The sequence below is a fragment of the Rhinatrema bivittatum genome, chromosome 18, assembly GCF_901001135.1.
Source record: "Rhinatrema bivittatum chromosome 18, aRhiBiv1.1, whole genome shotgun sequence".
Taxonomy (NCBI): Eukaryota; Metazoa; Chordata; class Amphibia; order Gymnophiona; family Rhinatrematidae; genus Rhinatrema; species Rhinatrema bivittatum.
Genome location: NC_042632.1, coordinates 21,925,724 through 21,997,812, shown reverse-complemented (window position 1 = coordinate 21,997,812; position 72,089 = coordinate 21,925,724).

The following is a 72,089-nucleotide window of genomic DNA, read 5'->3' as shown; positions in this document are numbered from 1 at the left end:
TCACTTAGTTGAAATCTACACTGAAACATCCTAGCTCCTTGGGACAAAACTCAATGCTCCTGAAAATCAGTCGGGTCTGTTGATCTTAGCCAGCCGCCTTGTGCACTGTCATTGTCTTGGCTTTCCATATCAACAATAGAGATGTACACAGAAACTTTTACAGGTTTTTTTTCCATTTTTTAAATTAGTTTTTTCTTTTCATGATCATTTGTTATTCATGTTTTGTGTTGTTTGTTTTCATGAAACAATGTATATTATTTGCAAATAATGCATGCTATTTCCTGAAACAAATATGACAATTTTGTTTTTAATGGGATTGAACATTTTTTTAATAAAACAAACCAAAATTAAAATACCCAGTTTGATTTGGATTACCATTTAAGTACATCAGATTTGAACATAAGGCTTGCTATACTGGATCAGACCAAAGTTCCATCAAGCCCAGTATCCAGTTAACAACAGTGGCCAATCCAGGTCACAAGTACCTGGCAGGACCCCAAGATGTTAATTATATTCCAAGCTGCTTATCCCAAGAATAAGGAGTGGATTCCTGCAACTCTACCTTAATAATGGTTTATGGACACTTCCTCCAGAAACTTGACCAAAACCTTTTTAAACACAGCTACACAATAGTTTTCACCAAATCATCTGGCAACAAATTCCAGAGCTTAATTATGTGTTGAGTAAAAAAAAAATATTTTCACATTAGTTTTAAATGTATTACCCAGTAACTTCATTGGATGTCCCCTAGTCATTTGACTCTTTGAAAAAGTAAACAACCGAATAACATTTAATCATTCCACTGCACTCATTATTTTATAGACCTCTATCATATCTCCCCTCAACAGTCTCTTCTCCAAGCTAAATAATCCTACTTCTTTAGCCTTTCCTCATAAAGGAATCATTCCATCCCTTTTATCATTTTGGTTGCCCTTGTATCTTTACTAATTATAGCATATCTTTTTTGAGATTTGGTGACTAGAACTGCACACAAGATGAGTTTGCACCATGGAGTGATACACTTATGTATTGCCACTTTTTTGGAGACAGACTACTTCCAGTAGTTTGTGCACCTACACATGCCCAATGGGTATGTTCCTGGCATGTCCGTAATCCTCCATCATTGATGTCTGTGGCTGCCTGGTCCCTAACTGATAATGAGCGAGTCAGAGTTCGAACTATGCACAGAAGATTATGTACCCCTGCCAGCATGACAGACATATGTGAGAAGCATATATGATTAGCACTTTGTCAGAGGGACTGATATGGGACCCTCAAGCCCTCAGGTGGTAGTAAATGCTTGTCTTGCAAGAGACCAACAAAAAAAGTGCATACACCATCATGTCAACTACATGACACCTCTGGGAGCAGTTGCCCTATACATTAAGCACAGTGTCGTTTCTGAATGAGGCAGGTTGTTGGCTCTTGAGGTCATCAACTGATGAGCTTTTGTAGCCTTTATGCTATACATAGAGCTGATGAATAAGAGTATCAGCATACCTACTCTGCTCACCAATAACTGTAAAAGTGACAAACACCACATGAGACACAGCCTATAGGACAGCAGCTCTTCCAATGGCCACAAGTCCTGCCAGCCATGTGGAGCAGCAAGGGTCTCCAACCATGAAACCCCTGAAGGTGGTGACTGCCCTTGGAAAAAAGACTATTCTGCAATCTGTTCATCACAGGCATCCTCTGTCTAAGTGCTTTAAGGGTGGCAACAGATAGCATAAGGACGATAACTGATACTAGCCATTGCTATTTGCTACAAGCAAACTACTCTGCATATTTTCCAAATATATACATACATACCGCAGCACCACTTGACTAGCCTGGAGCTAAACCAGCCAAGGGCCTTACAGCACCGTGACATCTCCATATTTGACAAAGACTACCTGTGACATGTCAGGCAAGGCAAATTACTTCTAGAACACCTTTGTGGTGGTTTCAATAATGGGAACCTTTTCTTAGGAGACAAGTTGGTGCTCAGAGTCATTAGAATCTATAATGTGACCTTGGCGTTTCTGAGATGACTTGCAAATACAAGTGAAGGTATGACACATTCTGATTCCCAATCCTGCATTCAAACACTCTGACCAGCATCCTTGTCTAGCCTCCCTGAGAAGCTAACCTAACCAACATGACATCCCAATGGCCAAGGCCCTCACCATCTGGACATGATAGTTGACATTTTGGCTAGGTAGGTGTAGCAGGGTGCATCTGTGTAAGGAATCACAAAGAGGTATGCTAGCTTGAAATGACTTGTGAACATTGTTGGAATGCTCACAAGTTGGAATGCCACAATGTTGGACTGTTGCTTTACTAAAGAGCTACCAAAATGATAAGGGGAATGGAACAACTCTCCTATGAGGAAAGACTAAAGAGGTTAGGACTTTTCAGCTTGGAGAAGAGACGACTGAGGGGGGATATGATAGAGGTGTTTAAAATCATGAGAGGTCTAGAACGGGTAGATGTGAATCGGTTATTTACTCTTTCGGATAGTAGAAAGACTAGGGGGCACTCCATGAAGTTAGCATGTGGCACATTTAAAACTAATCGGAGAAAGTTCTTTTTTACTCAAAGCACAATTAAACTCTAGAATTTGTTGCCAGAGGATGTGGTTAGTGCAGTCAGTATAGCTGGGTTTAAAAAAGGATTGGATAAGTTCTTGGAGGAGAAGTCCATTACCTGCTATTAAGTTCACTTAGAGAATAGCCACTTCCATTAGCAATGGTAACATGGAATAGACAGTTTTTGGGTACTTGCCAGGTTCTTATGGCCTGGATTGGCCACTGTTGGAAACAGGATGCTGGGCTTGATGGACCCTTGTTCTGACCCAGTATGGCATTTTCTTATGTTCTTATGTAACTAAAGGCATGCTAGGTGAGCACTCTGATGTCAGCACTGACTGTGAAACAGCTGAGGCAGTGTTGTCAGCAGTGTTTTTGCAGGCCCATGTGACACAAATCATCCCACGTACAGGTGCATAACTTTGCATGCACATGGTTGTCAGCTATGGGATGAGACTGTTAAATGGCAACTCTGTGATTGATACTTTACATTGTCTACCTGTTGCTTTAGGCTGTGCCTTTAAGCTTCATAGCTACTCGTGATTTATAGGAATTATAGAGCTGTTGCTCTCCATGTTCAAGGCCCAGCTGGAATTCCATCACACCTATGGTACTATCTCACCCATATGTGAGGGGTAGGACAGGATGCTAGGGGTAGGGTCGCCAAGCAAAATGCCAAAAGCTAGGCCAGGCTGTGTATACTGTGTTGCAGTTTTACACAAACTCTATTGTGACACATGCCTCTTTTAGGCTCACTGTCAGTCAGAAAACATTAGGCCAGCCAAATGTATTTGGTGTTATCTTTACTTTGATTACAATTTTTCAAGTACAATCTACTGTTCCATGGTCAAGATGTTTTCTGTTACACATTGACCCAGACAGGGGAGCAGTGAGTCAAAGAAAGATGATAGCGAGGAGAGCAGCTGCAAACACTCTACTAGCCTCCCTTCCTTGGAAAGTGAAGGGGAAGTTGAGGCCTAACAGGCAAATTAGCATTCTATGAGGCTTTTCTAAAGTTGGCTGCCACTCATCTTGAGGTCTTGGCTTCTGCGGGTGCACATGGGGGATGCGGGGGTATATCCAGAAGTATCCCCATTGGTATCTCATGGTATAGAATGAAAGTATGGTAATCACAGCAGAGCAGCACTATATCTGCTACTTTGGGTAGGGCATGCACTAAAGCTCTACCTGTTTTGTCCAAACAGAAAAATCAACTTTTGAAAACTTCAAAGGTATGTTCTATGACACAGTGGGTAGAACATAAGGCCTCTTTGTACCTCATCACCACAAGTGTGTTGGGAGTAGCAAAGGGGGTGAGAAGCCAGGGCCCCCTAAAGGGGGTCAAGTTCTTTTTGGGTAGCGCTGACTCTACCTCGAAATAGGGGTCCACCTTCTGGTTCATAACATTAACAATTTCAAGGCATACATCGAGAAAAGTAGACAAGTAAATTTCCCCAACAGCGCAAAGAAAAAATATGTCACCCATAAACAGAATACATATCATTAAAAAAAACATATGAAAAGGACAACAGAGGTCATTCTACCATACAGTTTAAAAGAACCCTTAGGATAAAGGTACATATCATGTCAAACCAATTTACAGTCAAGCTTCTTCCAACAATTTGTAGTATGTGGCCCATATGTGAACTATTTAGCATATTCATTCCTAAGATAAAAGCATAACAGTTCAATGTCTACAATGTTTCTGACCTGTGCTCTTGAGTATGCAATAGTAGAGCTGGTCTTCCAGAAGGTGGCCACCTTGAACCTAGCAGCTAAAAAGAGCTGCCCTACTAGATCCCTGTATTTTTCTGGAATGAAAGAGTTTGTCCAGTGACCCAACAGCCCTAATTTGGGCGTTAAGTGGACAGGCACCCCTAAGATATCAGCAATTTCTTGAGCAATTTGTTTCCAGAAGTTATGAATCACTTGGAAGAGTCACCACATATGAATATAAGAACTCATCTGGCCTCACTCTCTAAAACAAAGCACTCCAACACTCTGAAAACACTTGGAATAAAAAATAGGGGTGTGGTAGGTTCTATTGAGCAGCTTTATCATCAACTTGTTCCGCCTAGCTCATATTGAAACGTGATATGCGGATTTCCAGATATGCTTCCAGGACCTCTGATCGAGCGTGAAATGTAAGTCACGGTTCCACACATCGACCAAAGAATGTGGTGTTTCCTTCCCATGTTTACTGAGAATTCCCAGGTAGAAGAGAGAAATACTCTTCCTGCCAGCATCAGGATTGCTCATAAAGGACTCTAGCCGTCCAAGGGACATAACGCCTTGGTTAAATCAAATTTGTTCCCCAACACCTCCCGTTACTGAAGATACAAAGCATATGAGTGGTGAGGGAGATCATAGTCATCACAGAGAGATCTATATGTGACAAACCCCTCTTCATCCCATAGTTCAGCTATATAGCTAAGACCATTGTTTCTCCAATCCTTAAAGATAGGAGAAAACATATAAGCCAACAGAGTTGGATTCTCATATCTAGGTGCAATAAGGGAGACGTTACCATCCATCCGTCCCAAGAACGCCCTGACGCCAAGACTTGGAGAGTGTGGGCAAGCATGGGACTCTTCCTACAAATCCTTCTACTATTAGGGGAATCACATGGTAAAAAGTGCAAAATCCCTAAATTAAGTGTTGCAGCCTGAAGCTTCTCCAACAGAATCCAAGACTCCTCCCCAATCCCCGATCAAGCTTTCATAAAAAGAAGTCTGGATGCCCAACAGTATATCTGGAGTTAAGTAATGCCATACCCCCCTGCTCCATGAGCATCCATAGGCGCCACAGTCCTATCTGGCCTGTTTACCGCACCAGATAAATTTCAAGATACATTTATTTAGGTTGGTAAAAACTGTTCCAGTTATCAAGCAGGGAACGTGCTGAAACAAATACAGAAGTTTAGGAAGTAAGGTCATTTTAAAGAGGTTAATTCTGCCCATCCTAGAGATGGTCAGATTTTCCCAACTATGCAGTGTTTGCTTAATTTGTGTTACTAAGGGGGCATAGTTCTTTACATAGAGATCTTTGAAAACCCTGGGAATAAAAATCCCAAGGTATTGGAGTCCATGTTCAAGCACTCTAAAGCCCTGAAGGGATTCTGGGACCACCACCTTCAAGCTCAACAGAAAGATCACAGACTTATTGAAACTGATTTTGAGGCCCACCAAGGAGTCATACTTCAATAAGAGATCCAATAGGACTGGGCCTGAGGTTTTAGGGGATGTCTGACAAATCAACATGTCATTGCATAAAGAGAAATTTTATGAGTTTTACCCCCCCAACCTAAACCCTGAAAAAGCAGGATGCTATCTGATGGTAGCAGCCAGGGAATTTATAGCTAAATCAAAGAGTAGTAGAGAAAAAGGGTAGCCCTGCATCGTTCCCCTAATACCTAACAGACAATTCAGTTAATAGGACCAAAGGAAGAGTTGAAAAATGACCTTTAGTAAATATGAAAAAATAAAAGATGTGTTTATGTCAGCTATTTGCACTTTGTGGACAAATATATTCATATTTTGGTTGGCATTTTTAAACATAAAGGGGCGGATTTTAAACAATACGCGCGCCGGTACTTTTGTTCGCGCCACTGGCGCGAACAAAAGTACACCAGATTTTATAAGATAGGCGCGTAGCCGCGCGTATCTTATAAAATCTGGGGTCGGCGGAGGGCAAGGGGGTGCACATTTGTGCAACCTGCGCGCGCCGAGCCCAGTGTGGCCTGCCTGTTCCCTCCGAGGCTGCTCCGATTTCGGAGCGGCCTCGGAGGGAACTTTTCTTCGCCCTCCCCCCACCTTCCCCTCCCTTCCCCTACCTAACCCACCCCCCCGGCCCTATCTAAACCCCCCCTTAACTTTGCGCGCATCGCCAGCAGCCCCGCTCCGTCCTCCGGTCCCGGGGGCGTGGTCCGGAGGCCCCGACCATGCTCCCCGGCTGGCGCCGCGCCCCTGGGCCCGCCCCCAAAATGCCGCGGCACGCCCCCGAAACGCCCCCTCCCTCCCCATTTCGAAATCCCAGGGACTTACGCGCGTCCCGGGGCTTTACGCGCACCGGCGGCCTATGCAAAATAGGCGCGCCGGCGCCCGAGGGCCCTGCACGCGTAAATCCTGCCGGATTTACTTGTGCAGGGGTTTAAAATCCGCCCCAAATTTTTTATACCACCCTTTTTATATTTGATTTTTCTTATTACTTTTTAGGCAGGATCCTGCTGATCCTTTGAGCTTCCAGGGCAATTAGCACCAATATCTGTAGAGGGCAGTACTACCATGAGCCTTCCTTCACAACTGCCTGGGGGTTTTCCTGCCATTTTTAACTTAACCACTAACTCAACTGCAGTGACAATCCTTTGACCAAAAGCCAGATACTACGGCTCCTTTCAGAACCTGGTGTGCATGAAGGAGCAGCTGGAGGCAAGATGGCGTCCTGAACAGATTCATGGAACAGAGCTGCTCATCTTTCCTCTAAAAAAGGCTTATCTGTCCTTACAAATGCTCCAAAATGTATGGGGAAAGTGAGGGGTTTTCCCTCTATTCCCACACAACTTACTGAGCAGGCTCTAATTACGAACTTTCTGAATCTCGCAGCTGCGAAATCCAGGGTGGGTTCCCCCACTGTGAGTTCGCCTGGAGGAGAGTCGACTTCGCCTGGGGTGGAGGTTTCCCTCAGCCCCCCTGAGACATGACTGCCTGCTGCCAGAGGAGACCTGATTCCAGACGCCCTGCAGGTGTCGCTGAGAGATGAGGTCAGCGACATGAGACAGAAGGAGGAAGTACTGCTGGCGTTGGCACAGCCAGGAAGCAGAGGTGATTCAACGAAGGAGGACTCTGTAACTCCTGAAGGTTTGGATATTTCATTGCCCTCTGCTCGTACCCCTTTAACATCGGGTGAGTTACCTGTGGCCCCCTGTCAAGCCTGCGGTTGTAACATTGGAGGCCCTATGGGCACTAACTGCTGGGTTATCTGTAGCTGTGAGAATTTGCAACAATAAGAAGGACTCATTAACAGCTTCTCTGAGTTCCAAAATTCAAGAGCAGGAGAATTCTCACTCTACAGATAAGGCTTCAGTTGCTAAAGCTGAATCTGAAATTCAACATATCAAAAGTTTTAATATGGCAACGATTAAGGACAGAGCAGCATTATCACGGAGGCTGTAGATGTTAGAAAACTGGAATCGCCACTTGAATTTAAGACTGATCAATTTTCCTCGGGTGATGGGAGAACTTCCAATAATTAATTTTAAGAGGTACCTTTCTGAGGTACTTGTTTTGCCTTAGACTTTCCTCTGATTAATAAAGTATATTTTTTGCCTTTTGCCACTGCAGAGAATCATTTAACTACTGATAGTGGAGCACCTCCCTTAGGGCTAGATTTTCTAATGGCGCAGGCCTCTGTGAATCACGTGGTACTGGGGGGCAGGGAGGTGAAGCGGGGGGTGGGCCTGCAAAAGCTGACAGCGATCGCACTACCGCGGTGCCATTGCTGCCGGCTTTCGCACCCAATAGCACCACCGTGAAAGGTGGTGCTATTGGGCACGCTATTGGCTGCACTAAGGAGTCTTACCTTTTGCCATCAGTGAAGTCGTTGTGGAGTCTGCCCCGGTGCCGCCCCGACTCCTCCCCTTCCAGTGCGGACTCCACCCCGACCACCCCGTTCTAGGTATCACGTGTGATCCCTTTAGAAAATGACCCCCTTAGATTTTCAGAATTTAACTACCTTTTTGGAATCCTTGGTGGTAGAGATAATTGATCAAGCTACGTTGTTAGTTTCTCTTATAGTTCAGCAGGATATTAGCAGATATTGAAATTCTTTATTTCATTGGCTTTAACATTCGTATGTTTCCAGATATCTCTAAAGTTACCCAGGAGAGAAGAAAAGAAGACTGTTATATATATTTTTTTGCCCCAGAACAACTAAGAGCTTATTTAGATTCACATGCTACTTAAGAGTTGAACCATTAGGGATCCAAAATAATAATTAATATGTAGCTCTGTAATGTCAGGACAATGCTTTTTTCTTCTATATATTTCCTAGTACTCCTCATATATAATGTCCCCTATTGATATGTTGTAATAAGATTTGGTATAACCCATTGGATAACTTTATTTCCTAATTTTTGCTATCGAAAAATGTGATTTCATGTGGTTTATAGGTTCCCTGGGTTTAAATACTTATTTGTATTGGAAAGGTATAAATAAAGAAAAAAAAAAAAAAAAAAAGAACCTGGTGTGCATAAACTGACTGTTAGATGTCACCACTGGGAAATGGTTTGGTCTCCCTCCTGTGGTAGCTAATGCAGTCTCTACAGTAACCGATGTTAAAAGAGAAAAATTACTTATGTTGTTTTCCAAACCAATATACCAATTAACTAGGTAAAGAACAATATAATTTTTGTTATTGTCAATATGTTCTAATCTAAAGAATTCCAAATATAAGAAGGGAGCAACTGCACTCAGCAATTAGTATACTAATTGCTGAGTGCAGTTGCTCCCTTCTTATATTTGGATATCTCCGGTGTTTACTGGGGCTTGTTTACTGGGGCTTGTTTACTGGGGCTGATGACCACACATTCAGCTATTCTGAAGAGGCTTTTCAGGCCGTTTTGACTGACACTCCTTTCTTCTCGGAAGCAGCCGCACCGACTCCCAGTGTCTCTTGGACTGACGTGATAAACCTGCAGAAGCGTTTAACCCGTGCCGAGTTGCACGGTCTGACACTCATTGAATATTGTAGAGTTAAACGCATTCCAAGGGGACTGAGGGTCCAAAAAGCACCGCGGCTTCACACTGAAAATAAGGATTTTCTAACGAGATGGACACAGATTCTGAACAAATGTTCGTTCGACTTGATGGTTCTCATTATTGAGACCACCAAACCACTGTTAATATCTTTACGTGAAGAGTTGAACGAGCAACTGGACAGTATAAAAAATTCAACACCTGTGGATACCTTTGATCAACAGCTCACAGAATTTAATAAAAACTTGGATAAATTTAGAAACGATTTAAAGGTCGCCAAATTCAAAAAATTCCAGCGTGACGAGACCGATTACGTGAAAGGATACGTTTATTCATGGATGAACACCAATATACCACGAAGGAAAGTGACTTTTGCAAATTCCTCTTCCGACGATTCCTCGGGAGAAGACTCTGCAATTCCAGCTCATCAAACAGACGCAGCCCCGATTTATCCTCCAGCTATGCTGTTCCAACAACCAGCATCCTCATCTTTTTTCTCACAACCTTTATTGCCGCAGGAACAACCACAGCCAGCTCAAACAATCGCACAGGCTTTTTTAGACCCTCAACCTTCCGGGAAGCCCTCCCGGAACCCCAGATATCGGGGTCGAGCTCAAGCCGCACAGAATCCACGCATCACTCGCAACACGAGACAACAATCAGCTCAGGATCCTTGGCAGTGATATCACCTACTTCAGTTCCAGTATTTAATTTGTCTTGTCGTTCATTATTGCAGAATGAACTTTCTGTTTTGGAGAAAGGACTTTCTTTTGTTCCCACTATTCCGTTTGATGCTTTCAATTTACAAGTTTTTCTGTTTCGATTTTTTCGCATGTTGCGTATAAAACATTTTTTTGTAAATTCTCCATCAGCAGGTGACATGTCAATAATAAAGAGAAAGTCGAGATGGCTTCCTCCGGGACCTATTGACCCTGTATTAACCACATTTGAAAAGTTAGTGCAGCATGATATTCAGAAGTTACCGAGTAAGCCTAAAGTTAAGCATTTTAATATCTCTAAGGATGAGAAATCAGCTATTGCATCTTTGTCATCTGACCCAAATATCATTGTTAAACCTGCTGACAAGGGTGGGGGAATAGTGGTATTAAACACCACAGATTACAAGGAAGAAATACTCCGACAATTATCTGATACCAATTTTTACATTCCATTAACTGTTGATCCCATACCTGAATTAAAGGAACTGATTAAACACATTGTTCAGGATGCATTAGATTCCCATCAGCTTACTTCTCGTGAAGCTCACTTTCTACAAACAGAACATCCGATTACTCCTACTTTTTATATACTCCCTAAAATTCACAAATCTCTTGTGAACCCACCAGGACGCCCCATAGTCGCGGGCATAGGATCTATTTTGGAACCTTTATCTCAGTTTGTAGACCTTTTTTTGAAACCTCAAGTGTCCCAGAGTCGTTCCTATGTCCGTGACTCCAATCATTTTATTACAATTATTGAAAATCTTCCTCCAATTACAGATACATGCTTTTTGGTAAGTTTGGATATAGTATCCCTATATTCCAATATCCCTCAAGAGGAGGCATTGATACTGGTTGAACATATCTTAAGTTCTCGCCCTCCACATCGGATTTCCACTTCATTTTTAGTCTCTATAGCACGTTTGGCTCTCACTAGGAATTATTTTCAATTTCATGATATGTTATATCAACAGGTTAAAGGCACAGCCATGGGGGCCACTATGGCCCCCAGTTTGGCATGTCTATACGTCAGTAAATTTGAGGAAGAAGTGATATACACCTCTTCATTTTTTCAATTCATAACAGCATGGCATCGTTACATAGATGACATTTTTTTAATTTGGACAGGGACAGACATGCAATTTTATTATTTTTTGGATTGGCTTAATCAAAGTAACGCCCATCTAAAATTTAATCACTGCATTGATCCTATGACTATCTCATTTTTAGATGTACAGATACAACTAAAGGATGGTTCATTTAGCACGTCTATTTATCGCAAGAGCACGGACCGTAACACTTTGTTACGATTTGATAGCCATCATCCTACTCCTTTAAAAATGAATATTCCAGCCGGACAGTTACTCCGGCTATGCCGTCTCTGTTCATCTAAGAATGATTTCATCTTACAAGCTAAGCAGATGATGCTCCGGTTTAAAGAGAGAGGGTACCCTCACCGGGTACTCCGTAAAGCATTCAAGAGAGCATTATATGTAAATCGTGATTTACTTTTTCTTCCACAATCTAGAACTGAGGATTCATGTATCAACTGTATCTTGCCTTTTTCTACTCATGTTTACACCATTACTGCGATCTTAAAACGCCATTGGTCGATGTTGTCTTTACATGAAGTGTTTAACTTTCCCTTATGTTTCTCTTTCTGTCGAGGAAAAAATTTAAGAAACATGCTTGTTCATTCACATTTCCAATCCACTTTCATTCAGAACTCAGGAACTTTTTCTGGCCATCAACCCTGTGGACAATGTTCCGTGTGTCCTTTTGTTGTCTCCACTAATAGCTTTGAACATCCTGTTACCCATAAAAAATTTACTCTAAGATTTTCTACCACCTGTCATTCACGAGGAGTAATCTATGTGATCTTGTGTCCCTGTTCAAAATTGTACGTGGGTAAAACTACTAGACAGATACGTACTCGTATCATTGAACATCGGTCGAACATCCGCACTGGCCGCGACACTGCCCCTGTAGTCTCTCATTGGCAACAAGCAGGACACACTGAGGATGATTTAAAGTTCCTTGTAATCGATTTACTTCTCCCACCTGGCCGGGGTGGGAATTTTTCAGAAATACTTACCCGTAGAGAGCAGAAATGGATATTCACACTTAATAGCCTGCATCCTGCAGGATTGAACAATGAAATTGAGTGGCAGTACTTTTTATAATTAGTAAACGTAACTCTGTATCCACTTCGTGAATGTGGAGTTGCTTCAGTTTGATTGGTTAGCTGTCTTGCGTTGTGATTGGTGGTTCAAAACCGCGCCAAAACTACCATTTTAAAAACGCTGTGTTTAGTCTGACCGCCCGCCCTCCTCGCTGTCTAAGCTGTACGAATCCCTCAGCTGTCTTTAAGGTATGTGTTTCGGCGTTTTTAGACATACTCTGTACCCTTAAATTGGTCCTTTTCTATTACTGATGTATAGTTGTTTGTTGTCTTTTGTAGCTTTCGTTAACATTACAGACTGTCCCTCCCGACGCAGCCTTCGGGCGAAACACGGGGTCCGTGTCGGGGGACCCTGAAGCAGTCAATTACTTGTATGTGTTTTGAAAATTGGAGTGGCTTCCTTGAACCTTTAAAAACTGAAATAAATACATTTTGGAAAAGAAAATATTGGACCTATACTGTTCCTTGCACTCTTTCTTGGATTGTATACTAATCTAAAGAATTGACATGAGAAATATGATAGACAAATATTGCTCTTTGTGTGCAGTTATCCCTAACCCTGTTTACTTTCCAACACATGTATATTGTATTAGATTTGCATAATAAGGTCATGCTTCTAAGTATAATGATTACACCTTTTAGTAAAATTAGATTTCCCAAGCCATTGTCTAAAAAATGTCCCAAGTAAATAATGTGCATGAGGTTGAACTGCTAACACTACCACTGCATGTACTAAATATAATGTGTTGACTCCATTTTTGGCAACACCTAAGCTATAAGAAATCGCTAGTCAATCATATGCATTCCTCTACAGGGAGAAGAGACTGTAGGAAATTATATTTATGTTAAACTGCATGCCTTCTTAGGGCTAGATTTTAAAAGCTCTGCGTGCGTAAATCCTGCCGGATTTACGCGCGCAGGGCACTCGTGTGCCGGCGCGCCTGTTTTGCATAGGCTGCCGGCACGCTCCAAAACCCCAGGATGCGCGTAAGTCCTGGGGCAGGTCCGGGGGCGTGGTGACGGTTCGGGGGTGTGGCGACGGTTCAGGGGCAGGCCAGGAGGGCGGTCCCGAGTCCCCCAGCACTGCGGCCTGTGCCGGGGGATGCTGAGGAACGGAGGCAGGCTGCGCGGCTCGGCGCGCGCAGGCTGCCGATTTTGCGCAGCCTTGCGCGCGCCGACCCCGGATTTTATAAGATACACACGGCTATGTGCATATCTTATAAAATCCGGCGTACTTTTGTTCACGCCGGTTGCGCGAACAAAAGTACGCGCGTGCGTACTTATTTAAGATCTACCTCTTACTCTTTAGTTATACCAAATGTCACCACAAACTCTGTTTTCCATAATAGTGCTTCCTTATGATGAAGTAGCCTAGATTCCTAACACTCAACTGGAGGTCACCTAGCTGATCTACTTTTCAGAATATCTGTAATGAATATTTATGTATATATTGGAGACTATGTCCTGTAAATTCATTATGTCAATCCTGAAAACTCAAATTGCTAGGTCTGCCTCCAGGAGATAGGAAGCACTGATCTAATGATCAGAGCAATGGGCTGATTACCAGTCAATCCAGGATTCAACTCATGTTTTTCCCACTGACACTCCTTGTGACCTTGGGTAAGTTAGTTTGCCTCAGGTACAAACTTAAGAGCTCAATGACTATGTGGCATTAGGGCAAATAGTAGTATATGTTATATTTAGTGGTCTTGTGCTGTCTGCATTGATTTTAATTATATATGTATCCTCTGTTTCCTGCTGAGATTTGAGGAACAGCAGACCTCAACTTGTTTAAATAAATAAAAGAAATCAATCAATTAATGTGCTTTATTGACTAAGTAAAGTATGTTAATTGGTTAAAATGTGCATTATTTTTCTAATGCAGTGCTAATACAGGAAAAATCAGGTCAGATGATACAGCCAAATATGATGAGCTGTGTCACTTTCAAATACAAAAGGGATAACACAACTTGTTCTAAACAGTGTAAGTCACGTTTTTTCCAGAAAGTTAACTGCACCTCTGGATGTGTAGTTACCTTTCTCTCAAGAGCACCAGAAGGCTAACCTGATGCTCCCAGGTGTGATCTTAAAGGGCCTGACATGAATAAAAGGAGGCGAGGGAACCTACAGTTCCATGGGATGTATTGCTGTAAAATCAGACCCCTCACCTAGCCCTCAGAAGTAGTAAAAAGACTCCCCTAAACCCTGTCCCCAGGAAAAAGGGAATTGACCCCCCTTCGGTGGCCCTCCCTCACCTCCAGAGTCCATGGAGTGTGCAGTAGAGGTCCAGTCAGGGTAGGAGCAATGCATTTTTTTTTAAATAGTACCTCTCTGAATAGAAGGGATCAAAAGCATCAAGGGCCAACCAATGGAAGGTGTTACTGCTGTGTCAGGCCTCTTAAAAAAACAGTAGCCCCAGCATCACGTGTGGCTGTGGCCAGGTAGATGAGACGTTCCTGCCATGGAAACACACCCAAAATTACTGGCTACGTTTACTAAAATGTACTTCTCAGGTATTGCAATTCAGCAAATCATGCAGTGATTTTCCAGTGGTAAAACAGTGCAGTACCCCGTCGTTCTATCACAAATTAGGAAATCTACTGCTTTGATGGTAAGGCCTATCGAGCAGGGATCTACCATCTATGAATTTGCGACTCACCTTGAGGTTGGATTTCAGAAGATGAATCATTAAATCTAAAATTCAAAAATTGGGGATCTCTTGGGTATGTTCATTGCATTCCTGACATCATCGTTGGACTGCAAGTTCTAGAGCTGAAATAAAACAATGACAAGAATAATGAGGAATACTATTCTATTAGCATTATGCAAAACTACCAATCTAGAAAAAACATATTGAACTTTTAGTTCTTTTCTTGCTGCTGGGTGGTCAAACCAGCAGAACATCTTTTCCTTGGTGCATGGTCACTATGTTTTTATTTGCTAAAACCATCAGGGGCAATTTTCAAAAGGATTTACTTGCTTTAAACTGGGTTTTATATGTGAAAATGTACTTTACGCATGTAAGTGGGCTTTTGAAAATTGCTGCAATATATGCCATTGAATTGTCAATTAATTTGACACATGCAAGTGCACTTTAAGGGCCTGATTTTCAAAAGCATTTACACACTTAAAACTGGATTTTACAAGAGTAAAAGCACTTTACTCAGATTAAGTGGCTTTTGAAAATTGCTACAATACATGCCATTGAGTGCACATTAAGTACACGTAAGACCTAATTTACTAAAGTGTTTTTCCCATTCTGTGTCTATGGGAAAAGCCCATGGAAAAGAAAACCCTTAATGTGGGTACTTGCCAGGTTCTTATAGCCTGGATTGGCCACTGTTGGAAACAGGATGCTGGGCTTGATGGACCCTTGGTCTGACCCAGTATGGCATGTTCTTATGTTCTTATGGGTAAATGGCTTTTGAAAACTGCTATGATAGTATGTTATATTATTACATGTAACTCCTTTGAAAATTACCTCCAGCATTTTATATTTTGTTTTATTTCATATCCATCTAACTACTTATGGTTATAGATATCGCTGTATAATAGATAGAGTGGCATTATGCCAATGTGTGACGTTTATGGCCTTGCAGAGCAATAGAAAGAGAAATTAAGAAGTGCTCTTTATTGTGTCTGTGACAACTAAAAAACTTTCGACCACTTGACTAGCATGAGACCAATTTCACATCTTATTCATTAAGCTGAAGGAATACAAAATTGGCCCATTTCTCCAAGGGTGCAGTAGTGCAGACCAAATTGCACTGAATACAATGGGATAAGATTAGCCCCAACGTAATTTTTAGGAGGTTAATCCTGTGGTGTCTGTCAAGGCAAATAATAGAAAATATAATCATATGTAAAAGAACTGCTTCCCCATCTTTAATCCACAGATTATAGTGCCAGCAATGATTGCCATAAGGTACAGTGCAGAAAATTCTGTCTAATAGGTGCCGAGTAATGTAGGTCAGAAATTACTTCCAGGTAATGCACTGCTTTCAGAGTTTAAAGTAACAGAAATGTTCTCTCTCTCTCTCTCTGTTGAATTTTGTTTATGTTTTCCATATGCACTGCTTGTAGCATCCTTGGGAGAGGCAGTCAGGACATTTGGCTATAAATAAAAATAATTTATGTTGTCTGTGTGTTGATCACGCTGTCCATCTCACTTAAAAAAAAATCCACATTTGCCACACTTTTCAAACTATTTTATGCTTGATTCCAGGTGCTTACAGTCTCCTGTCAATGCCCTATCCAAAACCGCCCCTTATGAGTTGTAATTCAGGGTCTAATTTACTAATTTTTGTTTTCCTTCCATCACAGAATGGGGGAAAAGGCATTAGTAAACAAACAAAAAAAAATTACCCTGAATTACAATTCGTAAGGGAACATTTTGGGTGAGGAACCCAGAGGAGAGACAAAGGAACAGAAACAAATATCGAATGTCCTAAAAAGACAGTAGAAATATGTATTTTTGAGTGTGATTTGGCAAGGACTTTCCATATTCTGTGGCTATAAAATAAATCCTTAAGAGTAAATTTTCAGAGGGATTTCATGCATGAAAACAGCAAATATGCACAGTGGGAGAGTAACTTTTAAATAGGCACTTGGATGCACATGTGCGTGCATTAGCCCAGAGATGCGGCCATTTTATAACATTCACACATATATGCACGTGTGTTATAGCTTAGCCGCGTGCAGATGCGCGCACAATTTTAAGTGGGCGCACACCTATGTGTGCTTATGCCGCTTCTTCTGCCTAAGTGGGGGGATTTAAAAAGACGCATTACAGGTTTTCCCAGTTCAGCCAGGTAATTGATAGGACCTCAAACCTTTAATAGCCTCCCTTCTCCCCTGTTAGCCTCAACTCTTAAAACTTTACTAATCTATTTACCTTTATTACTTACACATCTTCCATAGCAGAAATAAAGTTACACGGCAAGTATTTGCACGCTAATTTGAAGTTGAAATCCACGAACGCCCATGGCCTGCCCAGGCCACACCCACGGCCCACCCCTTTTTGGAACTTTTCATTTCTGTGCGCAGTGGGAGATGCACGCGTACTAGGATGACTTTTAAAATCCGCTCGGCATATGCCGGCTTGACATATTCGCATATCTCCTAGTATCTCCCCTAAATCCATCACCGTCAGGCTTTTAAAATTCACCTTAAATAGCATATACCCACGGCTATGTTATTTAAGATACGTTGAGAGTACACACATCTTCTATTTTTTAATTCATAGATATTTTACCAGCAGAAAAAAGAAATGGGTTAGTGGTGTTCTATGGCAGGGATCTGAGGTAGGCAGGCAGGATAGTTCCTATTTTGTAAGGGATACACGTGTATATATTACCAAACTCTTCATACACATTTACACCTGCTAATTGACTTTTGCAAGTGGAATCAGACTTGTTTGCTGACTGCAGTTTTTGGATCGGAGGTTTGGGTGAACTGGTGGAGGGGATACAGAGTGAACTGGAAGAGGTTTTAGTGAATTAATGATTTCAAGTACACCTAAATATTTTCAAAACGGTGTATGTGCCTGTCTCTACAAATAATCGTGGTTATTATACATACAGGCTATTTTTTTTATAGACTTAAAATATACACACACACGTTTATAAAGTAGGAAGAGAAAGTATACATCTTCAGGCATTGGAAATATTTGTTTGTAGTGAAAAATATGCACGTTTGTTTGGAGCAGAACTAAGAAGAATTTTTATGAGCATCAGATAATTTAGTTATTTTTCAAAAGCAGTTAAGCTTTTGCTTAAGTCTGCTTTCCCTTGTTCATGATGGTAAAGTGATAGTGATGTCTACAGCTCAGAAGTTATTTGTCTTCTGTTTATGCAATGACTGTGTTTGGTCTGTTTATTTTCTTGTTTTGTTTTATGTATTTTATTATCTTATATGTTTTATTTACTGTGTAATCTGCTTATGTTATATGGGGAATATAAATATGTTTAATAAATAAATAATAAATATAAACTATGCAGTTCTTGATACAAGGTTTATAAAATACTAAGATAAATCTCCATGCATCTACTTACACATGCAAATGCTGCATCACAGATAGGTTTGAAAGGTAGGATCTTAATAAATCAGGATCTAACATTCTGCTATCCATACCCCAAAACACATATTTGCACTGCATGAAAGAAACAGCCACATCACTGGGAGGAAGTTGGAGCTGTACAGAAGAATATGCCTTACTCGGTCAGACCAAGGGTCCATCAAGCCGAACATCCTGTGTCCAACAGTGGCCAATCCAAGTTACAAGTACCTGGCAAGTACCCAAACATTAAATAGATCCCAAGCTACTATTCCTTATTGATTAATAGCAGTTTATGGACTTCTCATCTAGGAACTTATCCAAACAATTTTTAAACCCAGTTATACTAACTCCCATAACCACATCCTCTGGCAATGAATTCCAGAGCTTAACAATGCATTGAGTGAAAAAGAATTTTCTCCGATTAGTCTTAAATTTGCTACTTGTTAACTTCATGGAATGCCCCCTAGTACTTCTATTATCGGAGAGAGTAAATAACCAATTTACATTTACCTGTTCAAGTCCTTTCATGATTTTGTAGAACTCTATCATATTCCCCCTCAGCTGTCTCTTCTCCAAGCTGAACAGCCCTAACCTCTTTAGCATTTCCTCATAAGGCAGCAGTTTCATGCCCCTTATTATTTTGATTGACCTTCTCTGCACTTTCTCCAGTGCAACTATATCTTTTTTTTTTAGATGTGATGACCAGAATTGCACCATGCAAGGTGCAGTCTCACCATGGAATGATAAAGAGGCATTATGACATCCACTATTTTATTTGCCATTCACTTCAAAATAATTCCAAACATTCTGTTTGCTTTTTTGACCTCCACAGCACACTAAGCCAACAATTTCAATGTATTTTCCACTATGACACCTATCTCTTTCCTGGGTAGTAACTCCTAAGATGGAACTTAACAATGTGTAACTACAGCAAGGGTTATTTTTCCCCTATATCCATCACCTTGCATTTGTCCACATTAAATGTCATCTGCATTTGGAAGTCCAATCTTCCAGACTCACAAGGTTTTCCTGCAATTTATCACAATCCGCTTGAGATTTAACTACTCTGCATAATTTTGTGTCATCTGCAAATTTGATCACCTCACTCATCGTACCCCTTTCCAGATCATTTATACATATATTAGTCCAAGTACAGATCCTTGAGGCACTCCACTGTTTACCTTTTTCCACTGTAAAAACAAATCATTTAATCCTACTCTCTGTTTCCTGTCTTTTAAACAGTTTGCAATCCACAAAAGGATATCACTTCCTATCCCATGACTTTTTAGTTTTCTTTGAAGCCTTTCAAGAGGGAGTTTATCAAACACCTTCTAAAAATCCAAGTGCACCACATCTACTGATTCACTTTTGTCCACATGTTTTTTCACACCTTCAAAAAAATGTAGATTTGTGAGGCAAGACTTCCCTTGGATAAATCCAAGCTGGCTGTGTCCCATTATACCATGTCTATGTAGGGTGGCCAACTTTTCCATGGACCACAAGTGGACATCCACTAAACTTCATGCTTTGGGAGGGGAGGTGGAAAGGAAGGTTAAAAACTGTCAGTTGTCAATCCACTCATTACTTGGATTTAAAGCAACCCCCTTAATATACTTTGTTATATAAAATGTTATTTCAACTATCCTCATAAAGGCATCACCACAGCCTCTCTCATGCAGTTTTGCTCTCTATCACAACTGAAGCCTTTCTAATACACACCCACCTCCATACTTCCCCATAAATCATTCAAAAAAGAACTGAAAACCTGGATCTTCAGCCAGACTTTCAATGATGATTTAAGCAATCCACAATTGTGATGCCTTAAGCTTCCCATCCTTCTCCCCTCTTCTCCGCATACCTACCCCTTCCTCCTTCCATTACCTACCCCATCCCCCCCTCATTTCCTTCTTTTCCCATTCAGACTTTCTTGTATTCAGAGCACGAGTTTGTATATACCTTCCTCGTTTTTCGTTTCTATTTTCTTTTTCGTTATTTGAATTAAATTATTTTTTAGTTATTTCCTGTTACTTCCTTCTCCATATGCTAGTTGCATATACTTTTGTTTCTCAAATTATTCTATGTATCATTGTTTCATTCCAATGTAAACCGGGGTGAAGGCATGTGCTAAACCTCGGTATATAAAAGCTTCAAATAAATAAATAAATAAATAAATAAACACACAGCCTCTTATCTTACACACACACACACACACACATACTCCCAAACACACAGCCTCCTCTCTCATACACACATACACACTCCCAAACACATCCTCCTCTCAAAGACACAGGCGGTTTGCCCTTCCCAGCCTTTCATCTGTGTATCTCTTGTGCCACCTGTTTCTCAATATGCCCTACCCCTCCTCTTGTCCTTCTCTTTCTCCTTCTTCCCTCTCTTCCCCAGTGCCTTCCTCTTTCTCTATCTCCTTTCCACCTGTATCCCCTTTCTCCTTTGTGCCTCTTCTGTCTCTTCCTTCCCTTCCCCCATCGATGCTCCCATTGGACCTGTCACCTTCCCTGTGAATTTCCTTCCTTCCTTCCATACTATGTCTCTTTCCTCCCTTGTGCCCCATGTGACTATCTTCATTTCCCTTCCTTTTTCTCTGTGTCCCCCTCTGTCTCTCCCCATTCCACATCCTGTGACTCTGTCTGTTCTTGTATCCCTCGGTTGTCATGCTGCAGCCGTCTCTCGGGTCTCGCTGCAGAGATCTGTGGAGCCACTGGGAACTGAGGGCTGTGCTGTGCCCTGCATCCTCTCCCTTTCCCATTCAATTAAAACACAAGAAAGGAGGCAAGTGTGTGGGGAGTCAGTGCAGCTCTCGGCTCTCACAGGAATCTGTGTGAAAAAGAAGCCTCTTGCAAAAGCCTGATTTTTCAGTGTCTGGTCAGTACTTCTGAAATTTCATTTTTTAATTCATTCAGAACCCAGGAGTGTATACCATCCAGTCCAGGTGATTTACTACTCTTCAATTTGTCAATCTGGCCTACTACATCTTACACATTCACCATGAATTGGTTCAGTTCATCTGAATCTTCACCCTTGAAAACTGTCTCTGGAACAGGTATCTCCCCAATATCCTCTTCAGTAAATACCAAAGCAAAGAATTAATTTAGTCTTTTCCAATTGCCTTATCCTCCCTAGGTTTCCCTTTAACCCCTCGATTATCTAATGGTCTAACCGACTCCCTCACAGGCTTTCTGCTTTGGATATATTTTTTAAAGTTTTTATTATGTCTTTTTGCCTCTGTGGCCAACTTCTTTTCAAATTCTCTCTTAGCCTGTCTTATCAATGTCTTATATTTAACTTTCCAAATCTTATGCTTTATCCTATTTTCTTCAGATGTATTCTTCTGATTTTTGAATGAAGATCTATTGGCTAAAATACCCTCTTTCACCTCACGTTTTAACTATGTTGGCAATCATTTGGCCTTCCTTTCACCTTTCTTAATACATGGAATACATCTGGACCGAGCTTTCAAGATGGTATTTTTCAACAATGTCCACTTCTGTTGTATACTCTTAACCTATAGCTGTACCTTTCAGGTTTGTTTGTTTTTTTTTAACTAATTTTCACATTTATCAGTCTCCTGTTTGAAAGTTTAGTGCTAGAGCTATGGATTTACTTACTGTCCCACTTCCAGTTATTAATTCAAATTTGATCACCTTATGATAACTATTGCCAAGTGGCCCCACCATCATTGCCTCTTTCACCAAATCCTGAGTTCCACTAACAATTAGATCTAAAATTGCTCCCTCTCTCATTGTTTCTTGAACCAATTGCTCCATAAAACTGCCATTTATTCCATCCAGGAACTTTATCTCTCTAGTAGTAACTCAATGAGAATACCCTTTTTTGACCATAATTTTAGATGGCCCTTCTACTAGAATGTATATATGCATATAATACCAGATTTTTGAAAAAGATTGAATGGCAACTGTTACTTTTCAACTTCTATATATATCCATGTGTATATACATGGTATGGTTACCACTAATCATATCAACCTTCCTTGTCAATTTTTTTTCCTGCTATAGAAAGAAAGACCTTATGGAATAAAAATAGCTGTCCCACATTGCCTACATGAGCATGAAGAAAAACAAAATTGGCCTATCAAATCCCTATGCCCATTATCTGTGAGATGGGGTTCATGAAGATATACTATATGAGTCTTAGGGCCTCATTTTCCAATATCGCAGTGGGCGGTGCACGATGTTGTCACGAAAGTGTCCAGCCAGGAGTATCGCGGTCCACAATATTCCCAGACAGCCTGTTAGAGAGAGAGAGAGAGAGAGAGAGAGAGAGAGAGAGAGAACCTTCCTATAATGCAGGGGTCGGGAACCCATGGCTCGCGAGCCAGATATGGCTCTTTTGAGGGCTGCATCTGGCTCGCAGACACGTGTCGCCATACTTCGCGGTTCCCCGCTGACCCAGCTGCTCCCCGGTCCTCCGCCGCCCGGGCTTAAAATGCTGTCAGCCCGGGCGGAACGCGGCAGGACAGCTGGAGTCAGCGGCACCGGCGTGCTCTCTTCTCCTCCCCCCCGCGGCCCGGAAGAGGAAGTGGAGAGCATCGGGTGCCTGCGCGGGAAGAAGAGACCACACTAGCGTGGTCTCTTCTTCCGCGCAGGCACCCGATGCTCACTTCCTCTTCCGGGCCGCGGGGGGGAGGAGAAGAGAGCACGCCGACTGGAGTCATCCGGGTGCCTGCGCGGGAGTCATCGGGTGTCAGCCGGGTGCCAGCGCTGGAGTCATCGGGTGCCTGCGCGGGTCTTCCCGCGCAGGCACCCGATGCTCTCCACTTCCTCTTCCGGGCCGCGGGAAGAAGAGAGCACGCCGGTGCTCTCTTCTTCCCGCGGCCCGGAAGAGGAAGTGGAGAGCATCGGGTGCCTGCGCGGGAAGAAGACTGCAGCGCGGCTCGGAGGAAAATGAAAATCTTCAACCGCGGCCGATGGGACTCCGCCTTCGCCTCCGCGAGGGCTGAAATGAAGGAGGTTAGCGTTGGGAGGAGGCTGCTGCTGCCGCGAGTTCCCGGGGGGGGGGGGGAGAGAGAGTGAATGAGCGAGCAAGCATGTGTGTTTGAGATCCTGTGTGTGTGAGTGAGAGATTGCATGTATGTGAATGATTGAGAGCCTGTATATGTGAAAGAGAGTATGTCTGTGATTGAGATCCTGCCTGTGAGAGAGAGAGCATGAATGTAAGTTTACCATTGGGAACCTGTATGTGTAAGTTTGTAATTGAAAACCTGTTTGTTTGAAAGAGTATGTGTGTATGATTGAGATCCTTTGTGTGTGAGAGAGATCATGTGTATGTATGATTAAGAGCCTGTGTGTATAAGTAAGAGAGAGATCATGTGTGTCTGTGTCTGATTGACAGCTGGTTTAGGTGATGGAGCATGTGAGTATGTGATTGAGAGCCTGTGTTTAAATGAGAGAGAGAGACCATGTGTGTCTGTGTGTGATTGAGAGCTGATTTAGGTGAGGGAGCATGTGAGTATGTGATTGAGAGCCTGTGTGTAAATGAGAGAAAGAGAGGACATGTTTGTAAGCATGTGAATGAGAGTCTGTGTGTGAGAGAAAAAGACAGCATGTATTATGTGATTGAAAGCCTGTGTGTGTGTAAGCGTGAAAAGATAGACAGCATGTGTGTAAATGTGTAATTAAGAGCCTATATAAGTGAGAGAGAAAAAACATTTGTATATGTGAGTGACTGAGAGCATGTGTGTATAGGTGTGTCATTGAGAGCCAGTGTGAGAGAGAGCGCTGGTATGTGACTGAGAGAGGAGAAAGTTCCAAGCAAACCACCCCACCTCCTGCTAATTCAGAACAATCTCAGGACACCTGGATATCAAACGTTCCCAGGTATGCAGAGCAAAAAAATTTTTGTATCCTTATTATTTTTCATTACTGGATCTTTGTGTCTGCTATTTTGAAATATTTTGTTGGTATCTGGAAATGTTTTATATGAGTTTTTAATTATTGGATATTCCACTCATCAGCTGTTTCGAAATATGTTCTTTTTGTTAGTACAGTTTTACTGCTGATGATTTTATATTTCTTGATTTGTTTTATAAGGATGTGTGATGTTTCTTTTTTCCTTTGTTACACTGCATACAGAGACTCTGGCTTGTTGCAGTTTCCAATTCAGTTTTTGTCTGCATGCTTCTTGTTATGCGTTTTGGTCTCTTTATTCTATGTTAGGTGAGGGACAGCACGTGATTCAGGTGAGGTTTTCTGCTGGCGTGTAGTTTCTGTGTAGGACTCTATAGCAGCCTGACTTGGTCCATTTTCCTAATAGGAGATGTATTGGTGTCTTAAGGCCTGGTGTAATATTTTCAGAGACTTATTGTACTTTAAAAGTGTGATCTTACATAAAATGCACACATTTACTTGTATTTAGTTTTAAACATATTGTATGGCTCTCATGGAATTACATTTTAAAATATGTGGCGTTTATGGCTCTCTCAGCCAAAAAGGTTCCTGACCCCTGCTATAATGCCTCTGCCCTAGACAGGTATTTGTATCCCTATGGGAGGGCCACCTAGTAACTCGAGGTGGGGATTAGGTATGAGCGTAGGGGGTTGTGGGCCACTTTCACATTCAACATGAGACCTACGGAAAGAACAGTGGTCTCTAGTGAAGATTTGCTGGCCGGAGTGAGGACACTCACTCCAAGAAAAGATTTGGGCAACATTCTCTCAACCTAGCTTGATGGACACTCTACCTGGGCAACAACAAGCTAGGTTGAGAGAATGTTGCCCAAATCTCTTCTTGGAGTGAGTTTCCTCACTCTGACGGCCAGCAAATCTTCACTAGAGACCACTGTTCTTTCCGTAGGTCTCATGTTGAATGTGAAAGTGGCCCACAACCCCCTATGCTCATACCTAATCCCCACCTCGAGTTACTAGGAGGCCCTCCCATAGGGATACAAATACCTGTCTAGGGCATAGGCATTATAGGAAGTCTGTCTCTCTCTCTCTCTCTCCTGGAGCCTGAAATAGGCTGTCCGGAAATGTCGTGCACTGCGATAAACCTTTACTGCCCTCTAGCGCAGTATGTAATGCACATGAAAGGGTTGTAGCTATTAGCCACGCTAACGCTGTGTCGCTGCACACGATAACTGTTTCTCACTTTACATATGCTCCGCCCCCCTGAATACCAAATCGCGTTAACGGCTGTTAGCGCGAATTTATCGCGCGCGGTAACTCCTTGGAAAATGAGGCCCTTAGTTTGTTTCAAAATGGTCAAAAGGTTCTTCCTTTTAGTAGGGGAGTGAATACCAACCACATTATGAGAGAAAATGTTCATATCAGCCATTATCAAACCAATACTGCACTATACTTTGTTGATTATCATTCTGTGAATACTCAGATGTCCCCCCATCCAAGATATCTTCATTCAAAAAGTAGAGGCATTTTGTAGTAATACACATGTTCCAGTGAATACAAACATCCATCTATACCAATCAAAATCACCACCATGCTAAACTCACTTTCAATCACACAGCACACAAAAAATCCACTTATACAACATATGTTAAATCACCCATTGAAGCCACAATTAATCCTATAAGAAATCAAGACCATAACACACCAAACCAAAAAATATCTCAACTGCACCAAACAAAACTCCAGTTTCATATCTTCTAATCTTCTCTCTGTGCTATTGGTGCAACCTATGGGATCTATGAAAGTATCTTCCAGACTGGAAGTTCAATTGGACAGTGGACAATGATATCTTAAAACAACAAATAATCCAAGTAACAACAGAGCAGAAGACTCTATGTTAACTGCATTTGCAAGCTATTTACATACAGTATCGAGCGGTAGGTGAGCTGGACTGTGCTTGCAGCAACCGCGGGTGCGCCCGGCACTAACGCAGCTCTTCCTACCACTCCTTACTGTATCGGCCTGTATGTTTATAATAGAACATCAGGGAAAAAACCTTTAAGTCTCCACCAGAGGCAGGCAATGCAAATATGAGTACAAGTATTCTAACAGTTAAAGTTGTCAATGCTACTTTCTGCAAAATGTCAGTATATCAACTTATACTGAACAAAAAAAAAACCCAGCAGAAAATGTGAAATCCAAGTAATTGTCATATACCAATGTTTTAACCAAAAATCACCACATAAATTAGTGAGTATTGTCAGACATCTTGATAGCACTCTCATATTACAACTCAAAAGAAAAAAAGAAAAAAAACTTTCTGGATGAAAAAGAGGTAAAATAACATGAAAAAACAAAATGTTGTCAGGATAGATGCTGCCAAAATTAAGCAAGACCTCAATATTTGTAGTGCTGCAGCAACAGGAAACCATTTGGTATCTCAATCTGGAATCTCTGTGCTTGTCAAGATAAATTGCAGGAAAAGAAAGCACAGCTCTTAGTAATGTAAAGTATTCAGAAAGTCCTCAATTTGGTCTTTCAAGTACAGTATGATGGTCTTTCCATTCCAAGTTACCTGAAGTCAAGCAGGGAACAGAAGTGAAAATTTAACTCCCCTCCAAAACAGTTCTGCACAAAATGGCACCAAGGCTTTGTGGTTGGTCATTACTTTCACCAAGTAATCATTAAATAAAAGTATCTTGGTGCTGTGATATTCCAAGTATCTATGTTTCTTTATGCTTTTAAGCTTAATGGCATAATTCATGATGCGATCAATCACTGGCCTAGGTTTGGCCATGTGTTCCCTTATGACACCTATCTGGTGTACACATTCTGGCACCAGCAGTTCAGTTTCTAAAGTTAAATCAAGAACTTCAGGGAGAAAGACTTGCATGAAATGGAGAAAAGCTGGATCTTTTACTAATTCAGGGACTCCTATGAGCCAAATATTATCGTGTCAACATCAGTTTTCCTGATCCTAAATCTCTGTTAGTTCCATATTTTCCTTTCTTACGGTCTCCAGCTGTATAGTGAAACAGTCAGACCTCATTTCCTGTATTACAACTTGGCCTTTTTGGGGGGAGGGAGGGATGGAGCTTAGGCACAGTTGTGTGTTGGTCTCCTGATTTTCAGCCTTGTCTGGCAGTCAGCACTCTTACTGGATAGTTTTGAAGGTGCTGCCTCTTTTACTAAATGTTTGTGATAGAGATGGGTTAATTCTAACTGGGAAGAAATTCTTCAAGAGCTAAGCATGAGAGTTTCAGTCGTTGAGTGCCTGTTTCTCATGACCTGCTCTGACTGCCAATGCCTAGACTGTGATATCTTAGAGATTCTCTTCTCCCCTCTCCCTCAAGTTATTTTTGACTAACGTTTGGTTAGGACCTACAATGGGAAGCAATATTAATCCAGTATGGAAAAAGATCTTTGTGAAACTGAGAGGAGGAATTATATGTGGGAGTTTTTCCCAGCTGCTGATGACCTGAATGTGATTTAAATATATTACACCTCCTATGGTTGTCCCTTAGTTTAGGGTTCCTTGTGCTAAAGTGTAGAATCTAGATGGAAAGAAAATCTTCCAGAGTCAAGGGTGGAAACATTATTTTGCTTCCCTATGCTCTCGAAACTTGCTTTGCTTACTGATGTCATACCAAATATAAGACCAAATTTGAGTTATCTTTAGGAGACCTGGTTGTTGGGGTTTTTATATAGATTTTGTGGGTTCTCTATTTGATTTAAATGGAGCTGGACTGGGGGATTTTGGAGACTGATTAGTTATATGTTATACTAATTTTGTTTATATTTTTATTGTATTACATATTTCTATATTTGCATTTATTGTCATTGTTTTTTGCTTTTTATATATACTGATTTTGTAATTTGTATTTATTGTTTATTGTAATGGTCCTATATACTCCTAATACTGATTACTATCTGTTCTAAGTGCTGTTCATTCATAATCATTCTCAAAAGTAGGATTGCTATATAAACAATGTAAATAACATTGAAATCACAAGATCTTGACACAGTAGGTAATCAGGACAGATCTATCCTTTCAGAAATTGATGCACTGCTAGAGTCACAGGACCCAAAATTTGTCTTTATGCCATTAGAAAAATGCTTTATGTCATGTCTGCCTGTTGTTTCTTATAACCTGGATACTTTATTGGCCCACATCACTCCTTTATATTCCATAGTTGTGCTTCAGTGCATTATTTATTGTTGTCATAAGCAAGATATTTTTCTAAGACAGACTCATCATTGATCTAAGCCAGGCGGGTGGCATGCATTGTGTCCAGTAATCAACATGATCATCAAACCACCAGTCCTTGTGGTAGATGCTAAAGAAGCTGAGAATTTCTGCAGTGTTCTGATAAACAGTGTGCTTCAGATGTCTTCAGCTTTCTGAGCTGAATGTGTCTGTAATAAACTTCACTGCCGGCCTGTAGTGCAGCATTCATTTTTTCTTGAAACAGAACCTGCGTTTATGGAAGTTTCAATTATGTGACATCCAATTTGTTCACTCACTTGCCTTGCTGCCTGCATTTAGAAAAGCAGCACAGTGCTACACACAAAACGATGATCAAACCAGATGGCAGTGAAAATATGACTTGTGTCAACCAAATATCAGAAAGGTCATATATCTGCTGATGGGGGTGGACAGACACAGAGGTTCTTAGGACAATAGGTTGCTCAAGAAAGTTTATAAATATTATTTGTTCCTTTCAAGAAATCATGAGAGCTTATGTATTAGATGCAGGTGAGAGATCAGAAAGGTTCCTTGTCTCCAATGGAATCAACCAGAATTGTTTCCTGGCTCTACTTCTGTTTGGTATTTATAATTCCCATAGTTTTGTTCATTACCGTTAATATTAATTTATTTACTTCACTCTATCACTGTTTTGTCCTTTGTTGACAATTGTCATTGAAAAGACTGATCTTCAATTAGAGCTCATTTTTGAATAGGGGAGAAGAAGACAAGAGGTGAGTGAGGAGAGAAGAATGTAGTGCTAAATATCAGTGCTAGCTGGATGCACGCTGTCTCTTTTTCACCTGTTCGGTGGAGTGGGAAATTTTAAACTCTGGGTTTGTCCAATAAATTTTCAAAGATATTGGGGAACAGAGCAAGAAGAGAGAAGCTGATGTTGGCAAAATAAAAAATGCAGAAGCTTTGGGGAGAGAGAGAAGGAAAAGAGAATGGTTGCTGGTGGGAGATAGGAGAAAGAGGCTGATGGTGGTTGGGAGACAGGAGGACAGGGAGGTGAAAAGGAGAGCTAGGGGAGAGATACTGGTACCAGACATGGAATCCTCACTGTAGTCCTGGCCTCATGTTATACTTAAATTCAGTCATTTCATATGGGCATTCCATCTAGTAGAATATAATTAACAGATTACAAGCATTCCTTTTTCCCTCATCTCAGGATTAAGATTGCTACTTGCTAATGACTGACTAGTGTTCTATTTCCATGACAATAATTCCATCAGGAATGGGAAATGGGATACATCTAGGATGACCTAATGTTATTAACCCCAAAGATGCTAATCTAGTGCTGGTTCTTAATGGCTGAGAGACAAGCTGATGAGAAATGTAAACCCATCAAACTTAAATGGATGTCATTTGAAGTATGTGCATATTTTCATCATCATTAATGTCAATTTATATGCACGGGGTATGATCATTTAATTTTAATATGCACCCATTTCAGGTCAAACCGTTCACTATGACATGCACATTATGAAGATAATAACTAGCTCTCATCTCCTGGTAGCAGAAAACAGTTTGCGTTTTGTTACTAATAGGTATTTTTCCCCAGCTTACACTGGCAAAGCTTTTTTTGAATGATAGACCAATTAAAGTGAGATCTGCTCTTTATGGATACTCCCTCAAAGTCTGCAGGGCAAGTACTCTCCTACTATTCTACTTAGGGCTGATTAATGTCTCATTACTTCGTTATCATTACATGCAATCATTTCAGGTGGTTGTGAGGGATATTTGGCAGAACAGTGAGCAGTGAACAAGAAGATCATCTATGACTTCTAAGCTCAAATCCATTTTTTATTACTGGATCTTTGTGTAAGGGAATTTAAGCAAGTCACGCTGGATTTCTGTACCACAAATTACCCAATTGTATCCAGGTAATAGAAAGTAAAACCACCTTTTCTCTAGATCCTTATTTGGAATGTTATGCAGTACAGGTAACACAACAGGAAGATAAAACATCTGTCCCTCCATCCCAAAAGTTGTTGATTTCTAACGTAGTCTATAGTATCATTCTATCTCAATTAAGGCATTCTGCATTTGAATGAAAGACAGTGATGTGCTGGAGAGAGCTCTCAGGGATTTCTGGGATGTTTGTTTTTAAATTATTTTTTTTAAAATACAGAGATAAATTTAAAGCCATTTATGCATATAAATCATGGGTTTGTGCCTGTAAATGGCTTATTAAAAATTGCCAGAGGTTTATGCACATAAAAATATGTGCATAGCCATATTTCATACAGACATTCATGTGCACAAAAAATAGATGATCCAGGGGACAGTCGGAATTTATGTGCATTCTTCTGAGCAGGTATGTTATGTATGTGGGTTAGTTTGTACACATTTTTTTTTTCAGATAATTTTCAAAGCATGCCAAGTTTGTTTTGAAAATTGGCATAACTTACAGGTTTTTGAAATGTATAAATTATGCAGGTTGCTATAATGTTATCCTCCAAAAGAGCATCTCACCAACTGGGCATAATTCGTGAAAATCCCTTGATAAAAGCTGGCAGTATATCACTGATGAGAGATCCTGTACATTATACAGTAGTTGCATGACTTAATTGATACTTTAACACTAGGTACTGAACATTGCTTTGTGACTTGTCATGTTCAACTGCATTAACAAAAGCATTATAGGAAGAATGACTTCCAGTCATGTTAACTTGAATTAGACCACAGTAATTCTGTCATAAAATATCATGACACATTTACAATAAACCTGTGTCTGTAAATGTAAATTATTATCATTAGTCTGTTGTAAGATCTACAGTTAAACTGTTTTTACAACTTGATTGCTCATAAAGGTGTATATAATTGTATAATGAAACAATTATTGCAACTCAAGCTATTGTGATACCAAAACCACCTCTTATAAAAGACTGCCACTGGTATTTCCAAGATCTGGGTGCAAACAGTTGTCTATGGCGGTACTTAAAAAAAAGTATTCTTCATTGCTCGTTTAGTAGCAAAGGTGGCAACACTGAGGTAATGACCAAATTAACAAAGGAAACAAACATTTATTGAAAATAGCACAAACCTTGCTAAAAGCCCAGGTATTCAGACCATAGTAGTCAATGTCAATATGATCATTGCAAGATCCTGCTTCCTCCTGCAAACTAATACCATCCAAAAAAGAAATTCCATATTCTGCAAACCAGCATGAAAATATAGACACCCATATAATTAAACTCATAGACAGAGCTGTGCAGTGCCAACAGCAGTATTTCCATCATGGTACAGCTAAAAAAAATTGGTCAGATCAGGGACCAGGTAATCCATCCTGTTTTGACACCTATGAGCCTAGGCATCTGAAGGCAATGTTAAAGCCCACCTATATCTGCCATGGGGAAGGTTCTTGTTTTACTTTTGTTCTTCCCCATGAAAAGGCAGCACAACATAAATGCAGGATCTGCACAATGTTTGAAAAAACACTTGACAGAAAAATAAACTACTCACTCCCATGAGCTAGATGTAGAATACAATATCCCCTCTTAATTAGTCATTGGCCAAGTGTGCGCCTAGCCACTAGGCATGCGCAAAGGCAAAATTCTGTTTTGGTTTGAATTTGCTTTCCGTTTTTTTCTCACTGTAAATAAATTTGCACCTAAGGAAACAGCCAGAGTCCGCCTCCTTATTCCTCTTGGCTGTTCCCTAAGCCACGACTGGCCATGTTACAGCAGGGTTATCTAATCAATCCTAAAGAAACTTGTGGGTAGATAACATTATAAAGGGGAAGAGAATGCTATTCTTGGTGCCTTAGCGAAGTGGCATCAAAAGTGGCATGAATAGCCTAAGGTATCATAAAGGGGCAAAAGGGTGCCAGCAGTGGCAGGAGTTCTCCAAGGCATCATCAGAGGAGCAAAGCAGCAGCAGCAGCACCCCAAGGCTTCAAAAGAGAGCACCAATAACAATGGCTTGAACATCCTAAGGCACAATGAATGGGGAAATACAGTAAAGGCAAAAGACATTGCTAGAGTGAAAAATTAGCACAACGAATAACATGAAGGCAAGACACAATGAGAAGCGGAAAGCAGCCATCCACAGTGGTGAGAAACCCCCAAGGTGTATAGTCTAGGGTATGGCAGCTAGGTTGAATGACAGAAACACCCATACGGTGTAGAAAGATGGGTTCAGCAACAAGACAGAGTGACAAAACGCCTCTCCTTTTCAAGTTTGTAGAGTCTGGGATATGGCAGCAAGACCCCCAAGGTTTAAAGTATGGGTTAAGGTAACAAGGCTGAACAGCAGAAAGACCGCAAAAGTGTAGATTTTGGGTAATTGCCAGGTTCTTGTGGCCTGGTTTGGCCTCTGTTAGAAACAGGACGCTGGGCTTGATGGACCCTTGGTCTGACCCAGCATGGCAATTTCTTATGTTCTAATGGCAGCAATGCTGAATGGAAGAAATTCCCCTTAAAGTGTTGGATAAGGGGTATAGCAGCAAGTCAGAGTAGAATAGGAAATGTCCATTTTCCTGATGAACTACTTTCCACCTTGTCAAATTTAGTACAAGAGAACAATTTATCATCAGTATCATTTTTTGTGACATAAGCATTTACTACATTCCCTACTTGAAATTGGTCTGCTGCTGGGTGCAGTTTTGGATTTCTTGTAAAATTTGTTTTCTGATTTAAATTTTTGTCACAATTAAAACATGACAATAGTATCTATTAGTGTGGATTTCCTTGTAATTTGTGAGATTTGCTTTATTAAGAAAGGTTTTCCATTATTCTGTAGCTGTACAGTTTCTTCCCTTTGTTGATTTTCTGGTGTTGCATTAATTCTCTCTTCCTACTGAAATTATCACACACTCAGAATATGAAGAAAAATCTCTCCTGGATATGCTTTATGTTGTCTTCATTTCTTCCTTCTGTTTGAGGATTTTGTTATAGTCAGTATATGTATATTTTCTGTCTTCAGTATCAGATCTCTCAAGGTTTGGTTTTGTGCTGATGAGGCCATAGAATGGTTTAAAATAAGGCAGCCTCAAACCATTTACTAGCCCAGAACATGGCTATGCCCCCAAGGTTCTGGATTGGTCTTCAGGAGGCTTTAAAGGGGTTACTTGGAATGGCCCAGTGTGTAATCAATTAGATGGCTGAGAGCTGCAGTGTGAAGAAAGATTCCAGGGTGGAACACCTGGAGCATGATGCATAAGGGGTGTCAGAAAGACACATTTGGTGCATGGCAGCTAAGTAGAGTGTTAGCAAAACCCCAAATAAGGTATATCAGTGGCATGGCAGTTAGTCAGAATGGCAGCTATAGTTACCAGTTTGATCCTGTCTGCACTGTCACATCCATAGACTTGAGTGGGCCATCGACTTGAATCACAAACATAACCAAATGATACGAAAATTCTTGTTTTATTTGTGGGCAATCCACTATTCATTTTGGGAGTCCATTAATAACATGAAAATGGTCTCATTTGTTGCACTTTACCCATTCATTTCAAATAAATTAACACCCCTACTGGCCACTGATGTTACTGGCCACTGCTTATTTTTACCAATAAAGAACTTCTTTCCAAAAAATAGAGAGGATGCAAATGAAGAAAGTAGGAAAAACATAAGCACTGGCAAGTTAGATGAAGAATCTTGGTAAGGCAGCCAAAAAGAAAATTTTAAAAAGAAGCTGGTTGTAGAGGCAAACAAGTCAAAATGAAAAATACATCCAAATTAAGAAGCCTATGAAAGAGTGGTTGGGCTATTAAAAGGGACACTTTGCTTCAGTGTTTGTTAAGGAGGACATTGGTTAGATACTTGTGCTAAAATAGTATTTAATGATGCTGATTCAGAGGAACTAAAGCAATCATGGTGAATCTGAAATATGTAATAGGGCAGATTGGCAAACTAAAAAGTAGTAAATCACCTGGACCAGATCTTTACACACCAGAATTCTAAAAGAACTAAAAAATGAAACTGAAGATTTATTACTAGTAATTTGTAACCTATCATTAATGTAGTCTATTGTACCTGAATACTAGAAGGTGGCCAAAATAATGCTGATTTAAAAAAAAAAGGCTTCAGGAAGGATCTGGAAAACTATAGACCAAGGATCCTGATTTTAGTGTTGAGATAAAGTGAGGAAACTATTCTAAAGAACAAAATCATAGATCATATAGAAAGATATGGTTTAATGGGACACAGCTAACATTGTTTTACTCAAGAGTAGTCTTGCCTCACCAATCTGCTACATTTTTTGAAAGGATTAATAGATATGCAGATAACAGTAAGTTGGTGGATGTAGTGCATTTGGAGTTTCAGAAGGTGTTTGACAAAGTCCCATATGAGACTCCTAAGAAAACTAAAAAGTCATGGGATTGGAGGCAATGCCTATTGGGGATTGTGAACTGCTTAAAAGATAGGAAATAGAGAATAGGATTTATGGGAATAATGAGTGAGGTAAACAAATTTGCAGATGATACAAACTTATTCAGAGTTGCTAAATCACAAGCAGGTTCTGAGACCTTATAAGACTGGGACACTTCGCATCTAAATGGCAAATGAAATTGAATATGGGCAAGTTTAAAGTGATACACATAGGGAAAGATAGCCCAGACTTCAGTTATACCATGTTAAATTCCATAGAAGTCACCACCATCTAGGAAAAGGATCTAGGCATCATCATACAGAATACTTTGAAATCCTCAGCTCAGTGAGTGGTGGCGGTCAAAAAAATAACAAAATGCTAGAAATTATTAGGAAAGAAATGGAGAATCAAATGGAGAATGTCACAATGCCTCTATAATGCTCCATGGTAAGGCAGCAGCTACAATACTGTGTACAATTGTGGCCACCACATCTCAAAAAAGAAATAATTGAACTGGAAAAAGTACAGAGAATGTGTGACCAAAATGATAAAGGGATAAAATGGCTCCCCTATGATGAAAGGCTTGGAGAAGAGACATGTGAGGTGGGATATGATAGAAATCTATTAAATAATGAATGAAGTAGAAGGAGCAAAGTGAACCAGTTGTTTACTCTTTCAAAAAATACAAAGATTTAGGGACATACCATGAAGTTAATAAGTAGCACATTAAAAAAAAATCAGATAAAATATTTTTTTTCACTCAATGTACAATTAAGCACTGGAACTCATTGCTGGAAAATGTGGTAAAGGCATCTGTGTTTTAAAAAGGGTTTGGACAAGTTCTTGGAAGAAAAGTTCATAAACCTTTATTAACCAGATAGACTTGGAGAGAGCCACTGCTTATCTCTGAGTGTTAGCAGCATGGGATCTATCTACTATTTGGGATACTGCCAGGTACTTGTGTAATATCTCTAGATAACTTCTAACTTCAGCTGATATAGTAAAAAGGTCATTTAATTATTTTCAGTTCTGATGGTTTTCTGCATGCTATAGCACTGAATGTTTGAAATACAGACTTTAGAGGACACATATCCTGTACACTGATGGGAAAAGAATAGAAAATCTGATTGAGAGAGAGAGTGTGTGTCTGTGAAACATTTATTTATTTATCTGTTGCAAATCTTTATTTTCAATCCTTGAATAAACCCTAGAAAGCAACAAATATTTAAAAAATATAAACAATAGCAATAAAATATAGTAAAATATACAAAACATACTAAAACAATAAATATCAGCAACCAAAACAATATTTCAAGGGTGGTAGATCACTAAGCTAAATTAAATTTAAATCACGGAAGTCTTCAAATTACCCTAACAAAAGCTTAATAAAAACTGTCAGCTTCCTGAATTTCAAGAAATTGTTCTCTAGCTGGCAAGGCTATAGCACACATAAAAGCTCTGTTTCTTGAGGATTTCAAAAATAGAACCTTCAAAGAGGGAAATACAAGTCGTGCATCCTGCTGAAAGTGCAAAGGATGAGATGGAACATAAAAAGCTAAGCATATACGGGACCTTGGTAATATGCTCACTCTACCCGCAGACTGTGACTATCTGCACTGAAGAGTTCTAAATCAAGGGAAACTGCTACAATGCACTTACAGGTAAATCCTACATAGAGGTTATCATAGCAGTCCAGATGAGAAAGAACAGCTGCATGCATTATAAAATCATTTATAATCTATAAGTTGTAATAAAGCCAGCAATAATCACAGTGCAAATAGTTTCCCAAATGCCAGTTTTGCAATTGGACAGATGTTAGATTATGAGCTATTTGTGAGAAATTTGACCTTTGACCAATGTACTCTATTAGTGAAAACTTGCTTGTAATTCGCCTTGAGACCATTCATGGGAAAAGGCAGAATATCAAACGCCAATTAAAAAAACTACGTACATTTCAAGAAGGCCTTGTGAAACTGGGGGATTGGGTGTCTGTTGTGGAAGTGGAACCTTAAGTTGAAGTGGAGTTGGCACAACCTGCAGGTCCCCACCTTTATTATGTGAGAAAGAACCTCTTACTGTGAGGAAAACATTGTGATACAAAATATATACTTCTCACTGTATAGTGGACTTATAAGACAGATTCACTGTATCAATCCAGCAACCATCATACTGCACCAGGTTCCCGTGTGTGTATCGGGTAACCTAAAGAAGCTAGAGATGCATCAACGTGCTAGATATTTAATCATCAGTTGCTTTAGGATTTTATGACTTATAAAACTGGACTTTAACTCAGCTAATTAAAGTTAGTTAGATACTTAACTTGTGTATGATGACAGAGGAATGTACTCTGTATTTAAATGCTATCGAATGCTGCGTTGAACTATAGTCAGAGGGAAAGGTCTCTTTCAGGTACGTGTTTGCAATGTGCCGATTAGGGCTATTTAAATGGATGTCCTGTCAAAGGGCTCCTTTCAGGTCTTCATTGCCGCTCGCTGTCAAGAACGCCCGACACTGCAGGGTTTCAGAATCTCTTCCTTCCTCAGGTGGAGCTGGTTAGAGCAGAGACCCATCTGGAGCTTAACCAATACCAGCCCTTAGGTTGATCCCTCAGGTGCCTGGGCCAGCTGGACTTAGGCACAGGCCTCTGTGGAGGTGAAGATCCATCATATAGAAGAGGTTGTAGGCCAGCACAGATGAAGGCAGAATTCAGGATAAGCAGCAGTCAGAACAGGCAGCAGGCAAAAGGAGACAGGTTCAGGCTGTGGTCAGAGATGGGTGGAGTTCATTCAGTGTCATGGTTCAGGCAGTGGACAGAGGCAGGCAGAGGTTAAGCAGCATTGAGGTCCAATCCAAAGTCAAAGCCAGAAGTCCAATCTGATGAGACAGGAACAAAGATGAGGAAGAAGGACGAGGGAACACACGAGTAATATGAGATGCTGAAGACAGATGAAGGCAAGAATGACCACAAAGACAAGAACTTAGAAGATAAACTAAACTGCCAGGAACCAGGAACTGGAAGCAGAAAGGACACACAGCAGAACAAGAAACCAGGAAAGGATCAGGAACCAGGAATATAGAGGCAAAGCACTTCTCCATTCGAGTCGCCCTATTGCCGAGGCCCTTTATAGTGAGGAGGTCCTACATTCTCAGAGGACACTGCTGGGAATCTCCCACTGTTGGCCCTTTAAATCTTAGAGAAACGCATGCACCTAGGAGGATGTGGGAGGTGTGGTGAGAGGCATCCTGCTGTGGGCCATGTCAGGCCTGCAGGAGCATGGTGTACAGCTGCATCGGAGAGCGGGGAGCCTGGCCTGGCTTAGGGAGAGAGGTGAGCATGGCGGTCCATGGCCTTGCCGTGCGGGACACCGAGTGTTACAGTGTCTAAATGGCAGATAAAATGTAATGTGGTTAAGTAGAAAGTGATGCATATAGGAAAGAGTAATCCAAACTGGATTCTGCATTTCATATTAGGCATCACCACCCAGGAAAAGGATCTTGGAATCATATTAGACTACTTTGAAATTCTTGGCCCAATGCACAGCAGTAGTCAAAAAGAGCTAACCGAATGTTAGGCATTATTAGATAAGGAATGCAAAATAAAATAGAGACTATCATAATGCCTCTGTATCTAACTATGGTGCAACTGGCGTATAATGTGCAATTCTGGTCACTCCATCTTAAAAAAAGCTTTAACTCGATGTGACGGAGTTTAGAGAAAACTCACTCAGACCACCTTAAGGGGCCAGGCACAGCAGTCTTGCCCAATCCTTGTTAAAGTCCAGACCCACAAAGAATCCTGGGTAAAGGGAGGAGTCCACCAGAAAATAAAACCTCAAGACCTAGAAGGGTTAAGCGGGCCCTGGGGAACAGACAGAGCCTCACCCTATGCTAATACCTGCTTAAGGTCTGAGAGTGACAATAAGTTTAAGACCTGACATGTTTAAAGATTGTGGCGGCTGAAGTCGAGATGAGCTGCCTGAATTGTTTGCTTTGCTTTACATTGTGCTGTGTTCATTGTGAGAAACCTGAACTTCAAGGTGAGCTTCCTAATTTGTTTGTTTGGTTTTGCACTGCACTTTTGTTTCACTAAAAATAAACTACTCTTAAGGTATAGCCATTGCCTGACTCCTTTTTCCTCTGGCTGCTCCCAAGCTGCTCCCACTCTAGTTACTACACCGATCTAGAAAAGATACAAAGAAGGATGATCAAAATACTAAAAAGGATGGAATAGCTCTCCAGCAGTGAAGGGTAATAGGAGATATGATAGAGATCTATAAGATCTTGAGTGGGATGGATCAGCTAAATGGAGAATGGTTATTTACCCATTCAAATAGTACCAAACTTGCCACCCCCTCAAATGGCCCATTTAATGTTAATAAAGGAGCAGACTAGGAGGGAACTTCCCAACCTCCTAGCCTGACCTCCCTTCCCCTTCCTCTATCCTGCCCTCCCCCTCCCAATCCTAAATCCTCCCAAAATCCTTACCTTTTGCACCTCTAGCCCCGCCCCACCCCTTTCACTAACCCCAGGACTTACACACGTGGCCGGGCCTTTGAAAATTGGCCCGGTGCACGTAGGTGACTTAAAATCCAGCCCTTATATCCTCTGCAACATTAGTCATTGGGAAAATTAGCTGAATATCAACTGCATAAAATTTAAATGTTATACCCAAAGATCGCAAGAGCTTAGCTAATGGTATCAAATGCATATTTAACAGTGGAGCTGATAAAGCTGACCCTTGGGGCACCTCTCTCTCCAACTCTTTTTCATTTGAAGTTCCAGAATTCCATTGCACATGAAAGGTGTGCCCTTTAAGATAAGATCTATACTATGTAACACCTGACCCCATATCCGAAACGAAAATAACCTCTCTATTAAAATCAGATGTCAATTGATGTCAAATGCTGCTGCATCTAAACAAACCACAATAACAGAATGCCCCTTATCCAATTCTACCAACAAAGAATCAATCACTGATGTGAAAAATGTTTCAGTACCATGACTCACTCTGAATCCACATTGATCTGGATCCAAAATTTCTTGATCAGTCAAAACATCTGTTAATTGATTCAAAACTCATTTTTCAACATGCTTAGCTAAACTAGGTAAATTGGAAATTGGTCTATAATTCTGCAAATCATTACACCTTAAGTTTTCCTTTTTCAATATAGGCCTCACTTGAACAATTTTCAGTTCTTCAGGTAAAATTACAGAATTCAAAGAAAAATTAACAAAATCAACCTGCACTTTTTCAAATAACTTCTTCAAAACATGAAGTAACCAAAATGGGCATAGATCCAATGCACTATCTTTGGTATGCATAGAACTAATTGCATCTATCATTTCTTCAGTAGATATTAGCAAGAAAGTAGATCACAAAGGACTTTCATTCCCAGACTCCTCAAACATAAAACCTTCCTCATCCTCCCAATCATCTATTTTTAAACCATTTGTACTGTATAAATGGGATCTCTTATCTACAAATATTGTCCCAAATCCTCTGCATTAATTGCTTCTCAATACTGCACTAAATTCTTATGCTCCATCAACCTCTTAACCTGAAAAGACAGTTCAAGCAGTTGATTCAACGAGATATTCAATCTTTGAAATATATGTCTTCTTTTCCTGTATGTAACATGCTTTATACTCCTGAATGTATGTATGTATGTATATATATATATGTAAATTGATAAATAAACAAATAAAGAAAAAAGGGTAATACTTATCCAGATAAGTAAATGAGGATATAAGAAGCAACAAAACACAGCAGAATGTGAAGGCAATCTGTTCTTCTGCTTTTTCGTTACAATTTTCATCACGTTTAGTTTTTCTGGATTCCCTTACTGCTGTAAGTAGGGAACCAGCGTTCTATAAACCCAGGGGAAATATCACACTAGGAATGATAAATAGACAAGGGAGCAGGCCAAGGGAGCAGGCCAGGTGTTGAGCTAAGTCTCCTTAAAATGAAAAAAAAAGAGAGAAAGAAGGGTTCAGAAAAAGGATATAGAGGTATAAGCAACAAGCCATGCTTTGGCAAAAGACTACTGACTTCCCCTCTGCTGGGCCAGCCTTTATGGTAGTGATGTCAGAAGAGGAAGCTTTCATGCTCTGCCCCCCTCTACTGGTGGGAGGGAGAATTCCACAAGTTACCGGTCTGTCAGGACTTGAGGAAAGCCAATAAGCAGGCAAGATCTAATTGTACCATCCTATCAGCTTGCACTTGCACCCCCATCTCAATACACCAAAAGTACATTGCCCCCACAGACTCATCTCTTCTGAAACAGAATAAAGCTAAAGCAACTGACAAGAGAGACCCTCCCCCCACCTCAGGACAGGAGACCCCAGCAGAAATTTCTGGGACATGCTATCTAAGAGCCCACTATATAGTAGGGATGAGCCCAAAACCCCAATGAGTTTTCCCCAAACTTTCGGGAAAAATTTGTTTTCAGGTTTAGTGCACTCTAACTCCCTGTTAGTGTGCACTAACGTTAAAATGTTAGCGCACACTAACAGGAGTTAGTGAGCACTAACCCTGTTAGTGCACACTAATCAGAAATTTGGGTCCCCCCGAATTTAAAAGGCCCGGACCACAGGAAATACGAAATTTCCCACGGCGGGCCAAAAACAAAGCCTGAACCAAATGTTTCGGGCTTTGCACATCTCTACTATATAGCACTCTATATTCTGAATAAAAAGATTAGAAAATATATGTTTACTTCCTTCTGTGATATCTCTCTTTAGTGGTATGCTATTCATTTTATTTATTATATTTAACATTATTTAATTTGCTAGTTTTAATTATTTACTGTGTAATTCTCTCCAATATTTTTTTTTTCATTATTTAAATATACTCACAACCCAAGCATCATGTCTGCTTAACTCCATGAGAAGTTTCCCTTTGAAAATATGCATGCTGGCCCATGGGTGTGATGCACCCATGGATCTACAAGGTTTGTGCATATTGTGCAAATTGCCTCATATATAATCACATATTTCAATCTTTGTGCCTCAAAATTTCTACCAGAGCAAAACATAATTTATGTTTGTGTTGCTTGTGGCTTCTCTACCGACCATGTATGGTTGAGATTTCTACCTGGATTGATCATTGACTATAATAGTAAGGACAGAAGTCAGTTCCAAATATGGTTTGAAATGCCGGTAAGCTTTAAGTAATCATTTCTTTTTTTGGTAAGTTTTAGTAAGGAAAATGGGGTGACTTTGAAGAAACTTTGCAAATGCATTTCTCTGGCCTTCAAGGACGTATAACTAGTGGCTGCTGTCACTTATGGTCTGATTTATTTATACACCCTGTACCTTGGGTTTATGAATGTTTTTGATAATTGCTTTGTTGTTAGTATTTTGACAATGAATGACAGCACTTTTCAGAGTTTGACAGTCAAATTTATCAGCATTAGAGAGGCCTCACAAATGGCCTGGTATTTTTTCTTCATTCTGCATATTGACAGTAAGAGCTTCCTGGTTGACAAAGGATGGCTAATGTTTCTTTCAGTGAGAAGAGAGCAAAACATATAACAAATGCATTCAATTAAACCACTTGTACTAAAAACAATGCAATACACAAGAGCCACAGAGAGTTTCAGGTTAAAACTAATACTAAGCAGCATTAAAGTACACTAATTGGATTTAAAAGAGAAGCTGTCTTTGTAAGACAGAGTAAAACAAAGAAGGAAATCCCCAGCTCTTTGATTGTAAAGTTGATGACTTGTTTGAAGAAACTTACTTTTGCAATCTAACCCCTAGATTCATCAAAATGCTATAGTTTTTGCATGAATAAAGCGTGTGATCATGAAAAGGGGTGTGTGGCTATGATGATTTTAGAATTACTGCTCTTAGTGCATTGCATGCATAGTTTATTACACCTCATGATACTTATACTTTCCTACTTATGAAGTGCACAGACAGGCATTTCCTTGAGAGAGAGAGACTCTAAAGCTTTCATATTAATCAACTATTTTTAATCACTATATAGGAGGGTCAGCTAGTAACTTGAGGAGAGGTTTTAGTACCCTGGTAGAGAGTCCATCAAGCTAGGGAAAAGAACATGGTAGAAATCTCGTCTTCGTGTGACTTTTCTCACTACTAATTAGGTCAAATCTTCACCAAGGTCTACTGTGCTGTTTGTACGTCTCACTCTACATGTAAAACCGGCCCCAAAACACTAGACCACCACAAAAACCTCACCTCAAGTTTCTAGCTGGGCCTCCTATAAGCAGTGTCAATAGTTGACGTCCCACCCCAGAGGTTCTCTCTCTCTCTCTCTCCCCCCCCTCCCATGCCCAAAAATGCCTGAAACAGAACTGGCAAAATGTATCATGAATGCTGTTTCGGGAATATTGCACAGCTTAATGCCAGGAAAAAAGGTGTAGTTAAAAGCATGTGATAATGCCTCTCATTTTCATTCTCCACTCCCCAATCCTGCCCCTTTGAATACATTTGAAAAATTTGCATTTGCGTTGCAATAAATATTGCATGATGTATGGTGTTAGCGCCATAACGCATTTTGATGAATGACCCTGTTACATAGTAACATAGTAAATGACAGCAGACAAAACTAAATGGTCCATCCAATCAGTCCAGCAAGGTGTTCAGGGCTTTAACTGCCGCTCCATGCAGATTACCTCCTCGCTGCCTTGTTCAGTTTTATAACTGCTGCTTCATTCAGCTGAACTACATTCAGAAAAGTAACATTTTCCCTGAGTACTTTGGGGTGAATTCTCAAAAATACGCATGGGCGTACATGTGCGCGCGCTACCCTGTGCGTGCACATATACACCCGATTTTATAACATGCGCGCGAAGGAAAATTGGGGGTTGCCGTGCACAAGGGGGTGCACAATTGTGCACCCTGCATACACCGACACCCACGGGCTTCCCCCTAAACTAACTTTACCACCCCTTCTCCTAATCAATCCTCCCCCTAGCCCTATCCTAATACCCCATAAATGTTAACTCACCTTTTGCGCCTGCCTGGAGGCAGGCGCAGGTTGTGCACGCCGGCAGCCTGCTGACACGCAATCCTCCAACACAATGGCAAATGGCCGCTGTGCCAGAGATCTCTGGCCCCACCCCCTCCCTGCCCCCAGACTGCCCCGCCCCCAGACCACCCCTTTAGTAAAGCCCCGAGACTGAGACTTGTCCCGGGGCTTTATGAGCACCACCAGGCCTTTATAAAATAGGCTTGGCACGCACAGGGATTTGAAAATCCGGCCCTTTGTGTTTATTCCACATCATTTTGAATTCTGTCACCACTTTTGTCTTCATTAACTCCTCCAGGAGGGCCTTCCAGGCATCCACCACCTTTTCAGTGAAGAAATATTTCCTGAGTTTACCACCCTGGAGTTTTATGTTGTAACCACTAGTTCTACAGCTTCCTTTGCTTTGGAAAATGTTCATTTCTTGTGCATTTTTAATACCATTTAAACGTCTCTATCATATTCCCTACTCTACACCCCTTTACAAAACTTGAGTTTCTTAAATTACTCCCACCACCAAAAGTAAACTGATTTATCAAGGGATGGAATAAAACCTGGGAAAATGGTAGAATCTTCGATAAACTGGATTTTAAAAAGCCACAGAACAGAAGACGATGCTACAATCAATTTCAGCACTGCACCAGAAATTTCATACAATCTAGTTCCTGTTTGTATGACATTGCCACTGGGATGTCCCCAGAGCTGGTGCAAGGGTCTGTAGCACCCTAAGCAGACCAATGTAACACCACCCACCCCACCCACCCTGAATTGAATGTGCCTCTCTGACAGCGGCAGATATATACAGTTATGGTCTTTCTCTCTCTCTCCACACAAACCTAGCAAGTGCTCTACCACTGCTATCAGGTCTTCTTTCATATATTGAAAATGGTGCCATCATGTATCTCGGTGGCACCCCACCCACTGACACCACCCTGGGTGAGTGCCAAGTGGCGCCTAATGGTGCACCGGCCCTGGATGTCCCACTGCACTTTAAAACTGAAGATGGCCAAGACAGAACTTATCTTCCTTTCCTTCTTCCTCCTATCTCTGACAACACTGTTAACTTCCCAGTTCCATCATTCAGCTACTGCTGACTTGCCTCTCTCCTTCTCTCGTACATTCGAGGCACTACTAAAACATCTCATTCATGGAATCAGCTGCAAACTTTGCCCAATCAGATCTGCACATCTTTAATTATTATCTGAAGAAGCAGCAAAGCAGACACATGGGATCTTTCTCTGAAGGCTTTGTCCTCCCTCCAGGAAGGTTCTCTCTTCTATTTCCCTCCATCTTATAGGCACTTGCTTTTATAGTGGCTGATTTTACACTATGTAAATTGCTCTGAATAATACTGTATTGCATAGCTGCTAACTCACTCATTAACTCCTGCTTTTACATGTCTTTTATTGCAAATGTGCAATCAATTCCAAGAGCACTTAAAATAGTCACTAGTCATCTTTTAGTGAAACTAAGACAATGTCTCATGGAAGGGATCAGTGCAGTGCACTGTTAGCTCAGGCCATGTCCTCACTTTTCTGTCAGTAACTCATTTGCTGACTCTGCTCACTCCAAGCTTTGTAAAGGTCTCTCAGATGACCTTCCTCACTTGCTAACGGAGATTTGGCTGAGCAGAACTGCTGAGAGGGTAAATAGAGCAGGAATAAACAATATAGGTCACATTAATTATATTTCCTTGTAAACCAGAAAGGCAAGAATCTGACCCATGTTTCTTATGTGCAGATCAAATTTCTGGTTATTTGACCCTTCCTCAGTGGATCCCAATCATCAAATTTTTGTATTTTTATTTATGAACTTTCTAATACAATTATCAAGAATCCACTTGAAAGAAAAACAAAGTAGATGTGACAATCTAGTGACAATAGCAAAAAAATAGAATAAGGGGAAAAAACATAGCTTTTTATCCTAATTACTCAAAATTCTTGGGGATATATTGAAATATTGAGAAGAAAAGAAGCAGTCCATGAGGGACATAGCCATCTAGTACAGAATATTAGTTTGCCTAACTAAGAAGTCAAACAGTTGTCAGAGTCAAAGATATTCCTTCTGCAGGGATCTTATCTCTGAGAAAATGAGAAAGCTGAGAAGGCTGAAAGAAAATATGATACATCTCTGTACTTGATATAACATTTACATGGATATTTCAGAAGAAAAAAAGCCCCCAGTTGTAACACTCTGGCTTCATTATTAAAAATGTGTCTCTCTTTTTCTGCATTTGTCTGGCCACATCTGAGAAAATTCTAAGTTTAAAGTGAAGGAAAGGCCGATGCCTAAAAAAAAATGTACGTGTTCAATCTCTGTCCAGTTCTAGAACGAAAGAAACAAGCATAGCTGCAGGTCTAGCCAGAGGACTATCAGAAGTCTTGAGAACTGCAAGAGTCATTTTCTTTTTTAAAGGAAAATAAATAATGAATTTAAAAAGGAGATAGAGCAGCTTTTAAACGAAATCAAAGGGGGAAGCTGACAATCGTTCAGCAGAGCATGGTTCGGAGGGAGGTATCTTCAAAGGATACTAATGATGCATTAGAATTAAGACATCCCAACAGAGGGGTTCCAATAATAAGAAAAGTAGTCCAAGTGCCTTTAATTAAAAACTCACCTGAGCTAAAAGATTCTAATTTATCCCTGTCAACTGAAAAGCAGAATGTAAATACAAACAACTCACTTTGAAATGTTTGTATGCTATTGCCAGATGTCTAAGAAGTAAGATGGGAGAATTAGAATGTATAGACTTAATTGGCATGAGAGACATGTGACAGTGCTATTATATTGCAATGACAGAGAGGAACATCTGGGAGGAGGTGTGGCATTCTTTAAGTTCACCTAGAGAATAGCCACTGCCATTAGCAATGGTAACATGGAATAGACTTAGTTTTTGGGTACTTGCCAGGTTCTTATGGCCTGGATTGGCCACTGTTGGAAACAGGATGTTGGGCTTGATGGACCCTTGGTCTGACCCAGTATGGCATTTTCTTATGTTCTTATGTGGCGCTTTATGTCCGGGGTGGCATAGAGTCCAACAGGATAAAGATCCTGCAAGAGACTAAATACACAATTGAGTCTTTATGAATAGAAATCCCTTGTGTATGGGGGAAGAGTATAGTGATCAGAGTATATTGCCATCCGCCTGGCCATAATGATGAGACAGACAGTGAAATGCTAAGATAAATTAGGGAAGCTTAACATATAGGTAATGCAGTATTAATGAGAGATTTCAATTACCCCAGTATTGGCTAAGTGAAACATCAGAACATGCTAGCTAGATAAAGTTCATGGATGGAATAAATGACAGCTTTATGGAGCAATTGGTTCAGGAACTGATGCGAGAGGGAGCAAGTTTAGATCTAATTCTCAGTGGGGCACAGGATTTGGTGAGAGAGGTAAGGGTGGTTGGACCATTTGGCAATAGCGATCATAATATGATCAAATTTGAATTAATGACTGGAAGGGGGAGAGTAAATAAATCCATGGCTCTAGCACTAAACTTTCAAAAGGGAAACTTTGATAAAATGAGAAAACTAGCTTAAAACTGAAAGGTGCAACAGGCATGGACATTGTTCAAAAATACCATCTTAGAAGTGCAGTACAGATGTATTCCATGCATTAAGAAGTGGCAGCAAGGTCAAATGATTGCTGGCATAGCTAAAATGTGAGGTGAAAGAGGCTATTTTAGCCAAAAGATTTTCATTAAAAAATTGGAAGAAGGATCCATCATAAGACAATAGGATAAAGCACAAGCATTGGCTAGTTAAATGTAAGACATTGATAAGACATGCAAAGAGAGAATTTGAAAATAAGTTGGCCGTAGATGCAAAAACTCATAAAAACCTTTTAAAATATATTTGAAGCAGATAGCCTGTGAGGGAGTCTTTTGGGCTGTTAGATGATCGAGGAGTTAAAGGGACACTTAGGGAAGATAAAGCCATTGTGGAAAGACTAAATTAATTCATTGCTTCAATGTTTACTGAAGAGGATGTTGGGGAGATACATGTTTCGGAAATGGTTTTCAAGGGTAACGATTCAGTTGAAATTACACAAAAATGTAATTACTACAATATATAGCCCAAAGTATTGTAAATGTATATACATACATGCAACCTTCAAATTGCTTTCTTTACTAATACAGTTTTTAAATAGTATAACAATAACTCTATAAAGAGGAAATAAACTGACTAAAATTAATGTTTGAATGTAAACCGAGGTGATGTTTCTTACGGACCCCGGTATATAAAAATCCTTAAATAAATAAATAAATAAATAAATAAATAAATAATAAAAATTGGGCTCCCAGTATGCATATCATCTGCTTGTACCAAAGAGAAAGGTAGGTAGGATCAGAGGCTGGTTTGGACATGGAAGGCAACAATGTGTAAATGTTTTGCATTTTCAAAATTATGGTGTTTTTCAGGAAACATGTAGTTATAGAGAAAACAGTTGAAAAGTTTCATGGGTAATTATTTTGTTTCTAAACAATTTTCAAAGGGAAAGTAAGGTCATACTTTCCCTTTGAAAATGGATGCAAAGTTCACAGGGAAATTGCCCATGGATTTTTCTCCTACCTGCATAGATTTCAAAATTGACCCCAATGTGTGCTTCCATAATTCTTGCAGGAAAGAAAGTCCCTACGTTGCACCACTTATGATCTTGCAGAAAAGTTATTAGGGGTTATTGTGGCAAGCATCATATGTTCTAAACTTGTGTTAGAATTATTAGGGAGTAGTAGAAAAGCTATTAGAGGATAGAATGGTTACCCATGGTTCATTTTCCTAAAATGTTGCAATGATTATAAAATTAAAATCTCAAAAGTGGAACGAGATGGAAAAGATACTTCTAAAACTTTTATTTTTCTCAGACAATTATTTTATTTTATTTTACTTCAATTTGATTATCCACTCTTTTCTTAAGAAAACTCAGTGATTATAATTAAAAAGTTGTCATAAAGCACCTTCCCACCCACCGCCACATGTCCAAAATTATAATACCAAAACAATCGTATTTCATAACCCCAAACCCACCCAAGCCCCTTTCCAATCTTTCACTAAATTCTAACCCACATTGCCGAACTATCCAACCTAATCATCCTCCTCCACTTCTATTACAATCAACTCCTGGTAGACCTAACCTAATCATCAAATAGCAATTCTAACTGATTTAAAGCTTTCTTGACCTTGCTTTATTGCCACCTGCCGCTGAGCACTGCCTGACGTCTGGGCCATGCTGGATTGCACCTGCCACTGACCACTGCCTGACCTCTGGAACTTGCTTGGTTGCTGCCTGTCTCCGACTTTGCTTGTTACCTCAGTCTCTTCAGTGGGATCTTCAGAGCATAGTAGAGGCTCCCACCTAAGACCTGCTGGCCATGGCACCCAAAGGCTCAACCAGAGGGGACCGAGGTCTAGTATAGGCAAAAGTCCAGCTGGGTCTCTGCTTCTCTCAACTCTGCCAGGTGCCGGTGAGGCCCTGCAAGGCTCTACCCAACTCAATTCATGGGTGCACACCCATAACAGTAACTTGCTGATGTGGTTGTTACTACCTTTAACCAATAAACCTCAGTGCTTTTGATGCAATTACAACATCGCTCTCTGCTGCAACCAGGTGGGGGTGGGGGAAGAGAAATTGGATTCAGAGACAAACAACATGAGTTCTCACTTTTTTACAGTCTGGGATACTGATGCACAGATATAAGGGAAAAACCACATGACTCCTTCTATGGTCAAATCCATAAGCAAAGCACGTCAAGCAGCACTATCTGGATTTTCAAGAATGCTCATCACCTAGTAAAAATGTTGCTAGCCATAAATTTTTATGGGTTATCATAAAGTCTGGGTATAACTGCACTGAGCTGAAGTTGTTAACCTTAAGTAAAACTGCATAGCACAGCAGATACTACCTTAAGAAGCTTGCTGAGCAGACTGAATTGACCATTTGTTCCTTTTCTGCCATCAATTTCTATATTCTCTCTCTCTCTCCTCTTCTCTAGATATTTAGGACCTCAAATCTCTTCTCATGTCTTTTGGTACAGACATCTCACTATTTGGGTTGTCTTTCTTTGGGCTACCTCTAGACTATCTAGACTGTTCTATCTTCTCACCTCTGTAGTTGCTATCTGTGGTGATGCACAGCTGTCCACATTACTTCCCTTCCCCTTGGCACTGAGCACATATGTGCTAATCTTGGCAGCTGGGCCTCATCCCCTCTTTATGGGTGCCCCTGTATCCTCTTTTTTTTTCTTGGGCTCATCCCCTATGCTTCTGGGCAGCATGGACAGAGGTGCCTCCTCCTTCCTCTTCAGCTGCAATCTCAGATCATGGCCATCTCTTATTTTGTTCTGAACTTGTAAAGGTCACAGGAGTGAAAGAGAATGGAGGAAAGCAACATTTTTCTTAAAAAGTAACATTATAAGATAAATGTAAGTAAGATCATGCAATTCATTTTATATACTACTGCTTTAGAATGATTTAATTTTAATTAGTTTTTTAGAAAAGGAAGTGGCCTTTAAGCATCTTAAATTATGCATGATATCAATTATCTTTAGGAGAATCACAAAAAAACAAATTAAGTATAGGTGAATGTCATGACCCACCAAATTAAGAAGAATCCAGCTTAGAACTAAATTGCTTCTTCTAATTGCCTGTCTTTTAAATAGTTTTAGATGTAACCTTACAGATTATGGATGCTTGTCTGGCCAATCCTGTACAGGAGAGGAGCTTGCTATGACCCCAGTATTAATATCAGTACTAGTATTCTAGCTATTCAGAAAGTAGTGCTTTTCTATGGGTGTGTTGGGGATAGCAGTTGTTACACACAGAAAATGTTATTTCTCTATATGATGGCATACAAGAGTTGTTCATTTAGAGGTCAATTCAATTCTTGTATTTTGAACTTCCACTTGGCAAATAGTACCAGATATTTGGAGCTTGCTAAATAACTATCATAAAAGTTTTTTTTTTCTTTTGGCAGTGTGTATGTTTGGGAAAGGCAAACATATATAGGACATGATTTAGAAAAATGGTATTTGATGCACGCATGAGATAGAGACACTGTAGACAATTCATTATGACCTTCTTCTCCATCCATGGCCTCCCAAGGCTTAATTACTTCATGGACTTCCCTTTTTCCAAATAACTTCCATTATCTTCTAAATGAAGAATATTGTCTAATTTTTTATATCATGTGAAATGTGCCATGCTTCTCTTATTTCTTTTATTTATTTATTTATTTTTAGATTTTTATATACCGGTGTTCCTATATGAAATAAAGATCACATCGGTTTACATTGAAACAGAACATGAAAATTGCCAAAAGGCATTACATAGAACAAGGTTATGAAACTTGGAACAGTGTACATAAGTTCAAAATTTTACAATATTACATTCCATTTGCATTAAATATGAAAATAATTTCAGGTTGGAGAACGAAGAAGTGATAGTTTCATCAGTCTTATCACTTCTCTAAATACTTATTTAAATATTGAATGGGGACTATCAGTTGGATGAAGGTGACTAATCCAACAGCACTGTTGGCACTGATCCTGGAACCTCATCATGACCCATACTTACTTAGGTAATGGGCAGTTTGATCGTTTATCAGCCAGTGCAAGATAACCTATCAGAGCTATATAATAAACATATAAGGCATGTTTGCTCATTCAAAAACTTGAAATACTAAGAGGTAGATATTCAAAAGCCATTTAGATAGATAACTCACATCTAAATGGATTAAATGGTATATTGAGCCAGATATGTTGTTATCCAGCTTTAATTTAGTCAGATATAAAAAGGGCATTTTGGGGGCGTTCTGGGGTGGGGTCCCGTTATCCAGCTAACTTAGCTGAATATTGGGTATATCCAGCTATAAGAAGTAGGTCTAGTTATCCAGTCTCATGTGGTTAGCCAAGCAATGGTAGAAGCATCATCAGAAGCAGTGGTCCTGGATCGTGGAAGGATGTGACCGAGATCCTGGAGACCAATTTCAGATAAAGGTACAGGGCGTGGGGGGGGGATAGAATGGAAAGGAGTGGATTGGGTTTTGGTGGGGGAATCTGGAGCCCACAGTATGGAATTTTTTAATTCTAAGGGAAGTAGGAGCAGGGGATGGTGAAAGGGGGACCAGGCCCCAATAAATTTATTTTTAACAATAAATGGGACATTTTGGGGAGGATGGCAAGTTCAGCCCCATGCAATATGGATGGGAGAGAGGTGGAGAAGAGGCCATGATTTGAGGGTTGTTTTTTTTTTTTAATGATACCTAAATTACCCCAGATGTATCATTTTGCTATAAAATTGCAAAAAATAGTGCCCATGATAAAAAAGGGGCGTGGTTGAGCTGCTGCTGGAGAGAAAGAAAGAGACAGAGAGAGATTCTTTATAAGGCTCTCATATAAGAAAACTATTTATACCACTATAGCAACTAGGTAGAGAGTGCATCAAGCTAGGTCGAGAGTAATTGTATAAATCTCATCTTTTTATAACTTTCATCTCTCCAAATCACATATAATCTTAAATGATGTCTACTGTGCTATTTGTACCTCTGACTGTGCATGTAAACTGCCCCCCAAAACTTCGCCCACCACCAAAACCTCACCCCGAGTTCAGAATGGCCTCTCCACCAGTGGTATAAAAAGTTGACTTATATGTGTGCTTCCCCAGATGCACTCTCTCACTCTCTCTCTCCTCTGCACCCCTCCCCTCCCATCTCTCCTTCCTCCTCTCCCTGCCTGAAATGGGATTTACGATGAGAGAGAAGATCCCTGTGTTACACCAGTTCTGATGAGAGAAGCAGAGGAGTTTTAATTTTTAATTTTTAATATATTGCGATCAATTTGTAAGATTGGAAGTGAACAATTTAAGGATACCTCCTGCCAAACCAATTTCCTGAAGATGAAAAAGGAGTATTTCGTGATCGACCATATCAACTGCAAATGAGATGTCGAGGAATATGAGTAAGACTCAATGGCAACTTTTCTCGCCTTAATGTGTCAATTAGAGACAGCAAAGAAAACTCAGTGTTCATGTCACGCCTAAAGCCAACTCATGCTTTTCTAGATGGTCAGTCAATTGTTTTAAAACCACAGTCTCAAGTACTATTGCTAGGAAAGGCAATGAAGAGATAGGCCTATAGTTATTTTAACTGGAACTGTCTAATTTGGTCTTTTTTAGGAGAAGATGAACTGCAACTCTTTTGAGACAGTCAGGAACCAAACCTTCTTCCAGAGACGGGTTGATGATATGAGTGAGGGTAGGAGATAATAAATCTCTAGAAACCTTGAATAAGGCAGTTGTATAACTACTGGAAGGGCACATAGCATCATTCAAGTTGGAAGTAATTTGACTAACTTCACTACTGGAGACACATAGCAGTGCATACCTTTTTATGCATTAATGTGCTTTCACTTGTTTTTGTTTTCTTTCACTTTTGAAAATATTGTAGCCTACACCTCAGCCTCCTTCCCAATCACTTCTCCCATCTGCAAGTCTAAAGAGCAGGAGCAAGCCTCAGTCACTTATGTTCTGTTGGGTCTCTGTCACAAAATAGTGCTGGCCAGCCCTGAGATCAGACTTAGCTTATATTATGCAGAAAGGGAAGTACAGATATCTGTGTACAACCAAATGGCCTGACCTCAGGGCCAGTGGATTCCATTCTGAGATGGAAATCCAGTGGGGCAGGCCCAACTGGGGATCACTCAAGTGGTTAGTGGGGTGCGAGAGAGTCCAGGGGTGCAGTGGGGGGGCTTTGATGATGGTAGTGGTGGTAGCAGATCCAACATATTTTCTTTTTGTTTTTCAGAGATTTATTTTCATTTATTTTTGTTTTATTTTAAATATATGAAATGAAATAAAGTACAAACAAACAAAAAAAAGAAATGAAAAACAAAATGAAACAACAAAATGTTCAGTGCACACCCCTAGTACATGACAGAAAATGCTAAGCCTACCATTGCAAAATATTTTGTTCCAGGTCACAATAAGAGAACAGGAGAAAATTCTTGATCACAGCTCTCATCTCAAGATATATTGGGTGCATGTTTCACCTTCCATATGGGCCATCTTTGCAGCTTGCCTGTCGAGGTGAAAGTGATAGTTTTACACTTGCAATTGCATGGGGATTAATAATGTTATTCATGTGAACTGGCTGTCTGAAAATTTCCCTCACTCACTGCGACTAAATGTCAATAACTGGCAGCCTTTCAGATTGATTGATTGATTGATTGATTGAGAGAATACATTGTTGGGATGTGTTTGAATTTGGGGGAAGAAAAGTGTGCATGAAGATGACATTTTCATATCTTCCGTCCTACTTTTCTAGCCAAAATCTGCCCACAGAACTTTTCAAAGTGAAAACATATGCATGCTTTTACTTTTTGAGAACTGTTGCACAGCCCTGGGCAAAAAGTAATTTCAGTGTTTGTCCATGGTGCGCAGTTTGAAAACTGCCCCCCACTTGATAGGATTTTTCAAAACAGTTTAAATGGGTAAACAGTGATTTATGTGCATATGCAGGCTATAAGAAAACTGATTTCCCTGGCTGCAGTGTGGCCCTCCTGCCTGCAGGGGCCCAGCAGGCCACTTGAAGACTTCCTGACTCAGCCTTGCGATGCCTTTTTAAGCCCGACTCGTCTATTATTCCTTGCCTTAATTTGAAGTCTTCTGCATTCCATGTTGTAACTATTTTAGCTCTGCTTTGCTGCAATACTTAGCCTTAGCTTTGCTGTTGTTTTTTTTTTTTATTAGCAGAAATTACACACTTTTGTTCTTAGTGTGGCCCCAGTATAGTGCCTTTTTTGTTTGTGCTTTATGTTCTGTTTAATTTCTTTATCAGTTTGGCCCTGTGTGGTGGCCTCCTGTTTTGTTTGTTTATTTATTTATTTAAGTTCTTTTAATATACCAATGCTCAAGACAAGTCTTATCGTACCGGTTTACAATGAACTAGGGGAGAACCAATTAACACGTTTGTTTGTTCTATGTCTGACCTGTCTTGTGTCTTGTTTGTGGTGCACTGCTTATCTTGTGTGTCTGCATTTGTTTGTGGGCGCCTTTCTGTTTCTTGTCTCCCTGGTGGGTTCCCTCCTGTAATTCTGTCCTTCAGTGCACCCTTGGCTAAGTCCACCAGACCCTGAGGGCTCAGACTGAGAGGGAGGTGGCCGGTACAGCAGAAGACCATGATGCCTGGCCAGCCCTGTACCTGAGTCCTGTGCTGCCCCTGTCCTGCAGTTACCCTATAGCTAGCCAGTGTGGCCTGATAATATGCACAAACAGCATACCTAAAGTTATTCGGATAACTATATTAGAATATTCAGCAGAGATTCCGAGAAATGGGTTTTTTTAATTGTATATTCCACCTTTTGTGATTGATCATCCACATCAAAGACAATTACCTTCAGGTTCTCGAGATATTTCCCTATCCCCATAGGGCTTACGATCAAAGGACTTGATTTATAACGCTTTTTTCCCCATACAGAATGGATGGAAAGCCTTAATAAATCAGGCTCTAAGTTTGTACCTAGGGCGATGGAGGGTGAAGTGATTTGCCCAAGATGAAAAGGAGTGTCAGCAAGATTTGAACCCTGGTTTGCAGATGGACTTCAGCAGCTGGCACTATTTTGTAAAATAGTACTGGTCCAAAAGGCAGATGGAGTGCTTGTGAACCCGCAGGACTAATATTCAACCAGGTCGGGTGTGCCTGGGGCGGTCAGAGGTCCAGGGGTTGGGGGAGTAACAATTTAAAACTCAAAGAGGTGAGGATTCGGACTGTAGCCAGATAAGTTAAAATCCTAACTGGCTATGTTTGAATATAACTGGTTAGGATTTTAAGTTATCTGGCTGTGTGTGGCTGGATAACTTGCTGCTTAACCGGATATGTTCAAAGATATCCAGTTAAGTAGTGCTGTAAAAAAAACAAATACTAAAAAGACCTTAGCAGTTCTGTGGTCTGATTTCCACCCCCTCCCCAATATATTGTAATTGGCTCCACTGGGGTGAGCAGCCCCCACCTCCAAAACACCCAGCAAAGCTGCAAATGAAAACTGTCTAGGGTCGCATACCACACCCCCGACCCTCCCACTCCCCTCTTTCCCACACCTACACACCTCTCCTCCTTTCCCCTATCAATTACCTAGGGCACCATTTATCCCAGCGACAGTCCTAAGTACCTAGGTGGCAAATAGATTAATCTACCAGTATAAAACATCTCTGCTTAAACCCCTGTGTCTACTGTCTATGTGGAACTTCACCCAGGTTGAAATTGCAAATGGCTAGCATAGTAAAAGTGAGCCAGAATGACTGTGCCTGTTGTAAGCTATCACATCAGTTTCATGGAAAGGAAATACAGCTGAGAATAATTTACACATTCATTCCTTTGCTATTAAAGGATGCTAAGTGAACTGTCAGTTTTTAAGAGAGGCTTCATTGCTTAACGTTTACTTGTGCTCTGCTAGCACTAGGATTGCCAGAGTCACAATATTGACTAAATATATGCCAGGCAAACATATGATTTTGCAGGAGTGTTGCTTAACCTGAGACCCTAAAGTCACATGTGACTCCTGAGTGCACTCAGGGCGATATAAAAGCAAATATGTTTCAAACCCGCAATAAACAAAATTGAATTAATACGTCAATTACACAGTTAAAAGAAGACTAGTATTTGGATGGGTCACTGGAGACACGGAGGTTGATATTCAAAAGCCGTTTAGACGGATAACTGAAAAGTTATCTAAATGGAAACATGGTGCTATTCATTGCTTGCGTGCAGCTAGAAAGTAGCTGTACACATTGGGGATGGGCCGAAGCAGGCGGAAGATATTTCCGGGAGGAGCAGATTTAGTCACTTAACTTATATGGCTAACTCTGGTCGTGCCATTGGGCTGTTCTAAAGTTAGCTACATATACTTTAATTCAGTGGCACTGTGATGCCATTGAATACCCCAGTTAGGTTAGCCAGATAAGTGTATCCAGCTAACATAACTAGCCATTCTACGGCTGAATATCGGCTCCTGCAATTTTAATAAGTTACTTATTGAAAAATCGTATATTGATGGTGAATTTAATTTAAAGATTAATATTATAACATTAGAGATAGCCCTCCATTTTACGACCTATGTGCTGTGCATAGGTATATATATATTTCAGCTCCCAACAATTTTTTTTCTTAAGTTGGTAATTTGTAAAAGAGAAGGTTTGATGATATCAATCCACCAACCACCATGACACCTTTCCTGGATAGTTGGGCAGCTCCAATGGCTACATGGCACTTATCTGCATCTGGTTGTATAAGGAAATGCTGCTTTCCTTACCAGAAGCAATGTACTAACTAGCTGTGGCACTGAAACACTAAATTAATGTCGCTGGAAGACTGATGGGCCAGGGCAGAATTTCTCTGGCACTGGATGATTATGCTGGCAACTCTCTGGCACTGGATGGCTGTTCCAGCATCATGATCAGGGTCTCTCCAAGCTGGACCAGGGTCTCTCTGGCACTGGTAGCAGGGCCAAAAAGCTTTTTCAGGAGTACAGTGGCTGGACTGGATTGATCCTCCTGGAGCAGTTCAGCTGGACAGGACTGTTCCTCCTGGATTAGATCAATTGGACGGGGCTTGGTCTGAATTCTTGGATGAGATGGAACAGCATCTCCTTGGTGCTGGGTTGCTGGAACAGTGTCTCTCTGACACTGGCTGGCAGGGACAACATCTCTTTGGCACAGGCCACCTGAAACAGAATTTCTCTGGTACAGGCTGGCTGAATCCACATCTCTATGGCACTGGCTAGCCAAAACAGTGTCTGTCCTGCACAGGCTGGCTGGGAAAAAACATAAGAACATGCCATACTGGGTCAGACCCTTTTGCATAGGCTGACTGGAACCACATCTCTCTGGCACTGTTTGACTGGAACAGCTGAACTGAATTCCTCAGAAGAGGATCTACTGAATTTGGTCTCTCCTGAAGTGGAGTTGATGGGAATGGACTCCTCCTGGAGCTGAGGCACCACTGAGACTGGCAGAGCTACAGATGGGATTCTTATTCCCTCAGACTGGGAAGATAAGAATGTGCAGATGATGTTAAAGGTGTTTTCACAGTGCACAATGATTGAACAGAGGAACAGGACTTCCCAGAAGGCAGAACTACAGCTGTGGTGGGAACATCAATCTGGAATGACTTCTGAGTAACAGGATTGGAGTTAGTTTCTAAGCCTTGAATACTCAGGAGAGACCCACTCCTATAGAGTGGCACACTCTGCTTTCCAATGAATCAAAATTGATCTTGCTAGCAGTTTGCTACTTGTACCCAGTGGCTGCTGGGTTTTCAGGACTGAATCAACTAGCTCTGTTTCAAAATATCTGCTGCCTGAAACCTGGGCAAGAGACTTGATGGAGTACGGGAAAAAGAAACAGAATGTTGTCTTGCTAGTAAGGAATTTAAACTAAATTGGCAAGTTATGCTTAAATTAGCTATACTTTTCAAGGAGGCTATGCTGGGTGTTAGCATTTACCTTTGTAGGCACTGGTTTTAATTTTCTTTGGCTGATTTTATGTGTCCCGATGAGCTGTGGTTTTCAAAGGAACTGGGCTTGGAGCCTTTCAGACTATTACAGGAGAAACCACATTAGAGAATTTTAATACACAGAGGCAGATTTTCAAAGGCTATGTGCGTAACCCGAGAAAATGTGCCCCTACGCGCGCCAAGCCTATTTTGCATAGGCTCGCTGGTGCACGCAAGCCCCGGGACGCGTGTATGTCCAGGGGCTCGCAAAAAGGGGTGGTCTGGGGGTATGGCAGGGGCGTGGCTGGGGCGTGGTGGAGGTTTGGGGGTGGGGTCAAGTGCTCTGGCACTCCGGCCTGTGCCAGGGCATGGCACACCAGTACGTGCAAGTTACGCCTGCCTTGGGCAGGCGTAACTTTTTCAACAAAGGTAGGGGTGGGGATTTAGTTAGGGCTGGGTGGTGAGTTAGATAGGGGAAGGGAGGAGAAGTGGGGGGGGGGCCCGGAGAAAAGTTCTCCAAGGCCACTCTGATTTTGGAGCGGCCTTGGAGGGAACGGGGAAAGCCATCAGGGCTCCCCTCGGGCCCGGCGCGCATACCCTTTCGTGCGCCGACCCCGGATTTTATAACATGCGCGTGGCAGTGTGCGCATGTTATAAAATCGGGCTTAGATTTGTTCACGCTGGTTTGCACGAACAAATCTATGCCTGCGCATAGATATTAAATTCTGAATTGGATACTGGACTGGTTTCAGAACAAAATGGATTGGTTCTGTCAGGAGGCATATACCTAGGAAAACATTTATATTTCCTCTAGGTAGGGTTAACAGAACCACTTTTCATACCGTCTGGAAATATCAGCATGTTTTTAGCTGGACATTTGTTGCATTTCCAATAAACTAGAACCTAGGGTGTAATCGAATCATCAGCAAGTGGGACCTTTAGCTTGAGATCTGTCTGGGTTGCAGCACAACTGCTACAGGCCTTTATAGATAGAGATTTTATACACCAACATTTTGTACAGTCACACAATTTAAAAATAGGGAAATGGCAAACAATGTATTTTAGATAATATGAAGGATTCCAAATTTAGAAGGCAGGACATACAGAATAATACTCAGAATCTGGAATGGCTTGAATTGCTGGAGCAGGAATGCCATTGCTAGTTTCTATAATAAAATTTGTTCCAGACTCATCAGGTTGTCAGGAAACCCTGAGCCCACTCATGAGGAGGTTCTTTGGCCTCTTCATTCTGTCATGGACTGACAGGCTGGTGTCATGGAGCACCTGCACAGAGGCAGTACAGGGCTTCAGGTCAGGACTGGAGGAGGTCTGCCTAATCACCCATCTCTCTCACAGACTGAGCCCTTGGGTTCTGGGGGTTGTTAGGACTTGTCTTCTATGGAACATCATGGTACAGACATGGACTAGGAGCTTCTGTGCAGGCTGGGAGATTGATGCAAATACTGGCTGAGAGCTGGCTACAGGTACTGCCTAAGACCTTCTACAGGTCACAGGCTATGGCTTAGACTCAGAGCACAGGTAGGGTCTGAGTACAAAGCACAGGCTGAGAGATAGATACAGAGCTCAGTACTGACTGGGTGCTCTTGGACACTGGGGCTAGATAGAGTATACAGACTGGGGCTTGAACACAGAGCATAGGCTGGGGTTGGACCAAGGAAGAGGCAAAAGGACAAGGGTAAATCCTGGGAAACAGACAAGGGATTGAACTGGACTGGGCAGGACAAGGACAGGACTGGATCAGTTAGGTAACAGGGAACAGAGCTCAAGACTGGGCAAAGTAATCCTAGTAGGGCCAGAGGTTGTAAGGTGAGATAGAAATCCAAGGAGTGCACAGAGCATGACAAGGAAGCCTGAGAGGATTCAGAGGAAGGCCTGACACCGATCCCTGTGCAACTTTAATTAACACCATTCTCTCTTCAGAGTAGGTTCCATTTACCATCACCCGTTGTCTTCTGTCAACCAGTTTGTAATCTACGCCACCTTAGAGCTGACTCCCAAGCTTCTCATTTTGTTGATGAGTCTTCTGTGTGGGACCGTATCAAAAGCTTTACTAAAATCCAAGTAAATTACATCAAGAGCTCTTCCCTGATCCAGTTCTCTAGTCACCCCATCAAATAAATCAATTAGATTCATTTTTCAGGGCCTTCCCCTGGTGAATCGATGCTGCTTCTGATCAAGCAACCCACCAGATTGTAGATAGTTCACTATCCTTTCCTTCAGCAGAGTCTCTGGTGGTGGGAAAATGAATGGAGTCTCCATTCATTTTCCCACCACCAGGGTGATGCTAATTGGTCTGTAGTTTCTAGCCTTTTCTCTGCTCCCATTCTTGTGAAGCAGGACCACCACCACTTTTCTACAGTCACTAGGCACTATGTTCTTTTCCAAAGATCTATTGAACAGGTCACACAGCGGACCCACCAGCACATCTCTCAGTATTCTGGGGTGAACCTCATCAGACCCCATGGCTTAGATCAAGGGGTAGAGAAGATTATGTGACTCTCTCTTTCACTTCCAGTGGATAGATCAGTCAGTGACCCAATGCAGTAGAGTTCTACATTTGAGTTGTTTTTCCTTATGACTGTCCTCAGTGTGGGAGAAAAGGATTTTTTTCCACCCTTCCTGTTTCTTGTTTTGTTTTTCCTCTTTTCATTTGGAGTCTATTTTTGTTCCTTTGGATCTGAGTGCCCTTTGTACCATGGAGTCAGTTTCAAAACCACTGGGAGAAAAAGTATCTTTCACCTGGGAAGAACCTGAAGAATAGAAGACAAATCTTGGATGGCAGAAAAGGTATGAGAATTGGGATTTGCTGTGTCCTGTTTAGTACTTTCTCTAAATTCTAACCATTCTACTGTGGAGAGAAGATTCCAATAAATTTGGAAGTTGGAAGAAAGATTATGCTTTCTTCAATCTAAGTAATTGAAAGGAAAAGGAAATAAATTGTTAAGGAATTGGCTTCCATAAATGAAATGAATTTAATAGAAGAGCGAGGTCACACATTTATTAAACTTTATTTTTCATTGTCGTCCATCAATTATAATTAACATCTAATTGCTGTAAATGATCTTCATTCAATGTAATCAACTATCAGTAAATGTCTTGGAAACTACATGGCCTCTCAGTGTGATTATTGCTGCTGCAGACTGTGGAGACTATCAGTGGTGTTTACATGGATCAAAAAAGGGCTGTATGCATTAGTAAATGCAAAAGGGCCTTGAAGCTAGGCTTTCCTTCACAGGAACTCAGACGTGAAAAGCTATCCTTGGCAAACTCGATGCAGATAGAGTCTATTTTATTTTTATCAGCCTTTGGGGACAGCATCAGGGTTCTATCTCACCCAGAATTAAAATTGGAAGGCCTGGGGGGAGTTTATGGAAGAGAGCCATGAAGGGCACAACAAACCCTTCTTAGCTCGCACCCATCAGCTTATAGTACCAAGCAAATACCTTTATTCCCTAACCTTTGCAACAACCTTGGTCAAATGACAAATTAAACCAAGAGAATATGAACAGGAAAAGTTAAAATAACAGTACTGAGATATTTTCTTAACTTGAATGGATTGAAAACACAAGAAGGCTTATATATCGACGAGATGTTAATTATGTTAACATTGGAGCTAAATTCCCCCATGATCACCAGCAGTGCTATATTAATGAAGCACTAGGCAACTCAAAGCCAGATGCAAAATTAGCATCGACTTACACTGGGATTTCCCTTTCAGAAATGAGTTTCCAGTTTCACGTTCCTTCAGGCTTATTACTCATTTACATACACGTGCTAGTAACTTTAATACTAGCACGTGAGCACACATGTGCGTGCATTTGCCGGCTCACGTCCAGAGATGCATCTATTTTATAACATACACGCATATATGCAAACTATTTATTAAATAGCCTGGACACAAGTAAATGTGAGCACAATTTTAAATGGATGCTAATGTGCACGCAAATGCCACGTATACCAAGTAAGTGGTGGAATTTTAAAAAGGACGTGCTGATGCTATTTGCCATTTCCCCAGTTTGTTCATTCCCAGTTCATCCAGCTTAGGGATAGGACTTGCAAAACTCACTAATTTAAGAGCCTGTCTTAACCCCTGTTAGCCCCAACCCTTAAAACTCTGCTGACTAGCCTAGATGTATTTTGTTTTAATTAATACTTACATACCATCCATAGAAGAAGTAAAGCTATGGGGGACTCCAGCTATTATTTCCACTCACATTTCTTGGCCAGGCCCAACATGCACAATCCCACCCAGACCACGCTCATGCTCTGCCCTTTTTAGAATTATTTTCACTTGTGCGTGCAGTGGGAGATCTGCATGTCCATGGGTGGCTTACAAAATCCATTCGGTATGCATCAGTTCAGCTTATGTGCACATCTCCTGGTTTTGGCGCTTTCAGGACTTTTAAAATGTACCTTTTTAGTGATGTTAAAGTGTAATATACTATTACATCAAGGTGGCTAGATCAGAAAGATTTACAGTGCCAGGGCTAATTTTCAAAAGGTTTACCTAACTAACGCCCTACCGCACGCGAACCTGGCCGCATTGCGTCGGAATTAGGGAAAGGAGAGGACTGTGGACTGAGTTTGGGTAGGGCTCTGCCCTGGCAGCGCCTTATTGCTGGCAGCACTGTGGGAAATAATTACACCTTTTCCCGTGGCGCTATGGGTGCGAGAGTGTGCGTCCTAGCTGCAACTGCGGCAGGCGAAAAGGCACCGCCGTGATGCGGCCAGCTGCACAATTTCTCCCCCCACCCCCTTTTTAGCTCGACTCGTCATTCTGCTATAAATATAGCAGAACGATGAATCTAGGCCTCTAACTGGAAATTAAATTCAGCGGGGGAAATTTCTCAAATTTGGAGCCTCACCTGGCTGAGAAATTTCCCCCATCTATTGGCAAAATGTGTTCTCCTACATTCACAGGGTGAAGACATTTAGCTGGAGACTTTTCTGGAGCTAGTTTTCACTGATAATTCTAGTACAAATGGCTAAATTTACTAAACCATTCCTTTTTAAAAAGTTCTGTATTAAAAATATGAAATTATCTGTCCTAATTAATGTATTTATTTATTTATTTATTTAACTTCTTTTACTATACCGACACTCAAGACCAGGTCTTATCGTACCGGTTTACATTAGAACATGGGGAAACCAATTAACGTATAAGTAGAAATGAGAAGTTACATTAAAACAGGGGGAGTAAAAACATGGATGTCGGAAGATAGGACAGAATTAAACTATAACAGAAATGGGAGATCGAGTAATCAAGCAATAAGTTAACAAAATTACAAACTATAAATTAACACAAAACAATAAATTAGTAATTCAGAAACATGGATTATAATCAGCGGATATATACATGGTATGTCAGATGGGAGGAGTGGCGGGGGATGAGGGGGGTGAGGGAAAAAGGGTGGGTTGTGGTTGAGGGGGAAAGGGAAAAGGTTGGGAGTGAGGGGAGGGAAAAGGGTGGGTTTAAGGGTGAGAGACAGAGTTGGTTGAATGGATTCCTTCAACGGTAGGCTTGTGTGAACAGCCAGGTTTTAAGTTTTTTTCTGAAGGTTAAGTGGCATTGTTCCTGGCGTAAGTCTTGAGGAAGCGAATTCCAATGTAGCGGACCTGCTGTCGAAAGTGCTCGCTTGTGAATGGAGTTGTGGATTGATGATTTGTTGGGAGGGGCCTTGAGCTTACTTTTGTAGGCAGTTCTTATTGGTCTTGAGGATGTATGTAGTTCCAGAGGGAAGGTGACTTGGAGAGTGGTTTGTTGGTAGACCGATTTGTGGATGATAGTGAGAGCTTTGAACAGAATTCTATATTGAATAGGAAGCCAATGTAAGATTTTTAGGATAGGTGTGATGTGGTCCTTGCGCCGTGTATTTGTAAGGATCCTGGCCGCTGCGTTTTGCAGCATCTGTAGAGGTTTGGTCGAAGAGGCGGGGAGACCGAGTAGAAGAGCGTTGCAATAGTCGATCTTTGAGAACAGTATTGCTTGAAGCACAGAACGGAAATCCTGGAAGTGTAAAAGCGGTCTTAGATGCTTCAGGACCTGTACTAATAAAGATGGTAACTTTCAGTATGGTATGTGGGTGCACACATGCAGACGTTCTGCCTATGCCCAGGGATGGGGCTATTTTATAACATACGTACATATATGCACGCATATTATAACATAGCACATCTGCATGCAATTTTAAGTGGATGGGAGCCTATGCGTGCCAATGCCGCATCTGTCACGTAAGTGGGGGAACTTTAAAAGCCACGCATGCCGATGGACTGTTTTCCCAGTTCGTTCCCAGTTTGCCCAGTTAAGGGATAGGCTTTCCAATCCCTCCAAATTTACTAGCCTCCCTTCCCCCTCGACCTTTAAAATCCCGCTGATCTGCCTGTATTTTTTTTTTTTTTTACTATTTACACATCATCCATAGAAGTAAAGTTACGCGGCAGGGATCCCGGTGCATGCCACTGCGCGTAAGCATTTACGTGCAAATTTCATGGTTAAATCCCAGAATGCCCAGGCCCCACCCCTTTCTTAAAACTTCTCATTTGTGCATGCACTGTCAAGTACGGGCGTATCCGGGTGGCTTTTAAACTCTGCATGTGCCGGCCTGACATATTCGTGCATCCCCTAATTTCGGTGCGTGCTGGGCTTTCAAAATTCACCTTCCCATGTTTTATTTCCACAGTACATTTTAGATGTAAACAGTTGGCAGTGATGCCTTGAAAACATTTGTTATATAGTGTGTGATAATGTGTTTTTACATTTTATAAAATGTACGACACACAGAAGTTGGATATTGTTTTGGGCTTTTCAATTTACTGTAATCTCCTTTCTAAGTGTTGGAACAAATATTCTGTCCATTAAACACTGAATGTGACCCCTTTTCTGCATTACTGATTTCCTCAATGTCTTATCTTTCCAGTGCAGATAGAGGGATAATGGATATGTAGAGGCAGAGACAGACAATCATTAGCCTAGGAAACTAACGAACGAGCAGGAAGAACAGTTTTCTAGTTATACATTCATAGTGAAATGAACCAAATTTTACTTTTCATGACAGAATTAAATTAACTTCTGAATATCAAGTGGACAGACGGTAAGTGCAGAATATTTATATATATATATTAAGTCCTTCGAGAGAACGTAATATTTTTGCATTGTTATTTTACTTGTGTTAGACATCTGGTTTTAAGGTGTAATGCATAAATAAGAGGACAGTTTTCAAAGCAATTTCCATAGGTAAAAAGAGTTTTCCCAGCATTCATTGGCTGTCTGAAGACTGCCTGCCCTAAGTGTGGTGAAACATCTGTGTGGTACCCCCAAGTGTGCTTGTTTTGGAACGCACTGAAAGGAAGCATTCCCGGGGGCACGTTTGGGTGGGGGGAGGAAAAGCACGCATGCAGTTGGCATTTTCTTACCCTTACATACACTTTGCCAGCCGAACATCTACCCACAGACAAAGCATATGCCAATGACCCTGCTTGCTTTGTACCCAAGAGCGAGTTTCAAAGTTAAAATTCTTCTGTACTTTCCCTTTGAAAAATCAGTGCAAAGCTTGCAGGTAAAAAGTACGCCTGGTCTTTGCCTCCAGTGTAGAACTGAAAATTGTTGCCTCAATGTCTTCAAGGAATCCTTTTGCTGCACAGAAAGCAGCACTGGGGTAGAAGAGAAGCAAACTGGACATATGCCCTTATTTTTCCATTACTACTGTGCTTTAGAATCACTGTTCTTGTGCTATATCTCCTCCATGCCGAGAGAATGAAACATAAACCAAAGCAATAAAAACAGTAACACTAAATTAAAGACTGAAAAGTAAGAAAAGCTTTTAAAAACTGGACCTTCTGGTTTGTTACTGCTTTTTCAATGGCTGTAAGTTTTCAGCAATGAAACATCGTCCCTCAGGCATTACGTATATTACCCTTCCTATATATCATTCCTATACTTCAGAGCTAAGAGACTGATATACTAAGTCACAGCAATGTTTGTAAATGCTTTAAAAGCAAATGTGCAATATTCAATTTGGGTGATTGTTTTGTACATTATTTGCCATTTTAATGTTTGTTATTTAGCTTTTGTGACATCCCTGCAAAAGCTAGGCAGAAAAAATAATGAGCTGAATAATTATGCAAATCATTTTGTTTACTGTGCATCAAGGCAGGCCAGCCCCATTTTGAAAACAAGACTTGGCAAGGTAAGAGCAACTGTGGATCAATCCTGTCCCATTTGCATGACCACAACATCTTAGGTGGGAGAAGTTACTATAAGGGTGAGAGAACAGGGAAGAGCTCTTTTTTAATTAATGTAGGGGTTGATACAAATCTTTTATTTTGTATTTTCTTTCTATTTTTTTTTCTTATAAGTTTTGGGGCAGATTTTCAAAGCCCTACACTTGTAAATCCAGAGGATTTACGCGCGCCGGGCCTATTTTAAAAGGACTCGGGGATGCATATAAAGCTCCAGGATGCGTGCAAGTCCTGGGGCTTGCAAAAAGGGGCGGGGAGGGGGAATGGGCGGGGAGGTCTGGGGCAGGGTGGAGGCGGGGCCAGAGGCCTCTAACAGCGGCCATTACTTCTGTCGGAGGATCATGTGCTGGCAGACTGCCGGCAGGCGCAAAAGGTAAAATAAAAGTCAGGAGGGGTTAGAGTAGGGCTGGGGGGGGAAAGGTTAGGGGAAGGGGTGGAAAGGTTAGGTGAGGGGGAAGTGAACGGGGGAAGGCAGCGCGGCTCGGCACACACAAGGTGCACACTTGTGCACCCCTTTGCACGTGCGAACCCCTGATTTTATAACTTGCGCGTGCCTGCGCGCGCAAGTTATAAAATCGGATGTACATGTGTGCCGCTCGCGCATGTTATAAAATCTACCCCTTTATGTTTATTTCTGTTCAACTAAAATAGACATAATGAAATAAACGTAAAACAAAATGAAAAATAATCAAAAAACTAAACAAAAAACAAACCAATGCATTTATGTGTGGATCCCAATTAAACAGCACTGACCAGATAAGATTTGCTATATAATCCTGACCATGTAAATGGGAAGCCTAAAGCCAGCTGCTCAAATTTTGCCAACTATTTTGGTAACTGGTTTTGTACCCAAATGGAATCAAATTTTACAGTTCAATTTTTTCTTTGTATTTTTATAAAATACTTGAGTAAAATTCCACACATTCAATTATGTGCATAAATGCCCTATCATGAATAGGGTCTGAAAGTTATCCTCCCTATGATGTAGAAGTTGAATTTGTCTTTTTAGAGATTTACAGGGATTTTTGGGATTGGTCATTTATATGTCATGCTCAAGCACCTTTGGGGTGAATCTTTGCATTGAGTATGAACAACTCCATAACATAGGTTTACTTTGAGCTAATTGGAGATCACTGATTATTTTATAGCTCTTTTATTTAAATCACATTTTACATTGCGTTTAGTTTGTGGATTGTGTTTAATTTGATATTGTTTTTATGATATTGTATTGTATTCTTAACTGACACTATTTTGAACAGATGGTTAATTTAAGAACATAAGAACATGCCATACTGGGTCAGACCAAGGTTCCATCAAGCCCAGCATCCTGTTTCCAACAGTGGCCAATCCAGGCCATAAGAACCTGGCAAGTACCCAAAAACTAAGTCTATTCCATGTTACTGTTGCTAGTAATAGCAGTGGCTATTTTCTAAGTCAACTCAATTAATAGCAGGTAATGGACTTCTCGTCCAAGAACTTATCCAATCCTTTTTTAAACACAGCTATACTAACTGCACTAACCACATCATCTTGCAACAAATTCCAGAGTTTAATTGTGTGTTGAGTGAAAAAGAACTTTCTCCGATTAGTTTTAAATGTGCCACACACACATATACATATACATTTGAAATCTGAAGTAAAATAACTTACTCACTAAGCAGTTTTTTTCAATATTGACCCTTAAGCATTCAGTGCTAAGCTTTGACAAAGATATCCCAATGACTTTAGCAAACATAATCCTGGCATGAGATAAAATAGCACCCACAAATTAAATATAAGATAAATAATGTGGGAATGCAAAGAGATTTATAATCTAGAATGTATGGTATAAATTGGAAAATTAATAACGTACAATCTACAAGTTGCAAATTCCATCTATTTCCTCCTTGGAATGAATTAGACATTGTAGGCTTCTTTGTGCTTGGTTTCCAAATACAGCCATTATTATTATTATTATTACTATTATGATTATTATTATTATGCTGTAAACTTTCAACTCTACTCACAGTCACTCTAGACTACACAGAAACAATTAGTGTGTGATTCGCAGGTGCCAGAGGATTAGGGCACTTTTCTATCTAGCTATAAATGATGTAAATAAAGGACAGAGAGCCCTCTGTATCTGCTGTTTCCTAGATACCGGGTACTCTGATTCAGAAGCATTTGATCTTATCGTCCTAACTAAATTTCTGCTGCATACCTGAAGAGATCTGAAGGTTATCTTTGTGATGTTTATTTCAAAGGGAAAGAAGAAACAAGGGAAAATGATCTACATTGATTTGCATTGCTTCTATTTAGTTCTATGAAGATGGTGAGCTCATTATGGAATATTTGATACTGTGAACCTCTCCCGTATAAAAAAGGACTATCTATGGCCTTTAATACAAGAATTATCCACCTTTTCATGATTATACACCTGCTCAACATGGAGAAGAGGATATAATTTTAAGCAAAAACTCAAAGAGCAAAGCAAAATGCATTTCTTTATTTAATTTATAAGATTTTATTTTCCTGCCCATTAACCAAAAGTAACCTAGGCAAGGTACAAATAAGCTAATATAAGTGCAAGCATAAATTATCATTTTCATGGAAAAACAACACTTGAAACTCCCTTATAACAATTTATTAAAAAAATAATTCTAATATCATAAACAATTTAAATAAAAGTACCTACTGTACTGGAATGTAACTCACCTGGATCTACCAGTGAAAAGGTGCAAACTAAATCCAAATAACAAAATAAATACATATATAAATAAAAGATTATAATAAATAAAGTAACAAGATTCAAAAACTATTCCGTTACTTAATATACCTTATAAAAATTATCCATTATCAGGACAGCCAGTAGTATGTTCCATAATTTATAAAAGCTGATTTAATTTAAGGGGAGGCAGCGGGTACTGCACTAGGGAGTGTGTTCTATTCAAACCTGCACCAGCAGGAAAGTCAGAGAAAGGGGATACCTGTCTCTGAAGCTGACTCTCCTAACCCTTTCCCCCACTAAAGGGTCATTTTCTATCCCTATCACACATGAAAAGGGACTTTTCTCGGCAAAAGCCGTCAGTGATAACACCACGGTGGTGCGATCACTGCTGGCTTTCGCCCCACCCCCCCACCCCGATCACCGCGGGATTCACAAACCAGTGCGATATTAGAAAATCCAGGCCTAAGATGGCAGACAAGCAGCACCCATGCCTATGTCAGCAGTCAGCCACCATGGAGTCTCTGAGGTATTATTTAATGCTAATGTCCCAGGGAAAGAGGTAGGCATCATGGAAATGATTGCACTGGTTAACCAACCCTTGAAGGTGGTAGAGAACACGGGATTTAAGCAACTGCTGTAAATTGTAGTCCTTACTTTTAAAGAACTCTCCAGGACAACATTCAGTAAGCAAGTAAACATCTAGTGCTGAATGCATACAGGTATAGCTGGCCAAGGTAGAGGAGGATAGAAGCAGCATCCATTTCACTAGCAACATCTGGACCAGCCAAAACACTGAATGCCTAACTTTTCCTGATATACACAATGTACACAAGAAGAGGACATATCCAACAAATGAATTTGTTTATTAATATATCCCAATTACCTATCTAACATTAAAATCTCTCTAGCACACTCATCTATCACACATACACACACATCTAAAACCAATATTCATCTATGAACATGAAATGTTTTTCATAATATATATATATCGTATGATATTACTTTTAAATATTCATTAAATATTTTTTAAATATTTTTTAAACATTTATAAAGCACTGATGTTTGTCCTAACATCCAACAAAGATCTTCGTTTCACCCATTTTGTCTTAAGGGCTTCTTCAGGGATGGACTTAAACATTAAGAAGCATCCAGAGTAACTTTCCCAGACAATATTTATGTTTCTTCCTGATTAGCCACTTCCAACAGATATCCTTAATATCTTCATCAGCCTCATAAGAATCTGAACAAACATTAATAAGAATGTGATAACCACATAATACACACCTTACTCAAGGACAAGTACCTCATTGACATGCATAACCCAGAAACTTTACAATTCTTACCACCAACTTGCTCGGTGTATATCACAATCACGGATGTTTTACATCACACGCACAACTATCAACTCTTAATTCGTCGTATCCAACATATGAAGATTTTAGCACCAGTTGATATCCAATTCTATAACAGAAAGTAAAAGGAGATAATCCTTACTAAGGATGTGAATTGTTTTTGAACGATTAAAATTATCGTCAGATAATTTTAAAATCGTCCTAAATCGTCAGAGTGCACGATACAATACAAATGCTCATCACATTCTTATTAATGTTTATTTAGATTCTTATGAGGCTGATGAAGATATTAAGGATATCTGTTGAAAGTAGCTAATCAGGAAGAAACATAAATATTGTCTGGGAAAGTTACTCTGGATGCTTCTTGATGTTTAAGTCCATCCCTGAAGAAGCCCTTAAGACAAAACTGGCGAAACGAAGATCTTTGTTGGATGTTAGGACAAACATCATATTTAATGAATATTTAAAAGTCATATCATAGGATATATATATATTATGAAAAACATTTCATGTTCATTGATGAATATTGGTTTTAGATGTGTGTGTATGTATGATGGATGAGTGTGCTAGAGAGATTTTAATGTTAGATAGGTAATTGGGATATATCAATAAATGAATTCATTTGTTGGATATGTCCTCTTCTTGTGTACATTGTGTATTTCAGTAAGGAAGAGGTAATTTGTCTTGTGACCCTTGTATAACTTTTCCTGATGGCAGCTGAATGAGATAGGGATAAGTAGCAACTCCAATGGGGGCAGACTAGCATGGTACAGATGGACTGTGCTACTTTTCCCCTCTTTTGCTATCTTGGCTTATTTGTGTTACTGCTATTGGTACTATTTTTGTATGTAATGGAGTCTTTGGGTCTTCTTGTCAAGGTTGTTGCTTCTCTGAGAGACTTCTCAGAAAATTAAAAAGTCAAGGAGTTGGAGGCACTATTCTATTGTAGATTGATAACTTGTTAAAATACAGGAAACAGGAAAAATGGTCATACTACAGGGATCTATACTGGATCAGTGAATGAAGTGATGAAATTAGCAGATGAAAACATAGAAACATGATGGCCGAAAAAGACTATATGGTCAACTTGCTATGCCCATCCACAAAACCTCTCAACTTTCCAGTCTCTACCATTCTCTAAGTTATCCCCTATGCTTGTCCCATGATTTCTTGAATTCAGGTACTGCCCTTGTCTCCACCATCTCCTCGGGGAGGCTGCTTCATGCATCTACCACCCTTTTGAAAAAAATATATTTCCTTAGATTACTCCTTTCACCCTTATTACCTAGTCCCTCATCCAGAGTCTCCTTTTCATTGAAGGAGACCCATCTCCTGTGCATTGATACTTTGGAGGTATTTAAATGTCTCTTTCATATCCTCCATCCCACCTTTCATGCAAGTATTTATGTTTAGGTTTTTAAGTCTGACCCCATATGATTTACATTGAAGATCACTGACCATTTTCATAGCCACCCTCTGACCTGACTCCATCCTGTTTATGTCCATTGTCCTGAGTTCGTGCCTCCAGCCACTCTCCCAGTTGCACTCTGGCTAGCATTCCCT